Consider the following 60,549-nt stretch of genomic DNA (forward strand, 5'->3'; position numbering starts at 1 on the left):
GATTAATCCCAAACATCGTTTTTTTTAAGCGACGTGATCCGTGAAACTGTGAATGAAGATCGACGACGTTAGGAGATGATGACGTGTTCACGAACCCTACCCGATGCAGGTTAATCCAAGTTGACGTCACTAGAGTGTAATAACCTAACTTTCTGCTGCATTTAGTCGTCATTCTGATATATCCGGAGCCACAATACTTTCGCTGGCTGCTACCATAACTCCTTGTGTTGAAAACTTGTAAAATCGTGGATTATGCGTGAATTTGTATAATGTTCATGGAATGTTTACTGTATTGGATCGATTCCTATACTCGATACCACGGCTCTGAATCTACAATACAAAAGGGTCTACGACAGCTACCCGTTAGTGAGCAAAATTGTTTGTATGAAAAGGTTTAGATAATTATATAAACATAATATTATATGATATAATTCGTATTTTCTGCATTTATTTAGGCGAATCGTCGCGAGTTTGCTGAGTCTATTCACGATTGCTGCTTAAATTCCTTCTGAAAGTGTGGCATTTCTAATCTTTGTCCCCAAAATGAAAAACAAAGTTAAAAGTATATTTCGGATGAAACTGGGTTTGGTTTGTTTCTTTCGTATTTTTGGAACTCGTGGCTCGTACCGAAAGTTTGTGCACCGCAGACCTCTGATCCGCAATAATAGACCGTCTGCCTCACAGTAGCTCTGGTATTTGTTTGTTCTATTTATTTACCCGAATTAGATATATGCATTTTCCAAACATCACAGAAAGGAAACTTATTAGGTAACATACACAATAATATGTCGACACATTGAAAGACAAAGAGATGTTATTAAAAGAGCTTAAATTATCGGTAGCGATGAATCGTTACCAAATTTCTCGCTCGATGATAGCGACGAAATTTGCTAGGCCTCTGCAGCTTATGGCATTTCCGCCACATACAGCTTGCGACGAGAAACTGTTACCGACATAAGGGTTAAATTCAGTATTGCAGTTGTTAATAATCGGTTTGAAAATGTACTAGAGAATCGGAAATGTTCGACCTGGAAAACCGGAAACTTGAAAAAAGGCTTTTAGTGGCTACCATGTGAGAACCTTGTGCTTTTTCTCATTCTATACAGAGTATAAATTAAGTTCTGATACACCTGAATATATTCCAAACTGATTAAGATATCGATGTACAACCTTTACCATACTTATTAAAATACTTTTTTGGATTTTTTATTATAACAAATTTTTTCTCCTCTTTTAAAATGGGTGGTAACTTTAAATTTTCAAACTGCAACCACTATCATGAGACATATCATTTTAATGTTATATTTAATAGAGACACAATGACATGACTAAAACATCTCTACACGTTCCTAGCAAAAGTTATGGGCAAATAAACCCTTAATCTCAGGGTGTAAATTATGTTATGATACGCCTGGATATATTCCAAATGGATTGAGATATTGATGTACAACCTTAACCATACTTATTAAAATATTTTTGGAGGATGAAACCCCCCTTTTCAAAGGGGGTTCAGGGGGATAACTTTTAATTTTCAGATTGCAATCTTTATCTTGTGACACATCATTTTAATGGTATATTTAATAGAAACACGATGACATAAAGAAAACATCTCTACAACGTTCCTAGCTGTAGTTGTGGGCAATTAACCCCTTACATTTTATGATTTCACTTCCTCCTTTGTCCTTTCAGTTACATTTGAACAGTTGGTCGCTAAAGTGTTCTACAAAATATTTGAATCAAGTCTACTTTATCGCCGTTCCTAAACCAATGACCTAAATAAACCACAATATGAGTTAGTAAAACATTTATTCACTGCCACTTCGAAACACAACACAACATTACAAAATATTGCAATCGCAAGCACTGCAAAGTCGCACGCTCAGTTGTGCAATAATGCTCAGCTGTCTATATTACACATTGCAACACTAAGTTCTGGGATGTTATCCTAATAATAACGTACCTACGTCAACTTATTCCGCCTATTTATAATAGGTGTTGTTATAGTTCTATCAACATAGAGTTATCAGAGTTTGATAGGTTGACTGTTTTGATGATGAGAGGTTATAGCGATCGTTTGAGATCATACAGTGAGGTTGTAAACCTATTCAATTGAGTTTCCATACCGCATCAATCCTACTACGAAGTGCGCAGTGGCGAGGATAGTGCAACGCTCCAATGAAACACATGGTGTGAAAACAAACCAAGGTCAGGTAAGCCCCCCGTCATTGGTGAAGATAAAAGATTAGATGTAATGCAATCTTTCGTAGAAAATCCACATTTATCATGAGAACAGCTGCTTTGCAGCCTAATATTGCCCATAGCGCAATAAAAATTCCTCGTCGAGAACAAACACCAATCTTTTAAAGCTCAATTAGTACAAGAGCTTTGTGAAGATGACTGATCGTAGGGTTGGGTTTTGTGACATTATGATGAGTAAACTAGACACGGAACCGGAGCTACTAAACAGAATATTGTTTAGTGATGAAGCCACATTCTTGACCAATGTTACCGTAAACAGGCATAACTGTCGGTATTGGTCCGACTTAAATCCACATTGGTAGCCTATATTGAAGCTCATACAAATATCCGTTAACAGTTAATGTTTGGGCAGGAATAATAAACAACACGTTAGTTGAACCATTCATAATTGACGGAAATTTAAACACTGAAAATATTTAGAAATGCTTACCGATCAGATTGTACCTGCACTTCAACATATTATGTTCGGACAGGAGACCGACATTTGGTTGCATCACGATGGTGCACCTCCACATTATGGCCGGAATTTGCGACAATATTTGGACAATACTTCCCCAAGAAGGTGGTGGATAAGTCAAGGGGAGCTGTGGAATTGCCAGTAAGATCTCCTGACCTCGATCCACTAGACTATTTCTTCTGGGATCTAATGAAAAATTTAGGCTACAAAACGAAGCCAATTGACACCCACAACTTACACAAAACAATTCTAGAAAAGCTTCAATTAATTTCTCGACAGTTAATTTCTAATGCTGTCTCAGCTTTGTATACACGGCTAGCCCACTTCCAAACTGCTGAAGGTCAACAATTATTACACTGAAGCAGGTAAGAGATGCACAGCTCATCCCTTTACGTAGTAGCTAATTGTTTTATGCATAGGTTTGGTAAAAGGTGTCTTAAGAACTTTTACTAGAAACGTCGAAGAAATGTTTTCATCATGTCATTGTATTTAAAAGGCCATTAAAATGATATGTCACTAGATAGGGGTTGCAGTTTGTACAATTTAAAGTTAACTCTCTGCCCCCCCCCCTTTTAAAAGGAGGTGTTGAACTCTTTTATCCTCCAAAAAAGTATTTTAGTAAGTGGGCTGTACGTAATTTCATCAGATCCATCAGTAAACCTGAAAGAAATCGTTGGCTTCTTCATCTTAAAATCGAATATGATTCTGTGGTTTTCCGTAAAAAAATCTTATATTTTAACGATGGACCAAAACATGTCTTTAAAGAAATTCGAACAGTACAATATTTATTCAAATAGTTATTTGGAGATGTTGGACGACTCAGTAATAGAACGAAATGCGATTTTTCTACAACTAAAGAATCGTCATTGTCCAAGTTACAAATCTTCAAGGTTGCGATTTGGTTGAAAAGCGCCAAAACCGATACCTCTTTTCGTTGTTATTGACATAAAATGTGGAAGTTATTGTTTTTAAATTATTTACTTTGTCTAAATGCAGAAACAAACAAGCTAAATTTTAACATAACACCCGTTATTGTAGCTCTCTCTACTGAGTAGTTTGTGGTTAACCGTCAAATTCGGGTGTACATAATTTTTATTGAAGAATAGGTACAAGAGTAAACAACATATATTTAGTTTATTTAGAATATCAGAACAACGATATTTCATCCTAATAAATTATAAATACGAAAGCGCCTTTGTTTATTTGTTTTGTTTTCACGCATAAACTATTCAACCGATTGTACTGAAATTTTACATGGCCTCTGGGTTGAATATAAGCCTATTGTAATTTAAAAAATCCTTCTGGGCTACGTCCAAAAGGTCCCATTTTGGTTTCTAAAGTTGTGTTATATGAATTGAAAGAGCTTGTTAAATGTAATCAAATGTTCTGTGTAAACATCGTATTGTGACAGCACGATCATATGTTCAATTAAATTAACCAATATTTTCAATTCTAACATTTATAGAGGTAAAGCATAACAAAAGTAACAATATCTCTTATTTCAACACCATGGAAACAAGCGAACTAATTAATTAGTTTGGATTTTAATTAATGAACTAAATTAGGAATGTGTATATGTAAGATAGGCATTGAATTTGGTTCCCTTAAACATTGTGGGACGGTATATTTGCAGAAGCTAAAGTACCAAAAACTGAGGGATTGGCCATAAGCTTGACTCAACAAACCATCCTTTCCATGACTTCAGTTTAAGAAAACAAGCGAGCGCAGTGACTTCGTGATTATTGCAAGAGGAATGCAAAGCAATACAAGAGACACTAAGTGCAATTTTTATGACAGGAAATCGTCGATGGGACACCGCATCCATTTCTCACTGATGAGACATCCAATAATGATTAGATATATAAATACTGTTATAATTTCTACACTGGACCATGGAAATAATATGATATTGCGAACAATGGTATGGTATTGGGAAGCAAGAACATATACTGTACTGTATAAAGTATCGTCTTTAGATGTGGATGTCCACTGTCGTAATGTAAGTATTAAAAAATGGTAGTATTATTGATGTTGATTTTAGTTTTTAATTTTGAATAACAATATCCATCCAGTTTATGAAAGTACTGTTTTGAATCCAAGCAAATTCAAAAATTATCTATATATATATTGAAATTATATATATATATATATATATATATATATATATATATATATATATTGTTTCTCAGGATTCTCAGGACAACATAGCAAACTCCAACCTTGCGTTGGAAATATAATTAATTTGGACTATAAGTTATATGAAATAAGAATTATTCGCTATTTTGCTTAAATCCTGGTCCTCTTAGTCATAAATCCTGAAAAATGAGTACCTACCTGATGACATATGACTAACTCTATTTAAACATATCATAGGACCCTATCGTATTACATCACAAATGCTTTCAAGTGCTAAATAGTACAAGTATTACTTTAATCGTGAGAGTTATTCAATCAAATACACGGAATGTTACATAGAAATTGCAGGCGAAGCCGCGTGTATATGCTAGTGTACATATCATTTTGGATGCTTTAATTGAAAGTTTTCTTATAATATGTAACTGTGATTGGCTGTTCCTTTTGTCTTATGTTGATATGTTAAAGATTACGATGTTAAAAGAGCAATTCATTGTACATTTATAAACATGAATTCTATTACACATTTTTAAATAGAATAAATATATAAAAAATAGTCGGTGCTGCATAAAAATTGCAAATTAAAAGATATGTAATTTTTTGATTATTGTTAATCCCAAGCAGTGATATAAAGATAATCTTCGTGTTTGTATTCCTTCCTATGATGTATTATAGCACAGAGGTAGTTCAGGAGTTAAAAACGCTTTGTTCCAAATGAAAATGTCTAAAAGTAAATTATTTCGCAATGTTCATAGTATGATTCATTTTTAATATATAACCCGTTCATAAAACTAATGTTCTTATCTCACACTTTGCCTTATTTATAACTGTCCGTGAAGCTACACAAATACAAGTATAATAGTGTAACTCTCACTAGGCACAATAATGGCGGCGCGGCATGTTTACACACGACTGATATGTTACTATAAGATAGTTTATCATCGTTCTTGTTGCATATTAAAACATACCAGCGTCGACCTGGTTCACTTTCTCAGTTGATGCACCAAACAACACAACTCCTCCTTACAAGTTTATTTGCGTAGAACACAGAATTTCGTACATTATAAACATATTGATACATTGATGAACATCCAGGAGATGACAGCTTATTGACAAGCCGCCACTGTACATTGCTCGTTTTCTGCAAGGCCAAAGTGGTCGGAGCAAGGCATTTTGTTTTTACAAATAAACCAGGTTGTTCTAAAATCGTTACGATTGTCATTAAGTGGGCGTTACAGTTGTGTGGTTAGCAGAATTATTGTGTTTGAATATGTTTCATCATAAAGAAATCAACTGATCCGTTTGGCTTGATTCATTGAAAGGCACCAAGTAGCTACACCACTATTTGTATATACCCGCACGATCTTATTTAAAAGCTCCGAGTTGGACAACTGCCTTCCAAATCTTACAGCCAGGTTTCTCATTGCAACAATCCAACCAACATATTAACACACTTTTTTGCGTTCTCAGATTTCGTAAGTCCAAATGGAAGAGCAAATATAAGTATGCTTTTAACATTAGTCGTCAAATTCTGACATGATAAGCCTAATTCATTTTGAGGTCGAGAGTCATGAACAAGACTATAGAAAATCTCAGTTTAAGCTATTTTAGTCTATGCAGGTAGGCCTACCACAACAACCAGAGTTTTGTAAGTTTGTAATTGTATATTTTCGTCCATAGAAGTGAAGGTTGTGCTAGTGCTAAACACATTCACTTATTAATATGCCAAAACAATTAGGTACGCAAAAAGTCGCTAATCCTTGAAACAAAAGTTGCAATGGAGTACAGTATCAACTTAAATACATAAAACGAAATAACTGCGGTATCTTTATCTCTGAAATTCATTTTTCTCTTAAATAATTTTTTCCATTAAAGCAGTACAGGAACGTTCCGGCACCAGTACACCCCTGCACGTGACGTAGCTATGGTGGTTGATTCAATGGGATGTCCCTGATGAAACGATGCAAAGAATCATTTTGAGCTTCTTCGTCGCTGACTTTTGTCTTTATCTCTTCAGACGGACGTTGACTCCATACTCGAGGAGTCAAGTCTGTGACAGCGTCAGATTTCGGTCGCTGCGTTTAGCGAAAGGTGAAATGGAGCCGGAATTAACATTCCCGTTGAATCAACCCTTCCCGCCAAAGGTACGTCATGTGTCGAAAAGAGGTTAGTTTGTTCGCGAAGACGAGAAGAAAAAAAAAACACAAAATAAACAAAATTGTCAAGAAATCGAATACACACGAAATACCATCATGAAATTTTTCAGTTAGTTACTGACATATGTGATGAAGTTAGTACGTTGAATTGGTTTTCATAAAAAATGGGACATTTTAACTTAACTTTTAAATCTTACAATGTCTCGCTTTTTGTAGCAAGGTAAACCACAAATACACTCCAATTTGTAACTGTTCACTGGGATTACTGATTAACGCAATAAGAGGTCTTTGTCCCTAGCAATTTATTACTGTTCACTAGGATTACTGATTAACGCAATAAGAGGTCTTTGTCACTGGTAATGTATTACTGTTCACTAGGATTACTAATTAACGCAATGAGAGATGTTTCTCACTTGCAATTTGTAACTGTTCACTGGGATTACTGATTAACGCAATAAGAGGTCTTTGTCCCTGGCAATTTATTACTGTTCACTAGGATTACTAATTAACGCAATGAGAGATGTTTCTCACTTATAATTTGTCACTGTTCACTGGGATTACTGATTAACGCAATAAGAGGTCTTTGCCACTAGCAATTTGTTACTGTTCACTAGGATTACTAATTAACGCAATGAGAGATGTTTCTCACTTGCAACTTGTCGCTTTTCACTGGGATTACTGATTAACGCAATAAGAGGTCTTTGTCCCTGGCAATTTATTACTGTTCAATAGGATTACTGATTAACGCAATAAGAGGTCTTTGTCACTGGTAATGTTTTACTGTTCACTAGGATTACTAATTAACGCAATGAGAGATGTTTCTCACTTGCAATTTGTCACTGTTCACTGGGATTACTGATTAACGCAATAAGAGGTCTTTGCCACTGGCAATTTGTTACTGTTCACTAGGATTACTAATTAACGCAATGAGAGATGTTTCTCACTTGCAATTTGTCACTTTTCACTGGGATTACTGATTAACGCAATAAGAGGTCTTTGTCACTGGTAATGTATTACTGTTCACTAGGATTACTAATTAACGCAATGAGAGATGTTTCTCACTTGCAATTTGTAACTGTTCACTGGGATTACTGATTAACGCAATAAGAGGTCTTTGCCACTGGCAATTTGTTGCTGTTCACTAGGATTACTAATTAACGCAATGAGAGATGTTTCTCACTTGCAATTTGTCACTGTTCAGTGGGATTACTGATTAACGCAATAAGAGGTCTTTGCCACTGGCAATTTGTTACTGTTCACTAGGATTACTAATTAACGCAATGAGAGATGTTTCTCACTTGCAATTTGTCACTTTTCACCGGGATTACTGATTAACGCAATAAGAGGTCTTTGCCACTGGCAATTTGTTACTGTTCACTAGGATTACTAATTAACGCAATGAGAGATGTTTCTCACTTGCAATTTGTCACTTTTCACCGGGATTACTGATTAACGCAATAAGAGGTCTTTGCCACTGGCAATTTGTTACTGTTCACTAGGATTACTAATTAACGCAATGAGAGATGTTTCTCACTTGCAATTTGTAACTGTTCACTGGGATTACTGATTAACGCAATAAGAGGTCTTTGCCACTGGCAATTTGTTACTGTTCAATAGGATTACTAATTTACGCAATGAGAGATGTTTCTCACTTGCAATTTGTCACTTTTCCCTGGGATTACTGATTAACGCAATAAGAGGTCTTTGCTACTGGCAATTTATTACTGTTCACTAGGATTACTAATTAACGTAATGAGAGATGTTTCTCACTTGCAATTTGTCACTGTTCACTGGGATTATTGATTAACGCAATAAGAGGTCTTTGCCACTGGCAATTTGTTACTGTTCACTAGGATTACTAATTAACGCAATGAGAGATGTTTCTCACTTGCAATTTGCCACTTTTCACTGGGATTACTGATTAACGCAATGAGAGATGTTTTCACTTGCAATTTGTAACTGTTCACTGGGATTACTGATTAACGCAATAAGAGGTCTTTGTCCCTGGCAATTTATTACTGTTCACTAGGATTACTAATTAACGCAATGAGAGATGTTTCTCACTTGTAATTTGTCACTGTTCACTGGGATTACTGATTAACGCAATAAGAGGTCTTTGCCACTAGCAATTTGTTACTGTTCACTAGGATTACTAATTAACGCAATGAGAGATGTTTCTCACTTGCAACTTGTCGCTTTTCACTGGGATTACTGATTAACGCAATAAGAGGTCTTTGTCCCTGGCAATTTATTACTGTTCAATAGGATTACTGATTAACGCAATAAGAGGTCTTTGTCACTGGTAATGTTTTACTGTTCACTAGGATTACTAATTAACGCAATGAGAGATGTTTCTCACTTGCAATTTGTCACTGTTCACTGGGATTACTGATTAACGCAATAAGAGGTCTTTGCCACTGGCAATTTGTTACTGTTCACTAGGATTACTAATTAACGCAATGAGAGATGTTTCTCACTTGCAATTTGTAACTGTTCACTGGGATTACTGATTAACGCAATAAGAGGTCTTTGCCACTGGCAATTTGTTGCTGTTCACTAGGATTACTAATTAACGCAATGAGAGATGTTTCTCACTTGCAATTTGTCACTGTTCACTGGGATTACTGATTAACGCAATAAGAGGTCTTTGCCACTGGCAATTTGTTACTGTTCACTAGGATTACTAATTAACGCAATGAGAGATGTTTCTCACTTGCAATTTGTCACTGTTCACTGGGATTACTGATTAACGCAATAAGAGGTCTTTGCCACTGGCAATTTGTTACTGTTCACTAGGATTACTAATTAACGCAATGAGAGATGTTTCTCATTTGCAATTTGTCACTTTTCACCGGGATTACTGATTAACGCAATAAGAGGTCTTTGCCACTGGCAATTTGTTACTGTTCACTAGGATTACTAATTAACGCAATGAGAGATGTTTCTCACTTGCAATTTGTAACTGTTCACTGGGATTACTGATTAACGCAATAAGAGGTCTTTGCCACTGGCAATTTGTTACTGTTCAGTAGGATTACTAATTTACGCAATGAGAGATGTTTCTCACTTGCAATTTGTCACTTTTCCCTGGGATTACTGATTAACGCAATAAGAGGTCTTTGCCACTGGCAATTTATTACTGTTCACTAGGATTACTAATTAACGTAATGAGAGATGTTTCTCACTTGCAATTTGTCACTGTTCACTGGGATTATTGATTAACGCAATAAGAGGTCTTTGCCACTGGCAATTTGTTACTGTTCACTAGGATTACTAATTAACGCAATGAGAGATGTTTCTCACTTGCAATTTGCCACTTTTCACTGGGATTACTGATTAACGCAATGAGAGATGTTTCTCACTTGCAATTTGTCACTTTTCACTGGGATTACTGATTAACGCAATAAAAAATGTTTGTCACTTGCAATTTTCTACTCAATACCGTGGTTTTGTTTAATTGTAATCTGTTAATTTATTCTACTTAATACTTGTGTATAAATTGTAATTTTAAGTGAATAAATGTATGATATACTCGTTTTTTGTTATTTAATTTAATTTAAGTGAAATAACTAATCATTAAAATATCATTTTTAGATTATATAGCAAACTTTATATTTAAAAGTTGTAATAATGCTACAAATTAGAAAATAATATTTAATCAATTATTAAAAAATAGTTAGACACGTTTTTATTAGGTACAGATAAAATGAATCAAAATATATAATGTATTCAAACATATACTAAAAGTACGGTATGTATGTATTGGTGGTTATTGATATGAATATACTTATAAAATTCCAAACAGACAACGTGGGACACATGGATGCAGATTTTTTCAAAAGGAGAGACCCTTTTAAACCTTAAGGCCGCCTCACACCGGACGTCCATCCATACACTGGACGGCTGTTATGCCTTGGATGTCCACGGGGTATTACTTCACGGACCAATTTGTACCACCTCCGTCATGGAAACATTGAAATAATAGCATTTAGTGTACCTTGGTGTAACAGTGATTTTGTGAGACGTGTACCATGGATTGCTGCTGACAAGAACATTGGGTTCACCATTTAGTGAAAAAATGAAACAATTAAGATATTGAAAAAAAAATTGTTTAAAATCATTGTTACCAATAACGAAAAAGCTACTTACTTATACCAAGACAAGAGCCGATAATCCGAGAAGGGGCTTTAAAATAAGGAATTAGTGAGCAAAAACAGATTATTAATATTAAAATATCACGGTTCAGCGACAATTAAAGACACCACGCGATGAGGAACTAGCAGGGTGGCGTCTGTTGCCGTGCTCATGCGCAGTGGAATACGAACGTTTGTAATAATCGCTCGGCGAGCGATTCCAAAACATCCACCCACTTGAAAATTTTTGTCCAGTGGTTGGAGGACGCCGCGCCGCACACCAATTGATTATTCATGCATCAATCATCCATTTTTTTACGTTCCGCGTTTTTCTAGGGATTTTACAAGTACATCCGCATCTAGTAAATTCAGTATTACACGTTTTAGTACAATCTGAATGGGACTGTGAATCGGTTTGAATGTAGAAGAAACTATTTCACTCTTTTTGGTCCGTTTTAAAAACTTGTTCAAAAATGTTTTGAATTAATGTAATTATATAAGCTTAATTAATTGTGAAAGACCCAGATGCAAGGGGATGAAATAAGCAATTTTAAAATAGTGCTTAAGGATGTGATTGGAATATTTATTTGCAGTTCCTAATTCACTTTAGAAGTGCGGAGTAGCAAAGAGGAATCAGAACACACATGATACTGGTACGCTTTGAATTTAACAAGAACCGCCAGATGAGGTACTAGCCAAGAGGCTCGAGGTTTGAGGGGGCTTGGCAGAAAATAAATTTCATGTTAAATAAAATACTGTGTGTTTATGAATTTATGTATTTATGTATCGGGGGTATAGCTCAGTGGTAGAGCATTCGACTGCAGATCGAGAGGTCCCCGGTTCAAACCCGGGTGCCCCCTGTATCTTTTTGCACCGTCTGTAACTAAAATAGCTCTGCTGCTGCATTTATAAAGGCATTAAACATGACATTATCATAATATCTCTGATATTTTTTTAATGTTAATCGGTATTTTTTAAATCTACTTTATTTTAAAATAAATCTTGCACACTAATATTACAATGCAATTCGTTGTTCCCAATCCGCACGACTTCATTTTTAGTCTTAAAACGTCTGTCTGCCCTTTTAGCTTACACAAGTGCAGAGAACGCTCACTATTATTATCACGCCTACATTGCAAATATTGAATGGAGTAAAAAAAGAACTATTAAATGACTATTACCATTCTTAGATATACAAATTTTAAAGTTGTCTTTGAAATGTACACAAAATAAAATTTACAGTAAGCTAAAACAATCCAAAGTCACTTAAAAATGTTATTAAAATACAAAACTAGTATTAAGATAGTACTATATACTACTGTTAGGGCTCTCAGTATTTTGAGCTTCTGTTCCTAGATAATATCCCTATCCGCACTCTTTGTTATGGTCAACTTAGGTTGACGCAAAAGTGTGAACTATGGAGCGGTGTCTTACTACTACTAGTAGGCTGTTGTTATCAGTCGACCCAATCGCAACAAACCAATGTACTCTCTCAAGAAATTTAGATTCCACCATCGATTTTTTTCCCTTTAAAATTTACATTTACCTGGACTACTTTCACGTTTCTGTTATTTGTTAAGCTCAGGCTCAGTATAACTTAAAGTAAATTTGCGGACGGCATTCTAGATGACCAAATCATAAGGGCGATTTGAATTGCAAGTCACTTTAGATGGTGAAGTTTACACATGTTCTGGAAAATAAATTTAAAATCTTTTGGACGATGTTCCTTTGGCAACACAGCAACATATGGTTCCCTCACAACAATGGTTCCCGTTACTTCTTGAAAGTGACCTACCCAGGTAGGTGGATCTGTGGCCTCCCGGGCCCGTTGGATTTTTACAATGGGGATTTAGAGAAAGTGTACGCTGAACCCGTATGTAATATTGATGAACTGCGACAACGTATACGCCACGCCACGCTGCTTAAAAATGCAATTCTTCAGGAAGTGCAAGAAGAGTCAGTCGATTATTTATAAGATGTTATGCCTGTATACGAATTGGAGGACGACAGTTTGAACATTTACTATAATTTCAGTTTCAGACTAAACCACTTTGCAGTAACAAAATTTTTTTCCACTTTTGACATTTTTTCTCTACATTAACTTTTAACATTTTGAATACCGGTACCAATTGTAAGTGTTGATTTAACAATAACATTCTTATTTATAAAGTGATAGTATTTTTATATACTTTCGAAATCCCCACAACATGACCATGTTTTTAAGCAAACAATCCGTCAGTTTAATAACAGAATTGCTTTAAAAAACAAATAATTGAATCAGAAGATTGGTTATTTTAAGTACCTTAAATTCGAAATTACCTTTAGTTCAAATAGAAAACTGTGATGGCAATAATCTGTATTTCAGGTGAGCCAGATTTCCTTGAAAAAATAAAACAAAAGTCCTGGTTTTGTATCAGTAGAGCACGCAATATCCATCTTAACTAGTTTTTGTGGTTTCCAAACAAGTGTCAATATATCGAATAATAAGCGACTTTCACTGGAATCATGTTTTGTTATTTGGGATGGCTAGCCAATCACCACATTGAATACTATCCGTGACTTATGGGATACTCTGTATATATATATATATATATATATATATATATATATATATATATATATATATATATAATATCGAATAATAAGCGACTTTCACTGGAATCATGTTTTGTTATTTGGGATGGCTAGCCTATCACCACATTGAATACTATCCGTGACTTATGGGATACTCTGTATATATATAACTGCAATTGCAATAATTAGGCACCACAAATGAAATAGCGCATCAGGTTAGATATCTGAAAGTTATATGGTAGGTATCAAAATGTCAAATAATTTGACACAACAAATGTTTTATTGTAACAGAAACACCATTACTACAAAAACTTAGACAAAAGAGTATGTTGTAATTTTAACTAGACAATTAAATAATAATACTATATTACTATTATAACACATACTCGCTACAGAGGGGTTATGACACTCGTAATATCAGACATTGCTCAGCTTAGTAACTAAAATGTTAGTTAACATTGTATACTATGGCTAGAGTAGATCTCGTGTACAAGTTTATCTTACAGTTCTTAAGAAGTAAAAAATTATTTACCAAACAATTAGTTTTATTCCGAAATTTCAGAGTTAGCGTACGTTTAATTAGGAAAGAAAAAAATAAATGACTATGACATTAATAATGTAATTATAAAAAGATACGAAACAGTCGATCGTAGTTTTTTAAGAAGTGTGTGTGCTGCACTAGATTCGAGGACTGGCGGAAGAAAATAAACTATTGCACAATAATTACAGTATAATAATCAATATTTGAACTATTCTTACATAGTACATAAGCTAACATAACTGATAAACATCAGTTATTGTGCTAGTTTAACTCTTTACTCGGTAGTGTATAGTGAGTATGTGAGACTAGTGACAGTAGACACATTCATGATGATGTATGTTAAGGATACGTGCTATGTGGACGTTTACCAGTGATTGTGCTAGCTAGTGTAACCCTTTACTCGGTAGTGTACAGTGAGTATGTGAGACTAGTGACAGTAGACACATTCATGATGATGTATGTTAAGGATAAGTGCTATGTGGACGTTTACCAGTGATTGTGCTAGCTAGTGTAACCCTTTACTCGGTAGTGTACAGTGAGTATGTGAGACTAGTGACAGTAGACACATTCATGATGATGTATGTTAAGGATACAAGCTATGTGGACGTTTACCAGTGATTGTGCTAGCTAACGTAACCCTTTACTCGGTAGTGTACAGTGAGTATGTGAGACTAGTGACAGTAGACACATTCATGATGATGTATGTTAAGGATACAAGCTATGTGGACGTTTACCAGTGATTGTGCTAGCTAGTGTAACCCTTTACTCGGTAGTGTACAGTGAGTATGTGAGACTAGTGACAGTAGACACATTCATGATGATGTATGTTAAGGATAAGTGCTATGTGGACGTTTACCAGTGATTGTGCTAGCTAGTGTAACCCTTTACTCGGTAGTGTACAGTGAGTATGTGAGACTAGTGACAGTAGACACATTCATGATGATGTATGTTAAGGATAAGTGCTATGTGGACGTTTACCAGTGATTGTGCTAGCTAGTGTAACCCTTTACTCGGTAGTGTACAGTGAGTATGTGAGACTAGTGACAGTAGACACATTCATGATGATGTATGTTAAGGATACAAGCTATGTGGACGTTTACCAGTGATTGTGCTAGCTAATGTAACCCTTTACTCGGTAGTGTATAGTGAGTATGTGAGACTAGTGACAGTAGACACATTCATGATGATGTATGTTAAGGATACAAGCTATGTGGACATTTACCAGTGATTGTGCTAGCTAGTGTAACCTTTTACTCGGTAGTGTACAGTGAGTATGTGAGACTAGTGACAGTAGACACATTCATGATGATGTATGTTAAGGATACAAGCTATGTGGACATTTACCAGTGATTGTGCTAGCTAGTGTAACCCTTTACTCGGTAGTGTATAGTGAGTATGTGAGACTAGTGACAGTAGACACATTCATGATGATGTATGTTAAGGATACAAGCTATGTGGACGTTTACCAGTGATTGTGCTAGCTAGTGTAACCATTTACTTGGTAGTGTATAGCGATTATGTCACTCTGATGACAGTGGACACAGTCATGATGATGTATGTAAAGGATACATGCTACGTAAGTGTTTACCAGTTACTAGTTCAACTCTTTACTTGGTAGTATACGGTGAGTTAGTCTAGATGCGGATTCGAAAATCTGCTGTCAATAGGCTATTGTGATAGTGCCGCCTTCCTCTGTAAACTGATAATTGCTGTATGGCCCCCCCACCACCATCAGGCTACCAACCTTGATAACGGTGCTGTAATGTAGCAGTCTATGAGAAGATAGGCGAGCAAAGATTACTATCTGTCCCCTACCTGAAACGATACGTTGTGGTAAACGATAGAAACAGAAATGATAAATACATTCATAAAAACGTAACAAACATACTATAAAAATTTAACTTAAGCAATAATAAAGAATACCCACTACTTAAATGTTCATTAAATATAACGATTACTACAAGATTCAAAATATGACAACTCTTTGCAAAGGCAATAAAAATTAATTTTGTTTCTGTGGTCAATACGGACGAAAATCTCATCACACACTTTTTTATTTAGTGGAGGTTAGATTACCTAACTAACTAATTGTCCCTTCAATCGTAAGGAGACACATATAAGATATATTGAGATTTTACACAAAAGTATCTTAAATATGCAGAGGATATGTAAGACAGAATTTGAAACATTCTATGAATATGTTCAATAATATATTGAATGTATTTAAGAGAATATTCATAAAATATATGGTAATTTACAGAAAGTTTGAATCGCACCACATAACTGCTAGTATCTCACAAACTCTGCTACTCAATTCCTATATGCATACGTATTCTATTCTCTTTTTAAAGTTAAATCTACCACTGCTGCTATTCAGTGATATACAAGAAAGAAAATATTAAATGTTACGTTACATATATCCAAATTTGTTTGAATGTCAAAACTGTTATGTTTATTTGGAATGTTTGTTATCAGGTGTTTCTTCTTTTGTTTGTTTATTTTTATTCAGTGTACGTTTATACAGTGTACTTGAGAAAGTTGCGATAACAACGAAATATTGTACAACAAATAATTGTAGTTTTCTTTTTAATATACGGGGAGCGCTAAACATGTCACAGTTGAGAGGTATATTTTGTTTGTTGCTCCTGGTTTCTGCAAGCCTATCTTTAAAATGAGCTTATGCGTTGACGGAATTCGTTGAAACAAGTACCGTAGGAATTGCAATAAAAGTTTAAAAATAGTTGGTATCTTTTTAAATTTCTATAACCCATGTAAAACAGCTGATACCTACCAAAAGGCAAAATGTTTGCTGTTCCTGGCGTGTGCAAGCGTACCTTTAAAATTGTCATGCTCGATTATGCGTTGACGGATTGCGTTGAAACAAGTACCGTTGGAATTCTAATATTTTTTTCAAATAGTTGGTGTTTAGTAAAGTTTTATAACTATACCGGTGTTTTTGTTATTTGTTTAAAAAAATGTTCAACAGACGCCATTTTGTTATTACATAACACAATTATTTTTCTAAATTTTTCTCTTGTCTATTCAGATATATATGAATAATTTGGTTTCTTTAACTTAACTAGTTTTAAAGATAATGTGTGTATCAAAAATACAAAATTGGGGTTAGCGGCTAAACGAGACATTTCTCTACGTATGCATATATGCCAATTTTGATTGAAAGGATCGGTACCATCAGCCAAGTTTGTGACACCCTTTTTGTGAGCACCCTGTATATTTGGAAATGAAATAAAATAATACATAGTGTAAAATAACTTAATTCAATGATGACTAAATGTTTACTGAAAATAAATAAACTGTTAGGCCTATATCCTATTCAGTTAAGCTTTCAGTATTAAAAAAAACACACTATAAACATAGGTTGAAAAAATCCATTAATTGCAAGGTTCCTGGAAATGGATGTTTAATTATATTCCATCAAACCAATACATAAGCAGTAGCATTTGTAATTAATCGTGTAAACCATTTAATTACAAATACGTATAAAATAGTCAGCACTTTAGCACCGTTCAATTTTACCTACCATACTGTTTTAAATAGAAAATATATCGAATATTAATAATACAAAAGTTATTGTTAAGAAATATGATTGAAGCAGTTCTCTTTGCAACTGTGATTATTGTAGACTGCATAATAGACGGTCAGAGGTGTGTTAGATTGTGGTGGGAGGGGAGGAGCGGCAGACAGGATTGGTGACATCCTACACACTATGTTGTAATCATAGCAGAGGTCGTTGTACAGGTTTAGCGATATCCCGATATAACATCTATACGATGATCGCATAGTAACCTACAACGTAAAACCCATCAGCGTCATTGTTACGCATGTTCATTAATACTGCTCAAGATATGAACACACCATAAATATAATCAAGTGCATGTTTGTTTGTAGTCTTTTGCATTTTACAAACTTGGTTTGTTTGATGATGGTGGTTTGTGGTACGTGTAAAATAAGTACGATACCCTAAACACTCAACAACTCTAGAAATTCAAAATAAACATAATTTTTCGTAGACAATCACAATAACAATCTAACACATAGTGTAACATATACATATATACATACATATACATACGTATACATATATACATAGGATTATAAATATTGTTGGCTAAGCCTTAGCGTAGCCTATCACTCGTTGTGCTGGACACATTTCATTTGTTTGTCTGTCTATCTGTCCGCACGATGTTTCAAAAACTAAAAAATAAAATTATGTACGAGTACATGATGTGATAATTAGGCTAAATGTGTTAATATGGCATTTTATTGAATCTCTTATGGAGTGAATTCCGTTTTTTCACAAATTTAATTATTCTCTTACTTTCTCAATACCATCTTGGTTTATCAGTAAAGCCAATGTATTCGCTAAGGCCCAGCAAAATCCCATTAAGTGATATGCACCATTATCGAACTTAATTTTTTGACCCATATAAAAATGAAGCTTTATGCAAAATTTTAATTCTATAGGTTAGTTTGTTTTCGAGATATCGTACTGGGAGTAAAATAGTCAGAAACAGAAATGAAATATTTCCAGCCCCTCGAATGATACTCCTCGCTAACGTTCAACAAATAATATGTAATACAGTGCAAATTATCATGTAACGTACACCTCAATTTGTATGTGATTCAAATTACAAGTTGACATTGTTTTAGGTGAATAACGTAAACAGTTACACATGATAAATAATCAAGAATATTTTAAGAATTTTAAGAATATTATCAGCATTTCTAGAAAATGAGTACCATTTACTTTGTCGATTTTAGGTTTGTTTGCACTACTAATAATGAATATGAAGTCAAGTGATTTTGGGTTAAACTGCTAAAATGCATATAGTGGATACTTTTTATATAAGTAATTAAAGTTCTGAAATTTCTTTTCTTGATAACCAAGTAGCAGCTGTGTTGAAAAATGAGAATTTGAAAAAACGACGTTTTAAGCAAAATATATACAAGATATTTTCCCCAATATCAATCAAATTCGCAATAAAATTAGTCGGTTTTTGAAGTGTATTTTTTCCTAAAACACAATGCCAGATTATTACAACTAAAACTAAGATCAAATGAAGTTACTGAACACTTTGACGTTTAATATACTATTTATAAATCTGCTCTCATACAATTGTTTATGACACCTTCTTGTGCAGTAAATGAAATTAGTGCTTTAATTCAACACAGAACTTACAAACAAATTAAGCATAGGTACATTAAACGCTGTCGTTTCTACCAGAATGGAAAATCATCATCATTCTTGCTTTAAATACATGTCGTAGCGCGCGCCGCTTCATAATTACGTGGATTTATTTTAAAAATTGTTCAGACCCCAGTGATTAGAGATTGCGTTATTGTTTTCATGCTCTATTATCTTAGCTCCCAAAGATGCAAGTTGATTTATAAGTAGCAACCATAATGCAAGATCTAAAAGTTGATTTTTAAACCTGGAAAGATGGGAAGATGAGTAGGGGTATACAATCGCCGCTCCAGGAATGCCAGCAGTACATCCAACTGAAATTGAGAATATAGCTCCGTGATAAATATAGTCCTAAACGCCTAATGGAGACACAAATAGAACTAATCGCTATTTTTCTGCTAGGCCTCATCAGTGTTATTACTAAGTCTATCCGTCAGATCGCACTGTGAACGTGTGTTCCAGTGAAACCTCTGTGTTTATCTTTTCTGCGTTCGTGACAAAAGACATGACAGTCAATTGGTTTTGAGAGCTGAGTTAGGTAAGCGAATGAGCAATAATATCCTACCGAACTCCAAAGCATCTATTGGGACGGATTGTACCCGGAAATTTTTGAAATCTAATGCAGTTAATTCTTTACCTCTACAATAGCTGATTAAACTCATAGGTCCAACGGAACGGACGAAATCCATAATTAATTTATTATGTTTTATCCCTTTAAGAATAATTTCTGTTTTCTAGAGAATCTCTGATGTTATAGAGAAGCTAAGGTTTAAAAATTCTATTTGCACATATTAAAAAAATATTTTGAGAGAGAAATTGCTTTGATGAAAAATTGTATGTTGAAAATCAATCCTTCCAAAATTATCCAGAAGGACGAATCCCGTACGTGAACAACTAATCCGAGACCCCGTAAATGAAGATTCATGCAAAATTTAAACATAACCGGATGATGCCTGGAGCCAATAATTACGATTTAAACAGATAAGCACAATCGCAATACACGAACTACCGCCCACAACAACTCTCTATGATCATGGTATTGCTGGATGTTTAATAACTATTGGATGATGTTCGTTTCAATTTTTCTTATCACTCGTAATTGATGAAGACGAGGGCTGTAAAAGAGCCCACGCACCTACTCGAAATTCACCCAAAGCGTGGTCAAGAGACAAAGATCGTTCTGCATTTTACCATTATGTTGTTTACTATAGGTTAAAATATAACATATACAGGGTGGGAAAAAAGTATGGAAACGCTTTCACTAATTTTGTATGGCTTCACTTATACAAATTAAATTTTGTACATCACCACTTATCACCAATTTTGTACAAGAACCTAGTTTTTGAGACCAGTGGGGACATTTTATCTTTTCAGGGGGACGGCCCGTGAGGAGTCGGACGAAAATCTTAAATGTAAGCATAGGCCGAGTTTGGTATCAAATTAAAGGTCTAGTAAAGAGAAACTCATTACCGCAAACCGCACTTAAAAATGTTGACCCTATCCAGAGTACGGGCCGTTTGAATTTCATAAGTAACGTTTGATTAATTAATTATTTCTCCGCAATTTCACAGTCTCAAGTAAACTGTTCTGACTGAAAATGACACTTTATGAAACACAATTATCCATAAGAATTAAATTAAATATTATCTATGTATTACAAAAAATAACCATACCTTTTAAATGAGGTGCTCAAACTGCTCTCCGAACACTTGTTGGCAATGAGCTAGTCTATTATAAAAACCTACTGCAGTCACATTTTGAAGCATCTCGGGTGTAATTCTTCTTGCTTCTTCTAATAAACGATTTGTCAGCTCCTCAATGTTGGCTGGTTTAGTTTTATACACATTATCTTTTAAGAAGCCCCACAAAAAGAAATCTAGTGGATTAAGATCCGGTGACCTAGCCGGCCACTCAACGGTACCCCTGCGACCAATCCAACGGTTAGGAAACACTTCATCTAACAGATTGCGCACCCGCAAATAGTAATGGGGCGGTGCTCCATCTTGCTGAAACCATACTGCATTAAAATTTGCCCCAAGAAGAGCACGCACTGCTGGCAAAATGTTATTTGTCAACATATTGAAATAAATTTCGCCTGTTAGATTTCCATCTATCACAAACGGTCCTACAATGTTATTGTTTATTATTCCAGCCCACATATTCACTTTCTGAGGCCTTTGTGTGTGGCCTTCTATCATCCAGTGTGGATTATGGTCGGTCCAGTAACGGCAATTATGAATATTAACTTGTCCATTAACAAAGAATGTAGCTTCATCTGAAAACAATATCGAACTTAAAAAATTTTGAATTTCGTCACACTTTCTCATCATTATTTCGCAAAATTCAGTCCTTCGATCAAAATCATCCTCTGCAAGTTCTTGGGTTAGGGTTACTTTAAAAGGGTGATACTTGTTTTTGTGTAAAACATTCAACACTGAGGTATGGCTCATATCAAGATCTTCTGCAGCCACTCTGGCCGAGGTGCTGGGATTTTCAACAAATGTGTGGAGTACATCCAAAGATTTTTGTTCATTTGTTGCCGATTTAGGCCTGCCAATTCTTTCGCGATCTTTGACTGTTCTAGTTTCTTCAAATCTTTTTACTGTCTTAAACACTGTTGACTTACTAATTGGGGGTCTATCAAGAAAAGTGTCATTAAACAAATGCGCTGTTTCTTCATAGGGACGAACTAGATATCCATACCACACATCATAAGCAGCGTGATTTTCTCAAACTCAAAGTGACATTGCTTTTAAAACTAGTAGAATAAAATGTAAACACTTAAGTAAAAAAATGTATAACTATCGCAGTACCTTCTAGTGAAGACTTTCAACTTTATCTTACGTGGACGAAATTATAACGTAGACTAAAAACCAAGCTGATATTAAAAATACAAAACTGTGGAGTTTTGCTGTGACAGTACTGTTTGTATTGCCTAAACCAGTTTATGTTTGCCTGAGATAAAAGGGCTGGAGGGACTAGACCTTGACCTCATGTTGATAAGGAGTTACGGTGGTATTATTGAATACTCTCAGTTTCTTGAAGACAAGACAGGAAAACCCCTATTTACTGTTATCCAACAAATGTAGAGGTAAAAAAAATAATTTTTTGTTGGAAATTGTTTTTAAAATTTACATAACCGACATAAAACATACTACTGAAAGTAAATTAGTTACTTCACAAGACAAAATTACTAAATTTCTTTGTCATGAAATTCATACGGCCCGTACTCTGGATAGGGTCAACCTTTTTAAGTGCGGTTTGCGGTAATGAGTTTCTCTTTACTAGACCTTTAATTTGATACCAAACTCGGCCTATGCTTACATTTAAGATTTTCGTCCGACTCCTCACGGGCCGTCCCCCTGAAAAGATAAAATGTCCCCACTGGTCTCAAAAACTAGGTTCTTAATACAAGTGGTGATGTACAAAATTTAATTTGTATAAGTGAAGCCATACAAAATTAGTGAAAGCGTTTCCATACTTTTTTCCACCCTGTATAAGGTTTGCTCTAACAGTGAAGTAACTTCGTTTCCTCATGGGAATGAATTTGAACGAATAATTGTCTCCGTAGACGTGTTCGCCGCGTGACAGTAACTCAAGGGTGCGGTGTTTACACAAGTTGTGTGCTTTGGCCGTCCATTGTATCGCCGTTGTAAACAGCACAATCACAGGTAGCGATTGTAGGGACTCGGCAAACATACTGATTGTCCTATATATTATCATAACTGATAAAGAAACTCTGATTCTTGAACTGTACGTGGAATCCTTCGCACCGCAGACAACAAGATGAAGATTTCAACGTTAGCGGCACTCCTGGGTCTCGCCCTCCTCGCCGCCATGGTGGTGAGTCGACAGTTTCGATTTTTAGACTAAATATTTCGAAACTTTAAACTTTTAAACTAAAACTGACAATCATTTTCCATGCACTGGCAGGCCATACTTTGGTGTCACGTAAAGGGTGGTACAATTAACAAAATGTGTAAATGAAATTGAAGGCACAGTGTTTAAAAATTAAAGGAAATGTACACCAAATCTGAAAATATGCACTATTAAAAAAAGGTATATTCCTTACAAATTAATTATTTTTAGAATTATGGTAGCGAGAAAACCCGCTAATAACAAATATATCATTCCATTTGAAAAATTGAAAGTTTTAATTAAATTCTGTCACTTTTTGAGGAAAAACACAAAAACGCTAAATTAACAGAATATAGAGTAGATTATAAGAAACTGTAAACCAAAATTCTATATAAACTGATAAACAGCACTAGAAATACACGAACATAATATCAATTTTTGTCATATAATAAAGTAAAAAAACCACACCAATTTAATTAAACAGAGTAGCTTGTAAGAAACTTTAAACCTCAACAATTCGATGTAAACTGATATACACACTAGAAATACACCGTGAACAACAAACTACTACTACAAGATCATGGTGTATGGTGATCTATGTGTAGGCCTACTATTGAATTCGACAGAAACGACTATCCGGATAATATTAATCTATAAACCGCTTTCGTCAGTAACGCATGTATTCTGATCGTTAGATAAACAATGTATTCAATGCTAAACTCTGTTACCACGCGACACGTGGATGAGCGCTAGCTATCGGCAAACGAAGGAAACTGCGGTTATAAATACTCGTATATTAGAGACAAGTATTATTAACAGTTTGCATTATGAGAGTATACATTACGAAAATCGTGACCGATTTTAAATATCTAATTAATAACATAAGAAGCATTCGTGCATTCTTCAAGAACTCTGGAGCAGAATAGTGAAGGCACATTGTATTTTAAGTGAACCCTGACATTGATTAAAATACCCTATGCTTTAGATCCAACTCATAAAAATGAGATCATTTACTAGAAGGTTAAAATGGATTAAAATTCTAAACAAAAGATTTAGCTTGGAATTGCCGTGCAGAAATAATTTTACGAAACAAAACCTTCATCCATACAATCCTTTTGTAGATACAAAGTCTATTGTCATTTAAAGTCAAAGTTGCATTAAATCGGTCAACATTATCACATTAATAATTGGCAGTGTTAAGCTCACTAGAGCGTAAAAGAGTAAGATCAATGTTTGTAATGTCCCGCCAACGCGTTAACATCACCTGTCTATTGGTAGGTTTGGATTTCAACTGGTAACTTTAATAGTAACGATTTTTTTAATCACGAATAGTTGACTATCAGAAATTCTCTGATGGAGTAATATATTCATAACAAAAATAATTAGAGAGAGGCTGAACGTTTACGGCAACGAAATTCCCTCAAACCGGAGTAATAGCCGGATGTAGTGGCGGCCATCTTGAATAAAAACAAACGATGTTAAACTTGATGTAAGAGAATTATAGGAAATGTATAATTTTAAAGATGTAATTAATACAAATGCAATCGCTTAGTTTTCTCAGATATTTATCATTGTCCAGTAATACAAGAAATCAGTAACACTACGTCTAAATATCTTCAATCTGATCTCTTCCTCACGTGGATAGCTATCTAACACATAACTACAATCTAGTAAAAAAAATTTTACAAGGTAAGGACACAACTTCAGGACTTGTGTGTCAACTGTCTAGTCTGAGCGACCATCCACTGACAACTGACCACAGAATAATAGTAAATGGTAATCGTCACGGCGGTGAAAAAAATAGGCGGTAAATCAAGAATACGAGGTTAGGCCTTTTTTTATTGTTTGTTTAATCTGATTAGATGAATTTTTCAAAGCCATTCTGTGACTCCGTATTGGTTTATTATAAATCAATAATAGGTTAGATTCTGTTCTTGTTAGTTTATTTTCCTGAATTAGCAACCAAAGCGGCTTAATATCGACTGAAAAGTTTGACTGATCGGTTGGTCCACTAATTTAATGCAAGAGGCCATAATTTATTTTCCTTTAAAGAAATGAGGTCCCCATTGTATGTTAGCTTCGCCCAAATCATACAATGATCTTTAAACCTACAGTGATGAGTAATTTTTGACTTGTCCGTTAATTACTTTTTTGTGTCTGTGTTCTTCCACCCTAATGTTTAATGGTCATTTTGTCGCACCTACATATTCTCTGTTACAACTGCATTTTATACTGCAAGTACTGTTGTTGGAATCCAGTGTGCCCATATTGGTTTTGTCTGTACAAGTCTAAAAGTATTTTATGTTTGAAACACGGTTAAATTTACAACAGTACTTTCTACCAACTCTTCAGTTCGTACGATTCTCGAAAACGAACTGACCTTACAGAAAGTTTGTGTGAAACTGCATTTCACCGAAACATCGAATTCGATGATTATGTATTTTAATCCATTTGGCTGAGTGTTAGTAAACATTTATTTCATTAGTCTTATCCGTGACCACGATGGTAGCAAGAAAGTCGCAGAATGAATAACTTTGTACACACACAGCGTACAAACATATGGTATTTGAACAAGTGACACAGTTGTTACTGTGTAGCTATAGACTTGACATGTTGCATGCGGTCGGTCTCAGTGCAGCATGTTACGCGATACGTGGTGTGGCGTACTCCTACTTTGTCTCTTTTCTGGTTTACTGAATCAAGAATGAAATGTAGTGTTACTGTTATTTGTGTATCGCTGCAAGATGATAAATGTCCGAAAAAATTATGATTGTCTTTATATTATAGATGTGATTGATAGTTAATTAGTGTCCGCTGATACTGGTAGAGCTTATTATTACTCAATAAATAAATTATTCAACGGATATATATATATATATATATATATATTGCAATATAGTCCATTAAAAACATGTAGTCCGTACATTATGGATGGTTTTAGGTTTGTTTGTTTATTATGGCATTAAAATATTAATTTCACACATTGGGCTAAGACTGAGTTGGTCAAGGTCTCTCCTATTGATACGTTTTTGCTGTGTTGAGTATCAGTAGCCTCATTCAGACTAACTGGAAATGTTATTCGCGGTGGGGAGTGGATTCTTACAATTTTGGAAGGTACCTATTACAGTATTGGATCCGATAACAAATTACGTTATATACGAGCACACGACTTTCATTTTCTGCAGATTGTAATTTGAAATTTTAATGCAAATAGTTTGTTCTTATCTAGTTTGACAATGTCAGTCGAATGACCACTGACTTTTTTAGTTGTCTTGCGGTTGGTTTTAAGTATTTCATGTTAAAAACATTAACTGTAAAGAAATTTATTGTTTGTTATATTTAGTCCTCTCGAACCCCGCTCCCCCAATCCGATTCTCCAATACTAGCGCTTTACGAAGCGGACGGTCAGGTTTTGCCTACGGTTGTATTTAGTGGATAAACAATCAAAAAACTAATATATTATTTCATAATTGTATTTTTAGTTAAAAAAAGAAGTCGCACACATTATAAAATGTATCTTTAACAATCTGAACAGTGTTTCATTTTATTTCGTTTGTAAATTACTATTAGAGGAAATTAACCTATTGTTTGTAAAATATAATAGGTTGTATAATGCCTATTAAATTTGGGATTTAAAAATACATTCTAACGCAATACGAGTAAACCACATTTAAAATGTTTAACGCGTTTTACTTTTAAAACCAGGTTTTAAACGAAACATTTGTATAGACGGTATTAATTTTTAAACCAAGAAAAGTACAGCTATACGCATAAAATATAATAATTTTCTTTCCTTTTGTAAAAACGCAATTAGTAACATGAAGATTTATGTGGTGTGAAAACGGTCAATACCGTAGCGAACATACATACTTGTCACAAAACTATATGACATATAGTATAGTATAGCACTGTATTTATCGTAAAACTATACATATAACAATTGTTCAGTGTCTTTGTACAAAACTCCCAAAACTAGCATGAAAATTAACAATCCCTTTCGGTCCATTAGATAGGAATTGATTTCACGGGGAACTTGTCATCTTAAAATTTAAAATCTAAGACGATTAGCTATATGAGCTGTGAATCTTAAGCTTAAGCTCTGAAAGCCTAATTTTTAGTGAAACTTTGCAAGATTTCTGAACAATTATCTGTACTTCAATACTTAAATTCATACTATATATAAAATAATTAAAAAAACATAAAGCAAAACAATTTAAATAAAAAATTGAGATAATATTTACTTATATATCAAGAAAATAATTCTATAATGTCGTAAATTTCAGATCACCATGCACGAATAGCATGTTCACAGAGCTTAAAACCTGAAAAGGCGATGAAAATATAATTATGTAAGTTCATTTTCAAATTGAAAATTTCAAAGCCCATCTGACTGATTAATTAAGCAATCTAGGGGTACAGTTCACTCTGTAGATTTATTGAGAATATGAACGATTTTCCCCCTTTTCATAAAAAGCTGTCATTAATGTATGTTCTATGACAAATGTGAGATTGATCAAGAGATATCCACGCTGATTAATTAAGAGTTATTATACACTAATTTAATAAGAACATTACTTACAAACCTATTCTTAGTTCAATGTTTTGACGATGGAAGGATTGTGAAAGAAACAGGATTTTTTGGACATTTTCCATTGTTCAGTGATACAAAAAAAAATCAGCAACACTACGTTATGAGATTTATAATTTGATCTCTTTATCTGGTGGTGAGTAATCATAGTTAGGCGTTTGATAACTGAATATTATACGTAGGCCTAGAAATTGTAGTTGATCCACATTAACGAGAGTAGCCAAAATACAGTCGAGAAGAGCACAGTCTGAATAGAAACAGACGCGGTAAAACGAATTCCTCCTAGCAAATCCTTGGAATGACCCAAGATGGTTCACGGAAAAGGTTTGGTCAAATGGACATATACATGATAACATACACAAGCACAAATCTATTCACATGAATAAAACAAAAATATGGTGTTTATATATTTAAAAAAATTAATGCACACTTTAAAATGTTGTGTGGTCGATGAGTAACATATGAACACATTTATAACACAATCTAATAAACACAATTTAAAATGTTACGCAATACGTAAAAAATTGTATCAAACCAACGATTACGTCGACGGCATGATCTTTTGACACAACCACGCCCGACTATAATGGGTCATTTATACATCAAAACTAATGACGTTAAATGTTCACTGATGTGTTCACACATACCTGTACAGCACTACCTACTATGCATAATCGATTAGTAGTTTTTAGGTAACACAACACTGACATAGATGTCACTGATAGATCGCCAGCTGGTTATTTTCGCACAGCGAGGTATCGATAATGTATCGTCTTTGGACCTTTACAAACAACTGAATCATGGATGATGTGCCGACAAGTGGTTTGTTAAGGTTGAAACTAACAAGATTTAAGAACATTGCGATATCAATCATAATGATTATGAACAGTACAAGATTACTCTCGGATCTTAACAACACAAATACATCGCACCGAACAACACCACATATTTCAATGAACAGAAGAGACAATGTCTTAAAACTTCTTCGCCAAATCTGTTCCAGATGCCAACGTCATGTGCTCCAACTCCAACTAATTGCATGCTGGAGTCGATGGGTGTCGACTCCGATAAGCTAGGAGGTCTACTAAACGTAATCCTGAGCATTGTAATCCAACTCTTGTACAGTGACGATGATGACCCTTGCAAGCAGAAAGAGCTGATGGGAGATATGGAAGACGCCATGGGGGACATGATGTGTTTCATGGATGATCAGAGTGAGGAGGGTAAAGGCCTTCTGGAAGCCCTCTTGGGCCCTCTTCTGAAGGCTGTAGAGAGTCTCCTGCAGGGACTATTAGGAAGCATGAAAGGAGGTTCGGGAGGCCTTTTAGGTGCTGTAGGGGATCTACTTAGTCAAGTAATCAACCTTGTCGTCTGTCTCCTCAATTCCCTAGGACTTGACGTCGACGTCAACCTCATGTTGAAGCTCGGAAACCTCCTCAACCTTGACCTCAGCGCTCTCCTCAACCTCGGCTAACCTACGAGGAACAAGACAAAACAAATAAAATAGATTGTAGAATTATTTTCCAATAAACTTTGTTATTTTTTATTAATATTTTGTAAAACGCTGATTTTTATATGGATAGAAAGTTAAAAATACCTAACAACTAAATCCAATCTTTATATTTACTTATAGCAATCTTGATTTTTCAAGCGGTACTTGATTTTTCAACAAGTAGGTTGAATAAACTATATCTGATCAGAATAGGGCATATCCTACTCATACAAAACGCGTATCATATAGAGTAAGTCTCATAAACTTTGAGTAGATAAGATTGTTATTTTACTTCAACACGCTAATATCGTGATGAAAATGATTAAAAACAAATAAACAAACTGACTAATGATTAAAAATAAATAATAGGATTGCATAAATAAGGGAATGAAAAACTAAAATTATGTAGTTAAAATCTTTAATCATAATTTCATTTTGAAAGAAATTTGTGTTGCAGTAGTAAATACTACACAACGCGGTTGACAAAATATATTCAATCAAAAGTTTAAAACCATTGTTTGCATAATGTATTTCTAAATATGCTTTAATAGTTACTTAATTGTAGTAATGCAATATAATAATACGAGTAAAATTGTTTACTAAATGAAAAGTAAAATATGTGTTTTACTTGGCACAAAACTAATGGATTGTCAGTGTATATAAGTGTAGTTTAAAAACAAATGAATAATTTATGATGCCGTGAGCACTATTTGAGTCGTTAACTTATATTTTAGTGACTTCTTTGTTTTTGAAAAAAAAAAACAAACATTTTACTGTACCAGGTATACTACAAGTACATTTGTTTGCTTTAAAAGATATATTTACCTAGACATAACTTCAAATCGAATGTTTTCACTATTAACTAGTAAACATTATTATATACCATGTAATAATAGTGTTACTGTATATATTAATTTTAACATTTTGATCACCATTGCCTCAATTTTACCATGTTCTCTCCATATGTTGGTTTGTATATTAAAAATGTATTTCTATATATACTATTTCTTATTTATCATCATGAAATTAAATTATATCATTATTTAATTAATATGTCACCAAAATATAATTTCAGGGACTTATTATGCAATATTAAGCCAAAAGTAAAGACATATTTGGCTTTTTATAAAATTTATGAATATTAAACCAATTTATTTTGTGTAAATGTAAATACTCTACTGTTTTGTTTTTGACAGATCGATAAATCTTTATTAAACAGTTACTTTATTTCTAATAATCTCTCAAAAAATTGTTTTAATGAAAACAAGTACATTTGTTTCATTCAGGAAAGTTGTAAAAAAATTTCTAAATATACAATTATTTTCAAATTATATTAACTTATAAAAGTTATAAACTGTATTTACCGTAACCATAAACATTACTAATGTATTTTTAAGCGTAAAACGTACATACACGTATTATAAATTATAGACATCGTGTACAGGAATGCAGGATTTTTGGAGTCCGTTTCAAAGTATTCATAATTGTATCTATATAAACCAAGATATTATTTTATTCAACAATATGTTTCAATTTGTATTTACTATAAAACAAATAACCTTAAATTTTAAGATGTTGATGACATTTGCAGAGATTTGCTTACATTCCAAATATATATATTTCAGTTTTTAATATATTAAAACTAAAAAGTACAAGAAGTCCGATTTTAAATTTTACAATCACTCTCATGAATATTAGTTTTAGCAGTCAAGCATATATTTTGACATACTCTTTATAACCGTCAATAATCATGATAATTTCATAATATGTATAACACTTAATGATACTATTAATATTTCTAGGTTTTTACAGCACATTATAATCATATGCTTCATATTTCATAGCAACCTTTGGGATACTACGTACAAGATCTAGATTATAATTTATTCTAGAGCCAAGACGGTGATTTCCAATATTATTGTCATATATCTTGTTTGTTTGTTTTTGTAGGTTATGTAACATTCATTAGCAGCAATATTTGGAAACATATCACAAAGTAGTTAACTCACCAGCAAATTGTTCTTTTTTTATGACCATCTTCAACATCGCGGAATTTTGAGAAAGAACATTTTTTAAGTTCTCAAAACTGTGAAAATATCACTTTAAAATGAATGTATGGTATGTTCTCATGAGGTTCTTACTTGCAGGCGCCTGCAGTGGGGGCCCCATCAGCAGAGGCAGATCCGAAATGCCCCAAAGGTGGTGACAAAGGTGGTGACAAAGGTGGTGACAAGGGTGGTGACGATGGTGGTGACAATGGTGGTGACAATGGTGGTGGCGGTTCCTTAATAAACTTAGACCTTCTGCTCAGTATTGATCTATCAGGTCTAGGAGACCTTCTGAATAAGCTACTGGGTCTACTCATCGGAATGGGACAGAAAGAGAAAGAGGGGAAAATGGATAAATGTGCAATGATGGAAATGGCCGGACAAATGGAAGATATCGTAGCAGATATAAATGTTTTCATAAATCTTCTTGGAATTAAAATCAGGTTGAATCTTCTCCTACTTCTCGGACCTCTGCTGGAAGCTGTAGAGCAACTGCTGGGGGCGCTGCTGGGGGGAGGAGGAGGTGAAGGTCTCCTCGGAGGTCTGCTATCAGCTGTCATAAACCTCGTCCTCGGACTGCTGAGCACCCTTGGTCTCAAACTCGATCTTGCTGTTGCTCTTCAACTCGGCAATCTCCTCAATTTGAACGTTCTCGCTCTTCTTAATCTCTAGTACTAAAAGTCTAGGTTATACATTTTTTTTTTAATTCACTGGCCGTTTTAATGGCTGTGTCAATAGTTTTTTACCAATTACAATCAGCACAACTAATTTTGATATTTTTTTTGTTTTCATCTCATGCTGGCCAGATCGTGAGTCTCTCTATCGTCCTGAAGAATGGAGAGTAAAACTGATAATATTTTGTAATAGAATACTTCAAAACCCTGTTTATATAAATCTTAATTTTTAATATAAATGTTCATAAATAAATATACTCCCATAAACATCACGAGTCACTTTTAATTTATATATTTTAAAATATAAACACTCAATATTTAAGAAATCTGTTATGCAATTTTACAAGTAAATTAATGATTATTATTAGTTTACTTGAAAACACAATAATAAAAGAAACGTTCTACAGATAATCTTAGAAAAACGATGAAATTAATTAAAATGCAGATAATTTTGTTAACTTTTACCACAGTTTTGCAGAAATAAATAAAATGCATACTTTTTGCATAAAGAAATAAATAATAGCATGTTATGTATAAATACAGACTGCAAAACTAGTGTAGATGTTACAAATGATGTCATATAAAAATATAAAATTTAGTTTAGTAATAATATTTCTGAATAGTATCGTATTTTTTTACATCAGTGGTGAGACTTGATATTCAAGACTAAAGCTCTGTAGAAAATTTAAAACTCATAATTTTCTATCGTTAAAAACGTATAATTTAAAACGGTATCATGTATAGAATTATAAGGCAGTCAACTTGACTCTGCCATATTTTTTAAACTGCAGTGCCAACTCGTCACTATCTCCGTATCATAACATGTTTGATCAAAGAGGTATAATATGTTATAAAGAAAATAAGAACTACATAGTTTTAATAATATATTTATTAATCATTTTGTATATGATGTAGAAAAAATATTTAATAAGGTGGACACACATTTCTTAAGCAAATTCTAGAGTTAAACTAAAACACTTTGTTTTATAAAACGTAAAAAACATCGCTTTTATAGAATCATCAAAGCTTGAAATAAGAATTTATTTCGTATAAATATAGAGATTTTTACAGATTAATAGTTACAGATAAATAGAGTAATATAGAGATTTTATGAAAATAGTTTAATTTGTTAAACTTTTAATAGTTTAATTTAATTTATGAATTGCATTTGACTTGGGTCCCAAAAAATTGTAATACAAAAAATCATTACGCTAAAACTATTTTTCATGTCATTTAGTCTGTTGTTAAATGTATAAAGCAAAACCTTAATAATTTAAAAGATGATATTTTTTAAAAACTCCTTTAAAATGCTTCCGGTTGTTTTGTTAAGTTACAAAATATAACTCTTCACTATAAAACAATTATGAATCTGAATGCTAGCGCCGTTTCACCGAATACTGCAGCTGTACTATTCAAAAAACCATTCATTTCTCCAAACTTCTAGTTGTTCTACGAGTACAAAGTTGGTAAACTTTTCACGTTATAAAAAAGTATTATTTTCTTGTCTCTAGACTATGTATTCCAATAAGTTTAGTCGTTTTTGCTTCAGCTGGCACTAAGCTGACACACACTGAATATAGAACATTTTTTAATATTATAATTTTCACTCTAAAAATGAAAAATACAACTATTAAAATTTAATAGTGTTTAATAATTTAATTATGTTAATAAAAGTTATAAAAAAATAATGTTAAATCTTTTTTTATCATTATGTTTTTTTTTATTTAAAATAATTTGTCATTGAAGGTAATTTCTAAACAAATTTAATCACATTTAATATTTTTTTTGTACAAATCCGTTAAATTGACTAAATAACAGGAACGAAAACCGCAATTACTCTCTAACGGTTCTGACGACTGAACATGTAATTTTACTGTCATTGCAGCAATTTCTAATGTTCATTTATCAAGTTCATTTATCTTGTAAAGGCCTACGTTATTTATATTTGTCATGTCAGCTTCTCTTGCTCTCTGTTTTGTATAAGAAGTCTTGGATTTAGTGGCGCAATTTTGTCTTTGTACTTTTGGAGTCTTTTCGTAAATCAGAGAATCCTGTTACAACCTGATTCAGTATTAAATTTAAATTTCCTTCCGTCTTCATTGTCCAATTTAAAAAAGATATGAGGTTCACAATTTATATTCAACTACGCAATACCTTACGTTCGCTGTTCAAGAATATACGACTTTCAGTCTCAAAACGCGATTTTTGTAACACCTATTATCCTTAAAACACAGAGGAAATATTATGTTGTCATCTAGGAGTAATTTGCGTATATTTTTGATCGGCGTTTATCTATACTTGTTTCACTTTACTACTTGTGCCTGAAGACTCCATTTTCCGCTTATATTACTTTATAAAATTTCCGGAAGACTCCTTAGGTCAGTTCCACCGTCATGATATTCCCTACCACAAGCAGCTTTGTTCTCTTTGCTCCGAATAGATACTTTGTCGCATGTTGTTTAGTTTCAGCTCCGTCTTCAAATCTTGCTTATTACAGGAAAATGTTCAACCTTGCATAATAGTCCGAAATCTTAGTAAGTAAAAAATTTTTAAAGTAACAAGGTTGTTTTATGTCGAGTTTTACTGAGAATTGTTGGATAAGACTGGACAAAGAGGAAATTCCAAAGGGAGGGTACAGTGCCAACTTAACAGTTCAGGCAGTTCTTATATTACCGCATCTTGACTAATTCTTAAATAAACCTGTAACATTTCACAGACACGTTTTAGCTCAAGATTCCCTTGTAGGTCCCTACTAGCTAAACGACGAATTCCATTGGTAGCTACTAGAACATGTTTAAAGGGCTATAACCTTTTATTAAATAGTCATATTATTTGATAGTGTAGCTATTTATTCGTAAATTGTAAAGTCCATGGAGAAACTTGACCTTTAAATCCTCGTTAATATTGAAAAATGTCACACATCATTTTGTACAGTAAGTCTATTCTAGAAGGCAATACTTATAAAGATTAATCTTTAATTGGACGCCTTTGTAGGTAAAACACATCTAGGCATAATGTGGAAAACCATTTTAACTTTCATAAAATAATAATCTTACGGTTTGATTTTGTAGTTCAGAGAGCATTACATTGAGTCTACAGGTTTCGTATACTAATTTCATCTAATAATATTCTATAGGCTAATGTTATACAAAAATGCAATACTGTATCATACAATGCGCTTTAAGGCGATAATACCACGCAAAGCCCAAGATTGCAATTTTATTTATCCGTATATGATTGTATATTTAATAATCATAAACTAAGATAATTAAAAAATTTAAATTCCCAAGGGCTTATTCAGAAAAAATGCAAAATAGTGAGGCATAAGGAACTTAAAAATAAAGACAACGCAAATTTTTCCACATAATACTTTTATATAAACAAATATAATATTAATTGTTTATATATAATATATATAAGTTTAAGTATATATAATTAATTTATATAATATTAATAAACATATGCAGTCCCTAAATTTTCCCAATAAACAAAAAAATGCTCTATGCATCTCTGTGGCTTATGCGGTTCATATCTGTGATACATAAGGTGCACGTATATAAAATATACAAATGAAGTACATACAGTACGAACACAAATATTTATTTGTATAAATAATTATTCTCATAAAAATAATTACGTTACATGTTATCAAATAATATTTCCATGACATTTATAAACTTTTAAGATACGAAATATTGCAAAGAAAGTGAGCATTGCATATTTCGACAAACCCAAGTTTTATTTCTATAAATAAGATTGTATTGTGATATATAATTATAACTACATATACAAATATACAATATTATAATAACTAAAGTAAGAAATATCAGTTAATCAGAAATGGAACTATTTTCATTGTTTTGGTCAATTAAAAATAAGAGATGTTAGAAAGAACTTGAAAGTGGAAAGCTCATATTTGTATAATTGTATTCTTCGTAACCTTTGCGTCAGACTATATTGTTTTAATAAATGGCTCCAAAAAGTAAAAATGGGAAAATGAATACGTGTGAATAAAAATTAATATCTTCGGACAAATGCAAAATGACATATATTGCTACAAATCTGAGTTTTGCCAGCTATGCAGCTATAACTGCGTGATTGACAGTTCCATCTAATTACAAAAAGTTATTGAAAACAAGTCACACAATGATTTGTACACGTTGTTGGTAAAAGAGAACCTCATTCATTTCATTTATCTTTTTTATTATTATCACAGCTTTTCCTAAATAACAGAATTATATCATTTGTGTAAACGTTACTGATGGCTTAGGCTTTATAACACAAAATATTTCTATAGAGTTTGTGACTTTTTATACCATAATAATAGATGACTGTAAATTGTTCTATCATTACGATCTACTTAATCATCAAAAAAGTGTTTGTACTAGTTAGGTTTTTAAAAGTTATAACAAAACACGAGCATTGCAAAACCTGTTTGAAATAAACAATAAACAGTATTATAAACCATAAACTATATAAATAGAAAATCCTCACTGGCCACTGCGATGGAAACCCTCTTTCACCAGCTTCAAAAGGAAGGATTCATAATACGATTACTATGCCGGCAACCTCACTTACTAGAATCAAGGTAGGATTGAGAACACGTAGGCCTTGATATGTCACCAACCTCACGCGAATGCCACCCTTAAAAGAAGCCCTTCTCGTCATCTCAAGGTGGTATTAGCAATACAAACGTCTTCACCGACAAACCAACAGAATAAAACTCGTGTTGGAAATATATTGGGTTTGCCAGTACCTTACTATTCATAAAACCATTCAAGCTCCGCTGATGGAAGGCCTTTACTTTTTCCGGTATGTCTTCCCGGGAAGAATCACATCACTGAAGATTTCGTAAGAGGGATTTAGAGTACGGTGTCCAATGCTTGTAGCAAGTGGCCTACCAGTGTTCTTTTAGCTAGAAACGATATACACTCCTGAAGGTAGCTTTGATTATGATATACAAGGGCATATGGGCAGAGCTGGAGCACCTGAGATTATCAAACAGTACAATTCTGACCAGATATGTTCTCAATTCAGCTTTTTATCAGACCTACTCTTAAATATCTCATTTTAAGCTTTACTAAAATGTAGTGATATTCAGCAAAAAAGTGCCAAAGCATCTACTGACAGTAGCAAACTCGACTAAAAACTGTATTGTATTAAATTTCCATAAGGTACAGAGTTTCATGATTGACTTACAATATTGTTTGTGTACGAAAACATCTCAATTGATCTTGTAAACTTGCCACGTCATCCGCGACTAGGCTCACGTGAAAGGAGAGATGTATAACTCCCTAGGGGCAAAAACTAGTTCTTTTTGTACAGACCTTTGCTACGAGAAGGGAGGTGGTAACTACCTTTTCTTGAGCAAAGACCTTATCAACAGATTTAAGCGTCGATGCTATAACCCTTAATTGCATCAAGTGAGTGCCAATGCTGATTACCTCTTCGGTGTTCACAAAGACAACCAGATATAAAACTTCTATAAACAAAATCGGTTTCTCTATGCTACATGTCAGTCAATTTCTCAATAGGTGGACTTTGAGAAGACTTTGAACTAGAAAGTTCACATGACTTTCTTGGAACATAAATAAAAGCACGTTAGTTTGCTTGACGGGGCTGCAGAAGCACCCTATCCATTAGCGTCTCACAACTAATTATTCTAATTTTCTTAAAAGAAGGAGGCAAACTTACCCCTCTTAAGACAAATCTTTTAGGCTGAGATCAATCACTCACTCAATTCTCCTGCAGTTCATCTGACCTTATATGAGTTACTATTAAAAGTGATTGACATTCCACACGGATACAGTTACCTTATTTATGTTTCAGCCAACCAAGTGGCGAGTCAGATTTTTTAAAATAAATTATAAAAGGTAATCAAAGGTTTACAACGTTCCGAATAATGTTAATATCGGTGATAGTCACTTCCTAACAATTCTCCTAACCACATTTTGAATGTATGCTATTTTTTTTTTTTTTTTTTTTTTTTTTTTTTTAACAGCACGTCTGTCAGGTACCAAAAGTCTTAGCATCTTAGAAGAAGTACTTTCCTCTTCAGAGAAGCGAGTTCTGAGTTTTATCAGGCTGCTTTAGATCTTTTCCTGTCTAAAAATCAGTTTAGATTTTTCAAAAGAGTTTCACAGTAACTGACGTCTGTTCAAGGGAAATAAAGTCAGATTAATTTTGTATTGATTATGCAGATTATTTTTTCCTACACGAGGAAACAATGTCATTATTTGCTTTATTATCAGCTAAATTATAAAAATACTGGTTTTTATTTTGGTGCAACACTGTCTATCAGGGGTGTGACTGTCTTATATATGTCATTAATGCTTCCCTAAAGATACCCTTTCCTAAGACTGTCTGGTCCGGGCGCCTAAAGAGTTTCTATTAGACACCCGTTTCTGCGGTCCTCATTTTCTCATCAAACGACCTATTCGAATCACATTTCTCCCTGCTATAGTGAGGCCAATCCTAGCTACAAATGGAACTAACTTTTCCACCCTCATAGCAGCCACTTTCTATTTTCCTTGTTCCTGTTCTATTAACCGATTTTTGCGATTTTTTTGTGACTGCCAAAAAACCACTACGATCGCAATGTGGTACGATTTCTCACCGACTGGCACTACTAGTAATTGGCGCTAGGATACCGGCCATCCACTTGGTTGCGCCTCCGGATTTAGTGACCCTAGACTTCTGTGAAAGCCACATGCAGGCCAAAACTAGAATGTATAATAAAACACAAACAAAGGTCAGTTGGTCTTGAGTGACACATCCTTGGAGGAGTGCAGTCCTTGGATATCACCGAACTTAGATTTTCCTAGAACCCTAGATGACTAACTACTAACTGTATGTCATTGTTAGGATTTGAATACAACGAATCCGCCAGCAGCCCCATTTTACCAACTTCATGGCGAGACTAGAAAACTATATTCTTGGTTATGTTGGAAAACAGGCACCGTTGTGAACAATTTCATCACTGGCAAACCTCTCTCAGCACAATATATACGATATTGAGAGTATATCGGTTCACCCACAAATCCTGACTCAATTGCCTGAGATGGCTTTATTTCGGTGACAAACCTCTTTTCGTCAAACGTAAAAATGTATGGAGAAGACACTAACTTGCTGGTGACTTTATAACAAACCCCTCTTTTTAAGAAACTCTTAATTCGCCACAGTCGACATTTGTACACAAACGCCATGGCAGGGTTTTTGTAAAAAATGAAAATTTGTTTTGCACTTTTTTAACTAAACATGTACCAACCATACTCGTTAAAGAAATGCATAACTCAGAGTTCGTTACAGTCAAACGTGTCAACAAAATTATTCTTGGTCATGCATGGGGTGTGAGGATGTGCTTGTATTTAGAAACTGTAGTGTTTGGTTGAACTGGACTGAGATCTCAACATTTTACTTTTTAAGTGGACACAAGATCACCGACTAATTTTACGAGTTTTAGCCACCTTACCTGCCATCCCTGATGTCTTATTTAATTTTTTTATAAACATAATTGGTCTGTCTGTATGCAGGATGATTAGAATACCGAGGACATATTGACGTATCTAGTGAGAGCTTCACATGATCTGGTAAGGTTATTTACGCTTGGGATTCACTGGCATCCTAAGGCCTCCATTAGCGTGCGTTCTGGACGTTGAGAGCTAGATTTTTTTTTCAGAGCAAAACTCTTGTGAAAGATCGCGAGAAGAGTCAATCTGTTATTTACTTTGTTTGCTGATCCCTTCAGGCTCTGAAACATGGCTACAAATTGGAATGTTCACAGCGCTGTCAGCAGGTGTATTATTTTGTAGTTTTGGATTGGACTCTCATTAAGCAGTTGGTACAAAGAACGTTTAAAAAAACTTTCGAAATCCCTAGTTGTCTTTGCTTGCTGGTGTCGGCCATTAGGATCCCTCACAAGGACGGATTCAAATGCTTTAAGGATTATTGAGGTGTCAGTGTTGACTATCATGTTGGAGTTGGTAGTAGTGGTGTTTTATTATTAAAACATTTATATGTTGATCATCTTGAATCTCTGAATAACAAGGTAATTTAAGTAATGGCTAAATATGTGCCAAAATTAAATAAATTATCGGTGAGTTTTTATAAGCCTTCCGATCTTACTATCGATTGTAAAAAATAAGGCACCTGTGTATTTATATTCTTGAACAGGTGAATCTTCTCTGCTATTCTTGTTGGATTTATATTTGAGACTGGTCAGCTGGAGGATGGGCAGGAGGGAGTATCTCTCAGATGCCTTAGCCTTAGGATCCTGAAACTTACGTTCGGCAACAATTTCAAATGTCTCACTCCAGGACCGCTAAGCACGTTGGGCTTGAGCATCATGGTCTCGTTGCCGTCCAACTCGTCAGACCTCTCAACTCAAACTCGCTTTCAAGACTAAAATTGCAAGAGTGGGCTTGACTGGTTATATTTACGGTTCTGTTAATACATGCAGTTAAAATTGGATCAATTTGTTAAATTTTTCATTTTATAATCTTACATACAAATAATAATTTAATGAAGAAAAATCAGACATTTCATGATTGAAAATTGAAATTATGAATGAAATGAAATGAATTGAATGATGCAATGCCAATACAAATGGACTGTCGTTTAATTTTAGACATTAGATTTTTTTGCAAAGACAACTAGGGATTTCGAAAGTTTTTTTAAACGTTCTTTGTACCAACTGCTTAATGAGAGTCCAATCCAAAACTTCAAAATAATGACCTGCTAACAGCGCTGTGAACATTCCAATTTGTAGCCATGTCCCAGAGCCTGAAGAGATCAGCAAACAAAGTAAATAACAGATTGACTCTTCTCGTGATCTTTCACAAGATTTCTGCTCGGCTCTAGAAAAAATATATTCCTGCTCTCAGCGTTCTGTTCTTTTAAATGCCACGAAACATGAAACAGGTATTGCATTTGAGAGCGACCATGGGGTGTTACAGTTTCATGGAAATTTCTAAAAAGGCTCTCACCAGGTAGATATGAGATAAGTCCTCGGTACTCGGGGGACTCATATATAGTCTAGCATTGGATGCTCACGCCTGTGCAAACCAATCAGGTTTATCTGCAATTACTTATACAGAAATGTATGAACCTAATGTAGAAGTTGAGACCATGACTAAAAGGACTTCTTCCTAAGACGGATGTAATCAACCTCATGTGTCCCTTTGTAATTTTCTCATTAAATAGTGACGAAGAAAGCGATTTCTGCTGTTTCTTTACTTCCGGCAACGGAACGGCGGAACCAAAGCAGCAAAAATCGGTTAGTATATGGAAAATAGAAAGTGGCTGCTAATGAGGGTCAAAAAATGGTTCCATCTGTAGTTAGGGATTGGCCCCACTCTAGCAGGGAGAAACTTAATTCGAATAGCTCGTTTGAGGAAAAAATGAGGACCGTAGAAACGGATGTTTAATAGGATGTTTTATAGGCACCCGAACCAGATAGTCTTAGGAAAGGTTATCTTTAGAGAAGCATTGACATATATAAGACAGTCACACACCTGGTAGACAGAGTTGCACCAACATAAAACCAGTAATTTCTATTACATCTTCTTCGGTATTGTGGCACTTTTGATCGTTTCCGACAAATTGAACTCCTACTTGAACACGCAAAGGTTCATACCCTGTCCCTCAGACCGATAGTCTTCCCTACCACAAATTTATGCGAGGGCAAATCCGTACCTGATGTGAATGCACTTTGTCTTGAAAAAAAAAAAAAAAAAAAAAAAAAAAAAAAAAAAAAAACACGACGTTTCCAAAATGTAGATGCAGGGAAGTGTCAACAGTTGACACAGTTGGTGCATGTTACTGTTCATTTCACAGTTTTTTCTTAAACCACTGTTAAAATGCCATATCAAAGTGTCTAGCAAGCCTACCAGTTTGGAGTACCTTACGTGAAAAAGTTCACTGCTTTGTTCATTAAGGTTGGTTGGTAAAAGTGTTTTTCAATAGTTTTGCAATGCTTTAGATGTTTTTAATTAGTCACTGCCGCAATCTAAAGTAATATAAATATTAACTTGTCTTTGCTACCTGCATTACACTACAGATTATTATAAGTACTGCACTGTATACTAATCCTAATATAATATTATAAATGTGAAAGTGCGTCTGTTTGTTCGTTTTGTTTTCACGCGTAAAATACTGCACCGATTGTACTGAAATTTTACATGGACATTCTGACGGATCCTGAGATGAATTTTTGTTCTATTCTTATTTCTAAAATCCCTCCGGGCTACGCCTCTCTGGTATTTAAAGTAGTGAAAACCTCCATCTTGGTCTCTAAAGTTGTGTAATATTAATTTAATGAATCAGTCAAATGTAATCACCTGTTCTGTGTAAACATTGTTTATTATTTTCAATTTCTTTACATTCATAGTGAGTAAATTTTCTAATAGGTAACTATAATTTTAAACGCCTTTCAGCGATTAGGTAAGTACTAATGTACCTTAGAAAATGTCCTAAAACATAAGAAGGTCAGAATTTGACTCCGAAGACTCCCTTTGAACAGTATATTTTCTTGATTGGGGGGAGAGGACAAAATGAACTGTGGAACAAAATATAAAAAGAATTAAGTAAATTACAATAACCGTAATTATAAACTTCCTGGCGTATTTTCTTGATCGTTGCAACAAGGCAAACTCAATATTGGCGTTGGAAATATAATTCACTTGGATCTCAGCAAAGGTCATAAACGTCCAACGCCTATTCAATTGCGTACAAAGCAGTGGGTAACTGCTAGCAGTGCAGATATAAGAGACAATGTAGTTTAACTTTTAATATGCATTTAAATACTTTTATAAAAGTTATCTAAATTGCCTTTTGACAAAAGTAGGCTTCTCAGAGTTGTGTATGTATGTATACATATATATATATATATATATATATATATATATATATATATATATATTATTATTATTATTATTATTATTATTGGTTAGAGAGAGGCAAAATCAGCTTTGGAGTAAAAAATACCAAGACTGAAGTAAAAATATTACCATAATTATAGGCTACACTTTTAACATATTTTCTTGATCAAAGCAAAAAGTGGGAGGAAAGCAAACAACATTGGCGTCGGGAAATATAATTCACTCGAATCAGAAGTGCTCATATAGGTGGAAAACCCGCGAGATTGCTTGCGAAGCCGCGGATGATAACTTTATAGTGTTATTACTTTATAAAACTTAAACGTAAACAGATTACTCTGCCACTCAGCTGAACTTTAGTTGACATCGCCAAAAGCTGTTAGTGTTATTTAATTTGGGTCATAAAACATAAAAATTAACTTTTTTCTGAATTCCAAAATATTCCAGTAACTTTTCCAATCTCTCTTCATCGGATTTCAACGAATATGTTGCAAAAAGAATTAGCCGAATTGGTTCAGCTGTTCTCGAGATTAACGCTTAGTGACACATTTCGCGACTCATTTTTATTTATAAGGCTAGTTTTTCTCACAACATTGCACGCACTTTTCAAAATCGAAGTAAAGAAGAGATCTCTACTTCTTATGTGATCGCACTTTTTCTTGAAAATACGAGATGTGTCCAAAAATATACAGGCAGAGAAGTGTCAACAGTTGACACAGTTCATATGTATGTTATTGTTCATTTCACTGTTTTCTGTTAAACCAGTTTGGAGTACCTTATTCGAAAACATTCACAATTTGTTCATTAAGTTTGGTTTACAACGTTATTTAAAATAATATTTACAGTGCATTTAATATTTTACATTCGTCACTATCTGTAACATTTAGATATTAACTTTTAATTTTTATATCTGCATTAGAGTACTGGCCAAGGACTGTGTACTTAATATATGTATTTATATAAAATTTAAATTTAAACAGATGTTTCTGCCAATTTGCCGATCTTTAGCTGTATGTCAACAGCTGTTTAATGTCAGCTAAATTTTGATTATTGGACATAAATACCAAAATTATTTCCAATTTTAAAAAAAAATATAACTTCTTTCTTTCTCTTTCTCTTCACATAAACAATCCTTGGATTATAATGGATATTAAAAAAAAGAATTACCCCAATATGGTCCATATGTTCTTAAAATTAGTGCGGAGCAACATATTTTACAATTCATTTTTATTTATAAGAATATATTATAAAACGAAAAATATATCGAGAAAAAGTTATACCGAACAACGTATAATCACAGACTACAGATATTTATGTTTTATATAGAAATATCTATCGTCTGTGGCATAATACACAAACACTGGCACAGGGTATTGCACAGTCATGATACTGAATAGCCCAGGACAGAAAGTGGCAGGTGCCGGGTTGGCCATATTTTCCTTTGAATTTTGAATTTAGCTCTAGTTCACCTTTCTTTTATTGCAGCGTCTAGCATCTGACGCTGTCTCGGACTTGACTCCTGGAATCTGGAGTCATGTTCGCCTAAAGAGATCCGAAGAAAGTCGACGACGAAAATGCTCAAAGCGAGACATTTACACAGTTTCGTCATCTAGATTCCAAGGAGTCAAGTCTGAGACAGCGTCAGATACCAGACACTGCATGCAATAAAAGGTAGGTGAACTAGTGATAAACTCAAAAAGCAATTGAATCAACCCTTCCTACTATAGCTAAAAAATAAAACCTTAAAAATAAAGTGAAAGTGGCTATGCTATACTTTAAAAAAGATGCAGATAAAAATAAAATGGATTTTGAGGGTATTCGAGACTGGCAACAAGACCTTCCAAACAGATTGACAATTTCTCTCTCTCTCTCTCTCACTCTATCTCTCTCTCTCTCTCTCTCTCTTTTCCCTATCCCTCACCCCCTCTCTCTCACTCTCCCTCTCTTTCTCTAAGTGAGTTAGGAAGCACGGAGTAAGCACCCAGGGCTCGTCTCTGGTATGACATCAATACGCCGTGATCCTTAGGATCCTTAGATCCTAGATTGTGCGTTAGAATTCTCCAACGTTACACATACTTGCTATTTCTTCTGAGGAGCTGTCCGATTGCATTCCGTTGTTCAAAAAACTCATCTCGGTTTTATTAGATGACATTATTAGTAACAAATTAAACATCTTATTAAACCAATATCATCCACATTTCATATATGCCGTTCCTAATGGCATATAATCCACAGTAGCATTAAAACCTAGCTCCAGAAGACCGTCAGTGTATTAAACAAGTGAAGCTCGTATTATTTTACTATACAGTGTTGTCTAAAAATATCATATTTACTAACTAAAACTTTTCTTTCTTTCTATCATATATTGCTCGAGTTAAAGCTGTTGTAGGTGCCCGCTTAGACAGTATTTGAATATTGCTGAGTAGTTAATGTTGTGCTTTAATCCTCTGTTTGTCAATCCAGTTATGCAAATTACATAACTCCAGGTGAACGAAGTACGTATTGCATCTATTACAGATTATCTTCATTTATACATACATAATATCAAATGTAATTACTTCTGCTTCTAAACTGTTGTAACTTGAAGGTATTATAAAATTGTGAATTTATTTGTTTTCAGTCTGATTATAGGTACGAAAATGATTGCAAATTTGGGCATTGGTGAGTGATTATCGCAGGTCTATTGATTACTTTTTGATCGTGAAAAATAAGATAAAAGGCATCAGGAAATGCTCGTTAAAATCCTTAATGTTTTTTTATTTTGCCCCTTTATAAATGAGAAGTGTAAGAACATTTCCCAACTTAAGACCAATAAAAAACAAAAAACAATTTTTTCGTATTTTCAGTTTTTTTAAGAGTGGGAATAAAAATATTTCATAAGAAACTCCAAGAAATCAAGAAATATATTGAGCAATTTCTAGAGGTTTTTATTTTATTTTGATCGTCTTAAAAGGTTAAAGTGGGAGAGTTGCTTTATTTTTTATTATCTAAAGATGTTATTTTTTCTAATTAGATGCAACAATCTAGGATGACTTGGTAACCTTACAGCACAGCACAGGTCGAGAACACCAATTCAAAATTCACTTCACTTTATATGAATTTTTATTTTGTAGGTATTACAATTTTATATGAATTATTTTAGCTTTGATAGAATGTTTTACTAGAGTAATGACGTTTTCAAGAGTCCTTTATGTAATATGTGTCATGTTCTAGGACAGAATATTTAAGAGCTGGTGAAATTCTTCTAGAGACAGGTCTTGCAGTGATGATGTCAACACTTCTCAGCTATCCATCTTTCAATGATAATCTTTATAGTTGGAATATCTGCAACAGCCGAGAAGGTCCAGGCGTATATGGTATATTTATCATGCGAGCTAGAGAAGAAATGGTTTGAAGTTATACAAATCTGTAAGTCCAACTCTACAAATTGTGTTCTCAGTGCCATTCTTTCTTGCAGGCGCCTGCAGTTGCAGACCCCATGGACAGGGCAGAACAGTGGAAATGTGACAAAGACAAAAAACATTCCTGGGAAAGCAATGACGTCCGTCACCACAAAGTCTGTGAGTCACTAGGTTTCGGCTCGGACATTGCATCCTTAGACGAGCTTGACGGTGAAACTAAGGCTAAAGTGGATGAATATTTAAAGTTTATACTGAATCTTTTAATTGATCTGCCATCGGCCAACAAACAAAATGATACGAGTAAATTCAAAGATGTAGCCAGTCGAATGCAAGTAGCAGTCATTGAAATGCAATTCACGATAAAAAACTATAAGACGTTTCTTCACTTGGTCCAAAAAACACTCGTTACACCCCTTTCAAGTGTGGTGTCAAAGTTTCTGGCTGGTGTGGAAATGAAAATTAACAATGTTGTAAAAACAATCGTGTGCCTACTCTTTTACCTGGACAGTAAAATCGATTCACTCTTAGTCTTAAAAATTATTGAGTCAGAAAGTCTATGTGAATCAACAGGTATACACGAATATAAAACTGAATAAAACATCACTTGCAGCCAGCTTGATGTAAAGCTTGTGTTGTAGTTCGTTTTTCTTGTTACAAAAAGCCCTTTTCGTTTCAGTTCTCTCATTATGTTTTCATTTTATTTTACTATTTTATATTACTGGTATGAAAATAATTTGTAAATTTACACATAATGCTGTCTGTACACTAGTAAAATTATGTTGGATGTGCTCGAGCGACTTCAACCTAAAAACTCTAGAGCAAGATGTAATATTTCGTGTTGTGGAGAATTTACAGCCAGTGGATAATCAAAACTGGCAATGTTAATTATATTAACCTTCTATAAACGTTACATTAAAACTTCCGTTAATTTTGTATTATGTTAAGAACACTTGTTAATGTAGTCTATATAACGAATTGCTGGAGTAATATTGACGACAAACAAGTTCCAGTACAGCATTAAATGAAACAGCTTTTGACAGGTTATATTAATGATTAATTATTTTGGATAATAAACACATATTTGAGAAGAGGTTTTTAAGACAACTCCTAAGGAAAATAAGACGGATGAAAATATCTAGTCAAGCGACAAGCGACTTAAAAATCACCAACAAAAGATAGTCTATATCGACCCACAATGCTCTTAAAATAAATACAAACTTGTATAAATATTGTTTGCTGAGTTCTTTTTTGGCAATGTTTTACCAACACGAACTCTCCAGATATTGGAACCAAACTTACTTATTTCAAAGAGAAAGACCCATCAAAATAGATACTATAGCCAAATTTACAAATTTTCCAAATCTATGCCATGTGTGTAATATTGTTCCTTTAATTTTAAATTTAGGATATGAAAATGTACCACAATTTTATTCCTTACAATTTAATTCTAGTTATCTAAACTGCTGTCTGAGCTAAACGAAATTAAAGCTCCGCACAAGGTACTATAAAAAAGACATCTGAAAAATTAAGTAAATAATGTACTACCTATTGCAAATATATTGTTTTTTAAATCTACTGTTATTTTGTTCTAAAGTGATTAATGCTCGTTGGATAATCTCTCTGATTCTTCTCTACCACTACGAGGCACTGAGCTAGATATTGTAGGAGTCCATCTGAGCAACCTTTTCTCACTGAACGAAAATCTTTCAGAAAATATACATGGATATGAAGATGTTTTCATGGATATTGAGGTAGGTATTGATGATTTATCCGGATTCACTATGAATTGGGCAGGCACTAACAACAATTAATTTTCGAACTCATTGAAAGCTTTATAAAAGGAGACGGAAATTAATGTAAATCAATTGAACATGCTTTGAATACACACAGTACGATAATATAATATGTGATGCGCTGTTCTAGTTGATGAGATTATTTTTGGCGTACCGGTAGTTTTTTAAGCTCCAGCTCGATTGTTGAATCAATAATATGACATATATTATTTAGATATTATATTTATTGAATTTTCTTATAGTAGGCATATTCGATATTCCACCATTATAAGACTACCGAGAATCATTTGCTCAACTTTTTGCTAACGTGACTGTAGATATCGCTCGCTGGCGTATCTCTAGCGAGTTAATTATATTGTCATGTATCTGGTGACTATGAATATAAATTAGGTCATTTATGTAATAATAAACTCATGCTAAAGTTAACCTCACTACAGCAATTGAGTTGTTTGATTTCAACGTTTTTATCCAAATAAGTGCATTTATTGATATCTTGTACTGTTAACCCTAGAACTGTTAATCGACATAATTATGTCGGTTAATGCCGCTTTTTGTGGTGTTAACCGTCAAAATTTTGTCGATCAAACATTCCCTCGTATAATTACTTTTTTATAATATACTCCGGTAACGTATCGATATAATTCATGCACCATTGGATTCGGGAAGAAAAATGCTAAGGAACAGATGAGTTTTATTCCTCTTTGTATTATGGTTATGACGTAGCAAGCTTGTTATTTTGAACGTAAAAGAAAACGCGACGCCGTTTGTTGTGACCGCCATATTGCCGCTGCCGTTCTGTATCACTTTCGTGCCGAGCTGTGGATATTTGTAAGTTTTAATAGTTTTACGCGTGTTTTAGTGTCGTATTTAATGTGTAGTGTGTTGTTTGATGTCGTAGTAGTGTAAACATATATATTTTAGAATAAATCAATTTCTATTTACTGAAATATGTTTGAGAAATTACCGGCTTTGTGTAGGCTATGGCAAAATGACTTGGCTAAAATTCTTTTTACATAGTTTGTTATTGTTTTCACTTACTAAACGTTATTTATAGCACTCTTTTAGCTCTGAAGTAACTATTTATTTTTGGTAAATAGATAGTTTTCACAATAAAATAATATATATTTCCTGTAATTTCTTTGGTTATATATAATAACTGTTTGGGTTATTCTATATTTTTTCAATATCTTTAGTTATATTTATAGTTTTCTAACTACATAATATTTCTTATTACTTATAAACCATAAATTTATAAATTTTGATATAGTACAAGCTTTAGAAACTATTTTATATTTTGCTGAATGAAAATTTTTCGCAAAATTTTTGAATAATGGCAAAATTTAACTTTTTTTACTTTTCAAAAAATAATTTATGGTAATTATTTCATTACTACTGTATATTCTATTTTATTCTAAGTAATAAAATATGTAAAATAACATGTATTCATAGATAAATGTATTAGCAAAACTTGTTTTACCAAAGTCTTACGTGTACACCCGATTTTCAGAATTTATACGCATCGCTGCTTTTTGTTCTATAGCTTTATGATGCTTTCATAAATGTGTATAATGTTTATGTTTTTCTGAAACTAGATAAAATTTGACACAGAATGGCTATCTCACTTATAAATATTTCTCACTATAACTTCATTTGCTAGGTATGGTCCCCCCCAAATTTAAGAAATATTTTTCGTAAATTTTATATTTGATTAAAAAAAGTGTTTATTAGAAAATTTTTGATGGTTAATTTTTACAATATAGTGCAATTCTACGTTTAATTCTGAACACAAAAATATATACTCTTATTTATATTGCTTTTATTTTATATTTTTAATAATTTTTTTTTAAAAAACCTTGCGCGAAGCTCCAAAACAGCCCGACACTACAGGATGAAATGACCGCCAGTTCTAGGGTTAAAGGTTCTAATTCATTTTAGTTCATATAACACATCATCCTCAGTTATTTTATTATTAATGCTATTCTGTTTATTAATAATTCACTATGGCCCTTTTCTCAGCTTAACGTTAAGATTCAATCTCTGGAGAAATTATAAAAATTCCGTTGTATCTAAATAAGTAACATAGTGTACTATGGCGGCAAACTGAGACGTAAAAGAGATTGATTTAAATTATCGTTAAGGTGATACAACCAATTTTGAATGTGGTAAATATTTGTATGTTAAATTAATTGCTATTTAGGATAACGTCCTTGCATAGAGGCAAAAGAGGCGGGGAGAGGGAGTTTTTGTCTGTCCCCGTAAAATTATAGTTATTTAAAGTAAAATATTTAAGCAATGTTCTAATTAGGTCTAAATAAAAACGGCTAAAGATTAATCTGTGTAAATGGTTTAGAGCATGTACATGAATTATAGCTTCTGAGAGTGGCATTTTTTATATGAAAAATGTTATTAGTTGAGAAAAAAATATTTATCATTAAATTTTTATACATTATTTTAAATTGAAATAATACAATTTTATTAATTTATAAGTCAATAAAAACATGCCACTTCATGACTCTACATGTATACCTCATGTACATTTTTATTTAAGACTGATTACCTAAATTGACAAAATTGCCTAACAGTCCTAATTTATATTCCTGTTTGTACAGGTTGGCATTGAACTAACGTTAGTTGCAAGTAAACTAAGAGACTAAATCCAGATAAGTGGGATTATTCACATTTAGAATATAATGTACATATGTTTGATTAAAGTACATATTAGGAACTGAGTTAGAAAATAATAATGTAAGCTGCGATAGTAAACACTTCAAAAATGTAATAAGAAATCCTTCATGAACTCTTATTTATTATATTCAAATTCATGTTGCTGTATGATTATAACTTAATAAACATGATGTGTGCATTATTATAAAATAAAACGCTTATTCATATATTTAACTTTTCTTAGTCTAAATTTGTGGCATTGAATCAATATATTTAAATGTTACAATTAACATTTAAATATATTGATTGAGCGAGGTGTGTTGGAGAGGCAGGGAGCGGAAGAGGAGATTAGCAGATAGATAGACCGAATTATTTATCAACATAGTAACGAAGTTATACATACTTTTTTGATTAAGTATTATTGTTACCTATAATATTAAGTCAGGATAAAAGCATTGTATGCATATAATCAAGTTTTAATATAGCAAACATTGTAACAATAATATACAGTGTGTAATAATTATTGTTACAATGTTTGTTATATTACAGTGCTGGTTACAGCACAAACATTGTAACAATAATATACAGTGTGCGATATAATTCGAATAATAATTAAATCGAACGAATTGTTTATATCAATATTATTTATATTCAGTCTATATATCTGTTAATTTAGTCTTCCGCTCCCCGCCTCTCCAACACACCTCGCTCCACTACGCTATTGGTATTAACCTGATACCAGGAAAGCGTCATCAGACCTGCTCCGTTCCTAGCCTCATTGCTTGCACGACAAAAACCATCCGAATCTCGATCGTATTAGTGTTTGAAGTACTTTCTTTTTTGTTATATCGTATGTCGGCGTTACCCCCGTCGGGTGTTTGTTTCGTGTGTCGGGGAGTGCTTGGAGAACGAACAGTGACAGTAAAAACATACAGGATTTTTTCCTCAGGCGCTAATATAAGTGAGTCGGAAACGTGGGCTTGAAGAGAATATAAGGCTTTTGTGAAATTGAATGAGGTACACTGTGAAAAGTAATGTGAAAGCATCCACCCGGCACGGAGGAGATGTTTCATCAACTCAGCCATCATGTGGGGGGAGGGTGATAAGTGTGTCGGGGTCAAGGTGCTACATCACTGTAGATAGTTGTTTCCTTTGCAGTGAAAATTCTCCAGTAAATATTTAGAGAAACAGATAAAAATTCCCAGACGTCTACTAAATGAACACTATTAAGTGAAAGTGAAAGAATCGATCGTGAAAAGACTAGACAAGCTGGTGAATGAGGACAACAGATTCTTTAGCTTCTTCCGTGTATAAATGAACTTGTTGCCCCTTAGGGTAAGTACCACAAACGGTACTACCTAAAATTGCACCGATTGTCACAATATATCAGTACAGAAGGTAAATGAGGATGTTTTGAGCAAACCCTTCTTATCAAGGGTGTGAAGCGTTCGTCAAAAGCTACGAACTTTTCCCTAGGTCTGCTGCGAGTGCAAAATTCCAGCTTGCTTGTCTACTCCCAACCCAAGAAGCAGCGGCCTAGCACTCCTTCAGAACATTCAACCAGGTTCATAAGTGGGTGGGTGTCGAAAAAGAACTCTCCATATGGGGTTGGACAAGAAGCCAAATAATGGCTAACTGCTACCACCACAACACAAGATCCAGTGCCCTCAGCATTACTGAACATGATTTCGTGTAAATCTACGAAAGAAGGTGAGGTGGTGGGACCTGTTCATGCCAAAGATTAGGGATCAAGTGCTTTGTTCTTTGCGAAATCTGCTAAGGCAAGATGTGTCGCAACACCTCGCATGTCTTAGCAGACTCGAAAGAGGAAGACGAAGATATGGACGAAACTACTTTGTAGTAGAGCTCCAACAGTCACAAGAAACAATGGAGCCGGAGCCAGACAGTAAGAAATCGAGGCATTCTCGTTCAAAATGAAAGGTAAGAGATATTTTTAATATGTACGTACACTGTATTACATTTTAGTTCGTTGCAGCTTCAAAATTGATAAGTGACGCATTACATGACTACAAATTTATGTTGTGGTTTAAATCTGTTGCAGGAGTCATCAGGCGTTCCCTTCGACGATAGACACTACTACCTCCCCTCTTCTACACGGGAGCTTTAACTCTCACCTCGGCGTACCATTTAACTTTTTACTTGTATGTTTGGTAGTTAGTTATAGTTCCTGTAAATAAAAACTTTATTTTCTTAAGAATTTATCGTCTCGGTCAATTTATTGAACAATACGACTTTCCTAACTTTTAGTTTTATACAGGTAACGACAACGAGACCTATTGGACCTACAGACCGTTCTGTATTTAGATTAAATCTAAATAACTTCTGTGTAACAGTCTTACATATAACTTTCCCCGTGGAGTCATCATTTATATCCAATATTCTTGCCAAAAGATGAATAAAATCCAATGTTTTGGAAAATATAGGGCCTGCAGAGCTGCGGTTGGGCTATAAAAAACGAGTTATAACAGCAAAAAAAGACAGCAAAAAGTCCTAAAATTCAAAGTTGTTTTTGACTCTCAAAAGCTTAAGGATTTCGAAGCTGCTAACGTGACTTAATCTAAAATGTCATAACAACATACCAAAAATTCAGATTTCTGTAATTTTTGCTATCCTTACATACCAAGTGACTGGCCTATTATAAGAACGGAAAATCCAATCAGAACGTTTTAATTTGACTGCGCCTTCGCCTGCACAATGAAGTTCAGCTGTTACTGAAATAACAGTGTGTTGGTGCTAAAACGTTATCCCCGTTTAGGTATACGTTTCCATCGGATAACACAGTTACCGACACTAATACGTTATATAAGGTGTATCTTTATCCTTTAGCAAAAATGTCCGACGTTCGACATGGAGACTATATACGATTACATTTTTACTAGCTTTTGTTTTGTTCAGATGTCAATTACATTCAATGCAAAGTGGTTAGAAACAATCAACTTTCGTCTGTTTTGAGGAATTTGGTTTCTCTTTATGAAGTGAATCCTCTTTGTAGTTGTGTATCTACTTTCTCATTGGTCTACGCGTCTGCTTGCAGATAGGTGCTGTGTTATTTTACTGACTACGTGGAAGTTGATATTATTTTGTGCAGCGATTACTTTGAATTGTGCGGGAATATTAATCATTTTAAAAATAATTACGTTTGTTTTTAGTTTGTTGTGTGTTTTTTTGAGTTCGTCAAATAGACAATGTGTAAATCTAACTGAACGACCTTACTATTTGGTGACAGAACTTTCATTTCCTATTGTTACATTTGATAAACTCTTTAAATTTATAAAAACCTGAAAAACTACTAAAGGTAGGATTTACTAATTAATATCAACACTGAAACCTATATAATATATTTTATAGAAAAATAAAGTACATACATTTTTACACTTTTATGATTTTATATTTATAAATAACTGAAAATGTAGCCTATGTTATTAAATACTTTATGCCAAATCAGGTAAGTACAAAGTCGTCTGTTTTGATACAAAATAAAGGAGTCTTGAATTTTTCTACAAATCTTCATTTTATGTTTTATTGTCGCAGTTAAAATGGCTTTTTCCAATTTTAGTGCAAAGGTTCTGTTTCATGTATAACCTAAACTGATGCTTAGGACAAAGCAATAGGCCACCCCACAGAAAAAGAAAGTACCACTTTTAATTAAAATTTGTAACACACTGATATAATTTAGGTGGTTATTCTGTTTTTATAGCAATTTGTTCATTTGAAAAAATGTTCATAAATCTGAGTTGCATTTAAAAAAATGTATTTATTTGTTTTTAAACATTAACAGCATACAGCCAGTACATAATGTGCGAACAATGAATAAACCAAATCTGTGTCAACACTATTATAGTTGGTATACAATATATGCTTAATAATATAACTTAAACTAAAAATAAAAACAACTTCTACTTTAGTCAAAGATTCCTTATTAGGCTGAAGAGAGCCTAATACAAGTCCAAAGATTAACCAGTAATTGAAATCCAACAGTCCAGGAGGAAAGAGCAAATTTGCATTGTGTAAGGACACAATCTGGTTTTTTGAAATCAATGAGAAATTTCCCCTAAAACAAAATTTATTGTCAGCCGCACTATTTTTGGCGGAGGGTAGGTGAGTATTGAATCGAACTGTTAGGGTAGGTATCAAAAATGTTAAAAATATGAACCAATAAGTTTTTCCTCAGATTATGTTTTAATAATCTTGATACACTTAAAACTGACTGTCAGACTGATACTTATATTGTCATTTAACTAAGTAAATATATTGGAAATTGCTTCTTTACGCGTCTTCATATGATTATCTAATGTTGATTTAGCATCTTTTATGTTCCAGGTGATTGGTATTAAGTGTGTCAAACTAGGAAAAATATAATCTGAGAAAACATTATTGCCTCATATGTGTAACCATTTTGATACCCTCCCAATATGACCTCCGCCAGAATTAGTATAGCTGACGATCAATTTCTTTCTGAGGAATTCCTCTATCTATTTCAAGAAAACCCTAATTGTGTGCCTTTACAGTGCTAATTGGCTCCTGGCTTCTAGCCTGTAATATTCCAACAGTTGGTGTTAGGAGGTCTTCGTAACGTCAGATGTGGGCTTTGATAATTATTATCACGTGTTGCTAAAGAGGTCTTGACAACACGGACCAGTGGATTTTCTGAAGTAGTCAGTATCTAGTAGTTCAGCCTTTAGGATAATCGGTGGCACTGTTTAAAAATGTGTCAAGAAAGATCATGTCACTTATACAGCATTTTACTTGCAAATTTGGAAGATGTAGAACCTTTAGAAAAGCTGTAACATGTAGCCCAACCTAATTTCCACCAACCTGATAAACTCCCTTTGTATAGACTCCACTTTGTTTATATGACCAACTGGCAGGAGTTTATGACAGAGCAAGCCTATTCCAACATATCCCAAATAAGACAGCAGTACAGTGTTCTTAGTTCCTATAGTCCTGGCAAGTCTGTAGTGGTATTAAATCAGTCCAAACCAATAATCACATCATGTGGCATCACACTGTGCTAGGACGCAAAATATTTACCACTGTTAAATTAACGGATCCACACTCAGCATACAATATATTCTATCTTTTGAAGTTTATACTGCTTTTAAATCTTGTTTAAAATGATTTTTTGTGTTGACTGCTCTACGCTTGACTCAGCCAATAAAACTGAAGACATATTTATACCTCTTTACAGCATTACAATGCCATTTTTTATTAACTGTGAAATGAGTCCATTGCTGCATAGTAAAACAAAATATAACCGTGTGATCATGATGTTTGTATTCACAGCAAGAAGCCCTAAGCTATACGTGCTTTCGATGTTACTATTCAAATGACAGTTTTAGTAACCGAACTGTCACAATGCACAATCTCCCAGTTATATCTCTTACTGCACAGAGTAAATACAGCCCTTTTAAAAATCTTTAAAATTGTGTATGTGTGTAGTATTAAGTGTGTGTTAGGTCCAAGTGCATTGTCTTTGCCAAGTGGTGTTATAAAATAGTCAATATAATAACACTACAAGAAAACTACTACATTTTATATGTAGAGTGCAATAAAAGGGGAAAATTCCTAAATTTAGGTTTGTAGATGATAAGTTACTGGGTATAGTTTATGGTGTATCGGAACATTTTGGCGAAGCATTCTTCTGCCGTAAAAGCCATGATAGTAATATATTTAATATCTAGCTTAAAAGTTCTGAAACTACCACAGTCAATATTTACAAATGTCTAAAGATCCAGTGGCCAAGCATTTTTACGATTATAATGGTGAATTTAATTTATTGCATTCTGTGATTTTTAAAAAACATTTACATCTAAATATTATTACAGATATTAAAATTTGGTGTTTTAAGTGGTAGAACATTAAATTTATTCCAATCTTAAGACAAACTAGAATGTAGTCATTTTCATACAGGCAAAATTCAAAACTTTCACAATAATACTAGAAATGGAATTCTTCAGCGATATAGCCTTGTGCCTTTATTATTCTCAATTTATATCAATAACTTATCTTGTTTTATCACACATTCTACACTGTAATTATCTAATGCCCATGATACTACTTAAGTTTATATAAGTGATATAGGTCAACACTGTATCAAATCAAAATATATTAAAAATCTTGAACTCATTTGATGATTTTGATAACTGCAATTGGTTTTTTTTACTGAACATTTAAGCCAATTTAATACATTTCAATTAACTGCAATAAACAATCCATTAATAATAGTGATATCATCATCAATCAAATGTTATAAAGTCCCATAGTTGTGAATTTCTTAGGTATGCATTTAGAAAGCAATTTATTTGGAAGTTATATATAAAGCGTTGGAAATAAACTAAATTAAATTCATGTTGTATTATTTCTTCTACAATTAAAGACTTTTGTTAGAACTTTTAAAAATATCCTTGCTTGTTTTTTTATATGAGCTATAATGTAATATTTTGGGAAGTATGTCTTACAAAACAATTACTTTTAAGATCCTAAAGCCAAATTCCTATGCCAAAAAAGATATTATTCAAGCAGTTATTTACAAAATTCTAATTCCTTATCTTATCACTCTTATTATATTTTTTAGTTTTACAAAATAAAATATTTCCTAGTTAAAAATCATAAAATGCTACGGTACCCTACTTTTTGCAATTATTTTTGTTTTGTGTGATATTATCATTTACTTTTACTAAACTCATTACAATATATCTATTCTTTCCTTGTTTATGGTTTATATTGGGAGCCAACAGATGTAGCCTAACAAACAATATTACCCATAAAATGCATGAAAACAAATGTGTGAGATTGTATTCACTTGTTTATAACTAAAGGCATTTAATCTGTTAATTTATTTTCAATCTATACCTCTTCACTATAAAGTATGTAAATAAGACATTTTGGTTTTACTTTTATTTCACTTCATATCAGGTTTGAGTCAGAAGTGTGAAGACCTGTGAGGTCAGTAAGATGTAATGGACTATGATGTGGCTCATAAACTTCTCAACTCTCTTGAAAACGCTAAGGGAGAGAAATTAGTGAATACTGTTTACCAACAGTTGAATTACTTAAAAGCTTAACGAATTAAAGAAAAGTTAGTATGTACCATTTAAAGCCACAAAGCATTTTACCAGCAAAGACACAGATGTTTTTGTTTTAATCACCTCTTTACCAAATTCATAAATAATTCTGATAGTAATATACACTGCCTTTTAACATTCTCCAACCAAAAAATGGACACCGCATAATTTGTAACAATTTACACATTTGTATTTCTAATAATAATGATATACCTGAGATGTTTCACATATTGAAAATAAAACTAGCTGAGGGTAAGGAGCAACCTAAGCAGCTTGTAATTTATTGTACAATAGCCCTTCAGTGTTTCCTACGATCTCAGAGAACTATTTACAATAGAAATCTTTCCATCAATGCAAGCATCGCAATGAGAAAAACTGGTTTCAAGCTAGAATGCCATTGCATTGTTCTTGCACTTGCAAAACTTCATTGGAATGGGTTTTAAAAGAAACTTTAAGCTACTGTTGTATTTATTGATGTAACTGTAGCATAAGACATTGTTTTTGATGGAAAAACCTCTTAGTGAAATAAATGATCTTATCCCGTTCTTGTTATTTTGCATCACCTGACACACAGGGGAAACAATTTTAGGCATCTTAAATACAGCATACCACAGGAATCTGATCTCCTGTTTAGTGTGCTGATATTACAAAGACAGAATTCAGGAAATTTATTTATGCCAATGTTACAGCCCTGGTACACCAGTAAAAGGATATACAACCAAAATAACTATCCTAAAACAACCTACATATTGTTCAAGAATATTTCAAACCTGAAAGTTCAATTCAAGCCTAAAAAACAATTTTTCTACTTTTATATGAATAGCATTTAGGCAGTCTGAAGTTAACACTTTGATGGGTCAAGATAAAGTTTTAAAAATACCTTTATTTTATCTTTGATTGAATATTATGCCAATTACCATCTTGCCAAACCAGTATGTGGAAACAAGCACATGTGTGCATTGGTCACTTATACAAAGCATATTTTTTTAACAGATTGCTAGTTTTAAATAATAATAATACAAATTATTTTTGTTATAAGACAATCAGCTGATTGTATATTTGTTACTGTTACAAGAACTTGTATACTAAACAAAAGAATATTAATAACATAATATTAATAATGACACTTTTAAACTTTTATTTTTCGTACGATGTACATTTCGGAATCATTGATTCCATCTTCAGGTACAAAATAAGGTTAAGTTAAAATAAATAATTAAAATCAATTTGTCATGTGTTTTTTACTATCTTGGTGGCTAAATTTGTTGTATTTAATTTCATGTGATATCATTCATTGTATATTGTTTAAAAGTCTATCGAATAATAAATTTTTTGTTAGAAAACTTGATTAATTTTGGCACTTTTGTAATTAATTACAAAAGTGCCAAAATTAATCATAATATATTATTAAATGACAAAGATTTTCTAACAAAAAATTTATTATTCGATAGACTTTTAAACAATATACAATGAATGATATCACATGAAATTAAATACAACAAATTTAGCCACCAAGATAGTAAAAAACACATGACAAATTGATTTTAATTATTTATTTTAACTTAACCTTATTTTGTACCTGAAGATGGAATCAATGATTCCGAAATGTACATCGTACGAAAAATAAAAGTTTAAAAGTGTCAAAAGTTTATTAATATTATGTTATTATTATAAAACACTTTTAGAGGCTACATCTCTAAAAAAGAATATTGTTTGACCTTGACAGCATCATTACCTACATTTGAGTGGTATTCAAAATGTTCAGATGTATATTCATAAAAAAGTAATAAATTTGAAAACACTCCTTTTTTAAATATACATGTATTCCAAGAAAGCAAGTTTTAATACTTTTGAATTGTCTTAAATTTGTGTTTATCTGTGATACTACCATATATCAGTGAATGGCACACAAAACATTGTTCCTGAACCATTTAAAAACTTGATACACATTCTATGTATAAAATTGAAACCCTGAAAAAGTGAAAAAGATATTTCTTACTAATTGTACCCAATAAGGTTACAATTTGCCAACAGTCAAATCTTGTTATATTATATGAGATGTAACATATATCTTCTCTCTGGAATACTTACTATTAATTTTCAGAAATATTGCTTTCAATCTGTAATATAAGAACTATTCTAATAGTCATGCTCAGTACTATTCTTGATTATATAGGAAATCTACCTTTTCAGGCATCTACCTTTACAGGCAACTAAAACACAGGATGTATGGACTGTACTCATTTTTATGTACTTAAAATGTATAAAATATTATTGGATATCGCAATAACAAATTTCCGTAGGTGAACTAGCACCCAAAAAGATTGATTAATGGTTAAATAAAATAAGAATGCCAAAGAAAATTTTCACAGCGTTTACTCCATTTGCATCAAAGCATGCTTTGGTTTTTACCATGCTGCCTCGCTGTTCTCTACCTTGTGATTGCTTTGTAATGTTTAACTATCTTCTGTAAAATACTTTACGTTATAACATCTCTACGTTTTTATGCAGTGGGATAGTAACAAAATTGGACATATCTAGGAATAATTTGTATTGGACTAAGAGATTGGAATATTATCTTGTTGCGATGGGCCCATCAGGCTAGCATTATAC

At 33.4% G+C, this 60,549-nt stretch overlaps 1 protein-coding gene and 1 non-coding gene across 6 annotated transcripts; both read left to right on the forward strand.

Annotated features, from left to right (window-relative positions):
• The first annotated feature begins 4,278 nt into the window (after positions 1 to 4,278).
• Positions 4,279 to 53,071, forward strand: LOC124353892. 5 transcript variants are annotated; one of them, XR_006921638.1, is made up of 3 exons: positions 23,193 to 23,302; positions 46,451 to 46,553; positions 52,914 to 53,071. XR_006921638.1 is itself a non-coding variant. In XM_046803939.1 (2 exons), exons 1-2 carry the CDS (start codon positions 4,470 to 4,472, stop codon positions 29,377 to 29,379), a joined length of 717 nt encoding a protein of 238 aa, XP_046659895.1. In that variant the 5' UTR covers positions 4,279 to 4,469; the 3' UTR covers positions 29,380 to 30,394. The 5 variants fall into 5 exon arrangements, 4 of the variants coding, with proteins under 4 accessions (XP_046659895.1, XP_046659898.1, XP_046659897.1 ...); XM_046803939.1 differs by lacking the exons at positions 23,193 to 23,302; positions 46,451 to 46,553; positions 52,914 to 53,071 and adding exons at positions 4,279 to 4,715; positions 28,909 to 30,394; XM_046803942.1 differs by lacking the exons at positions 46,451 to 46,553; positions 52,914 to 53,071 and adding an exon at positions 28,909 to 30,394 and having other exon boundaries at positions 23,151 to 23,302.
• Trnac-gca lies at positions 11,927 to 11,998 on the forward strand. The gene has a single exon. It is a non-coding gene; the product is annotated as a tRNA-Cys (tRNA).
• Positions 53,072 to 60,549: the final 7,478 nt, after the last annotated feature.

This window comes from Homalodisca vitripennis, chromosome 2, assembly GCF_021130785.1.
Source record: "Homalodisca vitripennis isolate AUS2020 chromosome 2, UT_GWSS_2.1, whole genome shotgun sequence".
Taxonomy (NCBI): domain Eukaryota; kingdom Metazoa; phylum Arthropoda; class Insecta; order Hemiptera; family Cicadellidae; genus Homalodisca; species Homalodisca vitripennis.

What these genes read in the sequence shown, in the direction of transcription:
- LOC124353892 (XM_046803939.1), top strand. Translation starts at nt 4,470, where the DNA reads ATGCAAAGCAATACAAGAGACACTAAGTGCAATTTTTATGACAGGAAA. An exon ending in TGGATGTCCACTGTCGTAAT is followed by an intron (nt 4,716 to 28,908) that starts GTAAGTATTAAA and finishes AATCTGTTCCAG; the next exon opens with ATGCCAACGTCATGTGCTCC.